The 68,354-nt window shown below is 33.7% G+C and overlaps 1 protein-coding gene and 1 long non-coding RNA gene across 5 annotated transcripts; one reads left to right on the top strand and one right to left on the bottom strand.

The window, feature by feature from the left end:
* The first annotated feature begins 28,078 nt into the window (after positions 1 to 28,078).
* On the top strand, positions 28,079 to 57,634 carry LOC126858575 (uncharacterized). Of its 4 annotated transcripts, none has more exons than XM_050609025.1 (4): positions 28,079 to 28,511; positions 28,757 to 28,967; positions 35,580 to 36,500; positions 55,173 to 57,634. In XM_050609025.1, exons 2-4 carry the CDS (start codon positions 28,781 to 28,783, stop codon positions 55,847 to 55,849), a joined length of 1,785 nt encoding a protein of 594 aa, XP_050464982.1. In that variant the 5' UTR covers positions 28,079 to 28,511; positions 28,757 to 28,780; the 3' UTR covers positions 55,850 to 57,634. The 4 variants fall into 4 exon arrangements, with proteins under 4 accessions (XP_050464982.1, XP_050464980.1, XP_050464979.1 ...); XM_050609023.1 differs by having other exon boundaries at positions 28,718 to 28,967; XM_050609022.1 differs by having other exon boundaries at positions 28,662 to 28,967.
* A 4,373-nt stretch (positions 57,635 to 62,007) lies between these two features.
* LOC126858620 (uncharacterized) lies at positions 62,008 to 65,418 on the bottom strand. Its single transcript, XR_007688703.1, has 2 exons — positions 65,154 to 65,418; positions 62,008 to 63,474 (listed from the first exon to the last, which is right to left on the bottom strand). It is a non-coding gene; the product is annotated as an uncharacterized LOC126858620 (long non-coding RNA).
* Positions 65,419 to 68,354: the final 2,936 nt, after the last annotated feature.

Genomic DNA, 68,354 nt, shown 5'->3' with positions numbered 1-68,354 from the left:
AATGAAAAACACTCGGTGTTCCTTACGTTCCTCCCTTCCGACCTCCCTCTTCTTGCCCACCCCTTACCCCCTCCCCTCCCTCGCCGCTCGCCTCTTTTCTCCTTTCCTCCCGCGCCTCTCGCATCTTCCTTTTCTCGCTCGTGAAAGGTGTATCGCGTGCCATTACGATACCTTTCACATTTTAGAGCATCGCTACCGCAATATGTCGGAAGCGAGCGCCGTGCACAAGCTCGTCAAAGGAAGCTTAAGTGCAGCGGTAATTATTTTTTTTTACACGGGCGTCATGAGATACAAATTTAATTTTATCATCTAACTGTCATACAATTATCTCTGTGAGTGGTTGAATGCGATAACGATATGAATTAACGCTCGCTCATTTTGAATGACAAGAGTGAAAGTCGTTAATGTTTAATATGATTATTTTATGAGCATTCATTTAATTACGATTTTACGAAGAAAATCTTGGTTCCCTGTATCTTGACAATTAATAATTATATGGAAAAAAATATATGTCACTCTTATTGATTCTCACTCACGACTTGTATTATTATTCCGCTTATAACGATTCGTCTAATCATCAGCATCTTTGTATATTTGTTACAAAATATAATTTGTCCTATATCTGTTTTCATGTCGACGATCACATGACGCAAAGTTACATTATATACTAACAATAAGTACACGTGTTTGTATTATAATGATAAATTAATTATAGTAATTTTCTTTGGGTTTGTCACAAGATTACAATCTAAAAAGAGGAACGAAAAATTGCTTGGCAGAGTTAATTAACCGAGACTGTCGGCGCGTACTTTCTTTCCATCCACGAATCTAAAATCTCTTTAGAATCTATGTCAAGTATGTATATCTACATGTTAGCCCTGGATACATAAATTACATTTATTATATTTATATAATTTATTATATTTATATAATTATATTTATATTTATAATCTTTTTCCAGCGATCGTATAGCGGGGAAAAAAAATCGTCGCGTTTCTTGGAAGAGATTTTCCGCGCGAAAAGAAATGCGTAAAAGCCCTGGCCTGGATGGCAAGATCACGGCCGCAGGCTGTCCCTTAAACTTCGAGCATTAGTATTACTAACTGAGTAGAGTTATCGTTTAGGCTAATCGCCGATTAATTTTCGTCAGAGCCCGCCGCCGTGGCGCACCGCGCCGACGAAATTCAAGATCCAATCGAAGGTCTCTCCCTCCCTGGTTCGTAAAGAACCTCGGACCGGCGAGCCAGGTGCGGCCCCGAACCCACGAGGGGAAAAGAAAGAACCAGTTTTTTTAGGGGTCTCCTTTCTTTCAATTCGACGCGACGAAGGGCACCACCGCATTCGCTCGCGCGAGCATTCGCTCGCCGTCTCGATGTATATATCGCTTTTCGCGTGCGAACAGTGGGAAAGTTACACGGTGACACGTCAATTTCGAATTTGCCAACGATTCGATTCGGCGTGTTTCTCTTGCTATTTTCCAGTATTTCACGGAAGGTGATTATAATGATCACGAAATAAATTTAGAATCTAAAACAATTAATTTTTTTTGTAAAATATTATATGTATAAATTATATATATATATATATATATATAATATAAATATAATATATTTTTATATGCTTTTAATTATATATATAAATATATTTATTTTATATATATAATATAAATATAATATATTTTTATATACTTTTAATTATATATATATAATATAAATTTGAACTGCATGCAATAATTTTATTATTATTATATATTTTATATCAAAATTTCTTTGCGTGCAAATACATTATTATAATCGATATACAGAAATATTGTATTGAAAACTACAATATTTTAAAAATGAAAAAAATATATATATATAAATATATAATTATATAAATATATATTAATTATATAATTATATATAAATATATAATTATCTTGTTAACATTTTAAATACACTTAGCAATGCGATACATATAGCTTGTTCATAGCAGGGTACGCTAATGTTAGATTTATTACTCCGTGTATTTTTTTATTTATTCCACTTTAAGAGTTTAATGAGTTCGTTCTTAAATTAAATGTTTAACGGAGAATGAGTCGATTACAGGGTAATTAAGTCGCGCGGCTCGAAGTCTCTGTCGCGATCTTCTCTGAAATTTCTCCGATGGAATCTCGCGCACAGCCGTGACAATATCGCATTTAGCTCTCCTTACTTTAACTCTTTATGTTGATGTATTACATTTTGGAATGTGCCAAAAGTGCGTACGATTTTTTTTCCCGCTTTCTCTTTCTCCAAGGAAGCCCTGGAGGATATCCTACTGAGAGAGGTTGTAAAAGAGCGGATGAACCATAAGATGACAGATAGAAAAAGGTATTAAAATGGCACTAAGAATAAGCTGGAAAGCTACCTATATTTCTGAATTACCAGATTCTATGAAAAGTCCTTTATTGCGCCTCGCGTGTCCATTTCTCTTTGTCTAAGAAAACAAAAGTAACTTTGTCCTTGCGTTTTCTTTTCTTCTTCTTACAAAGATTTCCCCTCCGTCAGGACAAACAGTCATATATTTTTTTTCCGTTCTTCTTTTTTCCGTTATTCTTTTATTTCAGTTTCCTCGAAAATTTTTGTAAAAGAAAATTGCCGTATCTAACGATAGTCACAGTCAATGCCACACATAGACTTTCTCAGTGACCGTTAACTACGAAAGGCTTTGTGGCCGAGCAATATCTTAATGATTCCACATTTATTTCTCATTAGTTTTAGGATTAATTTATTTTTATGATATTTCATATGATTGTTTAAGAATAAAAATTTTGTTTGCAAATTGTAACGGCATTTTCACGATATTTTATATACGATTGTTTAAGAATAAAAATTTTGTTTTAAAATTGTAACGATTGAATTGATAGATTGATATGGCAATTCTTATGGTAAAGATTGTTTAAAGATTGGTGAAAGTTAATAAAAATCACAGCGTAATGTTTTGGATTCAATTATAAGAAAAACATTCATAAAATATAACAAAATAATTTTAACTTCATCTATATTTCAAAATTATTTAATATCGATTAAAATGGAAAGATAAATTTGAGACATTTGTTTTGAAAGCATTCGTATAGAATTTAAAATCTTTATCTACAAAATTTGATATTTAAGAAAAGAACAGAATATAATGTTGAACAGTATAAAAAATTAACGTTCAAAATTAAAATTCTATACAAAATACTTTGTTATCTTTGTAATAAATATAAATAAAATGTGTGTTACTCTCCATTCTCCTCTAAATACAAAAGATAAACATAATTAGTAATAAAAAATCAAAAATCCTTCACTGTTTGCAAATCTTTTTGATATTTGTCTGTGTATTTATGAAGGATATTATGATATAGAATAAATTGACAGATATGTAATTCTCAAATAATTACTTTTTCATGCTCGAATAAACACGAGTTTGAAGTTATTAAGGGTTAATGACCCCGATCGCCGTTTCACGCTAATCGCCACGGTCGGCCAAAACTTCCGGAGAAGCGAGCGTCCTTTCCTTCTTTTGCTTCTCTCGTTTTCTTTTTTTTTTTTTTTCAAGATAAAGCAACGCGTCTACATATGAAACGCGAAAAGGACAAAACACACATGCTCAAAACGCGCAACGTATTTTTGCAGGACGCGCGTCGCTTGCTACTCTCGCAAACTGTTCCCTCTCTCTCTCTCTCTCTCTCCGATCCCGAACCGTCCGTCCCGTACTGTTCTTTATCTCCGCGCTGAGGACAGCCTCTTCTTTTTATCCCTTATCCTTTATTCTTTATCCTTTATATCCCGGTTTGCCTACTAGGCAGGCAGACGCGAGTGCCTCGAATGGCATAATGCAAACTGGTTCCTTACCAACTCTCTCGCGCGCGAGCGGCGCGTCTCTCATTTTTCCCATTGGTGCCGCGAATTGCGCCACGCACGGGGTCCCCTCGTCCTCTTCATCGTAGGCCTTCTCCCGTCCCTCGCAGCCCCCAATCGCCTCACCGGTTCACCAATGCCGCTTCCTTCCTCTCTTCCTTTCTCTCCGCGATGTGCTGCGCGCCCGATAAAAGAGTCTAGACCGACACCTGTGTGCGTCCCGGACACACAATCGTTTCTCTCTTTTTCCCTCGCCTCGGCCTCTCTCCTTTCTCCTCCCTCCGCTGGCCCGGACTCGTCGCTTCCCACCTTACACCCCATTTGTTTTCTCAATCGTCGCCCTTGGCCACCGCGGACTCTGCCGCGTCGCCGTTGCGTCAAGATGATGCGTTTCACCCCGGAACTGCATCCCTTACGTATGTCCTCGTGGCCGGATGGAAGAATCGTTGGAACCTGTCAGAAGCGTATTCTTACAAGAGAGTTGTTGGAGGATGAAGTGGGATGAGCGGGGCAAAACTGACGCCCTAAAATTCTTCGATGAGATGATGGAAGCGTCGCTTGTATAATGATATGCACGTTATGTATATGTAATGTGATCTTATTTATTTATTTAAGCGTCCTATTCGGCACCCTAGGAATTTTTCGAATCTTTTTAAACGGATTCTTTGATAACACGATCCGCAAATATTTGATTATGTGTAAAGTGTTTTAAACATGTCAAATACAAGTTTCTTGGTATAGATATGCAAAGACAATCTCTCTTTCAAGTTAAATAATTATCAATAACTTTTCAACTAAACTTTAAAATTTTATTAATCTGAAATTTGACAGTATTATATATTTTTTAAATAATAGCCTGCAATTTATATATAAATAATATTTATACATTTCTCTAATTTTTTTTGTATATATTTAATTATCTTTAAATCACATTAATTATCTTTAAAAATATATTTTATTTGAAAATACATATAAAAGTCTTATAATTTTATATTAAAAGTATTATAATTTTTGTTAAAATATAATTTTAAGTTTACTTTTTTCTAATTTTTTTCTGTCTTTTACTAAATATAAAATTAACATGAAGAATATACGTATATTAAAGTTAAATAATTTATTATGAGATTTTTTTAATGTTTATCTTCTAAACTTATTTTATCATTTTATTTTAATGATATGTAATGTTTAATACATCATTTTGATATCTCGAAACCACTAAAGGCATAAAGAGAAAACTCGACTGTCAGTTGTACCAACTATTCCAAGGTCATAATACGTACATTACAAATAAGATGTGTTTACTGTACTGTTTCATGACACTCGCGCATATAGGTATTTCTAAAGAATAACGCGAACGCACAGATGTTCCTCTCTGTCCTCCGCTGAGTCCTTCTCTTCTTCTCATAAAAATTCCCACGATCGATCCACTGTAAGAAGCCAACGATTGCCAATCGACTCAATGTAACCCGCAAAATTGCCGTTTCCGGCGACGCGGTGCAGTTGTTTGCAGCTTGGTTTCAACTGAAATAGTAAACGCCACACATTTAGCTACGTTCATGCGTATACCGCAGCGCTGATTATGCAATTCAGCCTCTTTTATAACCTCGAAGCCGCTCAGGTCGCTCGCGCGAATCACATCATTTATCGAAGCAGGATGTGCCGCTGGCAGCATCAAGATCGCGAGCAGCTTAATGACTAATTAATAGAGAACCCTAATTATAGACCTAAGTAACATGGCACTCTCCCCTTCATTATAAGCACTGCATTTATTTAGCCTTTTGTCTCTCGGCTTTTTGTTTCGAATCAGGTTATTTAAAGATTGTTATATATATATATATATATATATATATATATATATATTTATTTATTTATTTATTTTTAGCTACCATTTATTATATATAGGATATTTAAGTTTTTTTATCCATTTTTATCTCTACCTTTTTGAAGGATATATAAACATTGGAATAGATTCAAGATATTTAGATTTTTGGAGTTTAACTTTTACATAATGATATTAAAATATAGTGAATTTTTAAATTATAACAATATTAGAAGAAAGGAAGAATTTTTTTTTCTTTTCTATTTTATTAATTTTATAAGGATAATCCTTAAGTATTGTATTGAAACAATTCTCTCTCCCTCTCTCTCTCCCTTTCTCCCTCCTTTCTCCTCTCTCTCTCTCTCTCTCTCTCTCTCTCTCTCTCTCTCTCTCTCTCTCTCTCTCTCTCTCTCTCTCTTACTGCATAGATATCTATACAAGCGATCACTAGATAGTTAAGTTGTTACATTTGTTGATTAAAACAATGTAACAAAAAACTATTGTTAAGATTAGCTCTGTCTCTTGCAAGTAATTGGGCGATTTTGAATTTTACGGAAAACACCATAAGACATGTAAAAAATTCTTTTGTGTAACATTCCCGATGTCTCTTATACATATAATCGTGAAATCAATCGGCTTCTTCCAATTTTTATATTTATTCATCCTCATTTATTGTTGCAGTGCGTACTTAAATATAATTAAGACATAAATTTTAATAGAGCAACGATAGACACAGTTTGAGCAAAAATATTTGTCGAGGCTTTTTTGATATATTGACAATGTAAATAACCTGAACAGATTCTATAATATGTGATATTTGTATTGATATATCTTATTAATTTCAACAAGACATTGATGAGAAATTTTATCTTCAATTAAAAAAAACATATTAGTAATAGTTTGATACATTGCTAATATAAATATTTTATACAAACATTAGTGTAAGTATTTCTCTTCATTTATATCCAGTATAAATATTTTATAATCATTGTATGCACAATTTATAAATAAATAATTTATTATAATAATTATATCATGTTATAAATAATTTATTATGATTTAATATGCATATACTTATAATAAAATATCACAAAAATTTAAATCACGTGCATTAAAATGTATATGTGACAAATGCAATATACAGGGTGTCCCAAAGCACCTGTGACAACGCTCGTAACCGAGTAGAGCACAGTAAACTGAACAGAAAAGTCCTTTACCATTTTGTCCTCTAACGCTTAATAAAAGAGTTATTATTGAATAAAGTCTGGTCAATCATCGCCGATCTTTAACCGGACGCACGTCGGTGAGCCGCACTGACAGCTGAGCGCTCACGCACACTACCAGGCACGCAGCTCACCGACGTGCGCCCGGCTAAAAATCGGCGATGATTGACCAGACTTTACTCAATAATAATTTCTTTATTAAGCATTATAGGACAAAATGATAAAGGACTTTTCTGTTCAGTTTACTGTGCTCTAACCGCTCACGAGTGTTGCTTTGAGACACCCAATAGAACATGTACATATTTTTACTTTCCACGTATAAAAGTATCAAATTGAATTCGTATTTATATATCCATTTTAATTTTTATATCAATAATATATATTATAAACAAATTTTAAATTTAATTCTTTCTGTAAAATTTAAGCATAAAGTTTTTTAAATAATTTAAACTTTTATCTTTATCATATTTAAAATCCAAAGCTGCAATATTTTGCAACTCCCATACGTTATGACCCAAATGTGTATAATGCAATTATTCAAATAATTTATATCGGATGCATTTTGTGAAACATAATAATAATGTAACACTATAATAAATATGCGATTGCGTTGTATAATATGTATGGTTGTCTTTCGATCATAATTATTGTTGACTGCATGAATATTCGATACGTCACCAAGGTTTTAATTTCTTGACAATATATAGAAATTTATGCAACAAGGATAATATCGTAATATTGAGGCAGGAAAAAGAAAAGAAAATTATAGGGAGGAAACAATAACGCGTGGAACGGAAATATTAAGCGGTACACGTACCACTCTTACCTCGCACGCACGCACATCTTGGTTGCGTGTCATGTTCTCACTGACTTTATTGACTAGATACAATCGTTTTCTTGATGAACGTTTTACAAATTAATTAGTCACATTAATGCATGGATTTAGGAGCATCTACGGTAAGCGTTATTATTGCCTTCCTCTTCCGGATTACACATTTTAAAGTCGTATATTTAAGAACATATATTTATCTAAATATTCATTTATTATAATTGTTGAGATTTAAAATTTATATTTTTATTGATTTTATTGATTTTTATTGATTTTATGTATAATGTATAATATATTATAATATATACTATATATATATATATATATATATATATATATATATATAGATATATACTTTTGCGATCTAATCTTAAATCTATAATTATATTATACTCATCAATATTGCGAAGTTTTCTCGCGCATATCTATTTTTTTTTTGATAGGAGATTCTTAGACATAAAAAAGTATTGAATCTTATATACATGCACGGTATCATTTAAACATAGATATATTAAAATATGTCTTTCTGAAGACACAGGCAGTGCCTCAGTGCGCTTTTTACGCCCGACTCTCTTTTTCGGTCAGGTTTCAAGGTAGGGATGTATCGTGAGTCTATTAACATATAAACTTTAACGAGAGTAGCGTGGGGCCCAATTAACTTCGGCGATGGCATTCCAGCGGACCGTATCCATCCCAAAAATTACAGGTTTACCGAGAACGGTTCGAGGCGCTGTTCCGTGTGCATCCTCCTACCTTGCGACTTTTAAAAACGACCACGGCTCCTCTAATCTCGCAACTTGAGAAACACCGGTTCTCGATTGCGTGTTATCGGCTCAGCGAGGCGTGGAGCTCTAGAAACCGCACCGCGCTTATCAATATCAATAAATCCATGCGTCTCATACCAACAAGCACTCTCTCGCTCTCGCCGAATTTTTCTCTATGTAGAAAGTGAAGTACAACTTTTATGTCATATATTATTTTTTTTTTTTTTATTAGAGAAATTAATGCAAAATGCTATTCTTGCAAAAACATTTAAGTACACACTAATGTTTACCTGAAATGTTATAACAAAAATTTGTTGGTTAAAAATATTTCAGATGCAATACAGAAAAGAGAGTTTCATTATAAAATAAAAATAATAAAAAAAGATTATAAAAACGGCTGTGAAAGAGATCTTTTGTTAAAAAAAGTATTATGAGACAGATATTATAAAAGCAGCTGACTAGGGGATCTTCTGCTAAAAAGATATTATGAAACAGTTTTGTCTATCTATCGCACAAACACAAACTGATAAAATGATGAAGTTTTAATTATTTTTAACTCTCTCTTTCTCTCTTCCTCCCTCTCTCTAGATTAGATACGCAAAAATTCGAAAAAGCTCTTTACAAACGGCGCAATAGATACTACGCAGCCGAAAGATTTATGCTTCTTCGTCCTCTCTTAATATGCGTAGGATAAATAGATAGGCAACTTATTTGACAACTTCAGCTGTCTCGTTGCATCTAAATCAAGTAAAGTCTTCATTTTCCATGAATTATTACTTTTTTTTTTTACTACAGATTATTGCAAACTATCAATCTGTGAATTCCTGATAACACTCGAAATTCGGACGTGACACATCACAAGGTTAATGATTAAAAAGTGCGAATAATTTTATGCGCATCGGCAGATCTGACATATCAGATTGTTGCTATCCGCGCCGAAATGTCCTTGTAACAGTTTCCAGACCAATGCACAAATTTGACTGCTGTAATCTCAAAGTTCAGATAAGAGGATGAATATCGGGCTTAACCATGACCGGCAGAAGATACAAAATTTTGATCTCCCTGATAAGAGAGTTTCTAAAAGTAGAAACAGGACCGTCTGACACATTTACATAATGTGATTTATATTTCCCTCAGTCTTCTAAATTTCCCTCATTAGTAAATTTTGTCGTTTTATGGTTCAGGAAATATAAAATAATTGCAAGCTGTTTAAGAGAGTAGTATAAAATGATTTATGACATTTGTATCTTATTGCAAACAATGCGACGTATGTGTTTCATTTGTTTTAAATCACATAGATTAAGAAATTAGTTTAGTTCACAATTCACGGGATACAAATTTTTAATCAAGTTAACACAAACGTAAAAAAATAAAAATTATAAACAAATCACATAGATTAAGAAATTAGTTAGTTTACAATTCACGGAATACAAATATTTTAATCGGATCAGCATAAACGTGAAAAAATAAAAATTATAAATAAAAAAATAAAAACCAAAAAGAAAGAGTCTAAACATAAAACAAAATTTTCATTATATTTATGAATGAAAGAGGTGGAAGATAAAATCAGATCTATATTTTTTTACAGATGACTGAATTTTAATTTTGATAACTTTTATGCAAAAATGAAAAAGAAAAAAAAACGTACGATATATATTGCGGCAAAATGTTAAGTGGCACCTGCAAGCTTTACCTAAGTATTACATTCGTGCCACCTGTTAATAAATGTAAATTAATTATAATTGCAAGTATCTCGCGAAAACTTTTTTATCTCTCCACTTTTAACTTAAGCAGATATACACCGTCCGCGTTATGTCATTACTCTTTCTCTTCTAAAAAGATCACGCCGAATCAAGGGGTCGCCTTGATTATCGGCCATCGTTACTTTCGTTTAACAATTTCGGGCAATTATCGGGCTCATAATCATTGCGACCTATATCAAGAAGGCGCCATAATTCCCAGACGTTGATCGGTTGAGAGTGCGGGGTTAGAGATTGAAGCTTATCGATACTTATATGCGCATATCGCCAAATTACAAGGCCATTCGATCGGGCGAATCCGCCGAGACGACCATTCGATCGAAATGATCCGAAAAAGTCCATGTGTGATTGTGCTCGCGAGCGATAAAAACTTTAATACGGATCTGAGAAACGGTCGAATCAGAAATAGCGTGATATAGTCGGCTGTTCTTATCTGTCCAGCTATTTTCGAACTTTATCACACGTGCAACTCCTTTTCTTGTCTCTTTCTTCTCCTCTTGCGTCCTCTCCGTTTCTTTCATGTCGCTTTCTTCTTCCTCTAATAATACTGTTTTACAGGCAAAAGAGCACTCGACAAGCGGCTTTGAATCTTATCAAATTCTCCCTGATCACGCCAAAATATCTTGAAAAATCGTGAGAAACATTTGCGAGCGTATTATTAGATATGTGAAGAATATTTTTCTTATAATGAGTTTTGTTTTGCCTACCAGAACTCCTTGATATTTATTATCAACTTGCGCAATAATTTTTGAATTTAATACTTACGTAATCTATCTCAAAATTTTATACTTTGTCTAAATATGTTAGAAAAAACGGAACATATTTTATAAAAAGCCATATGTATGTGCTTTAATATATTTTTAATTATTTAAAGATTAATAGTATATTCTTTTCTAGTTTCAGTTATTAATAAATAACATAAAGCTATTATGTAATTAATAATATTTTTTTACACACACAGAAAAGAAAATGTAATATAAAATATTTTTATATATTAATTCATAACATTATTTATTTTATTAATTCATAAAGTTTTAGTTTAATATTGCCAATATTAACATACATGTTGATTTAAAAATTATTTCACTATAAAACCATAATATAACAATAATCGATCATTATTTATTAATTAATATACATTGTATAATAATAAATATAAATTTATTATTAATATAATAAATATAAATTTATTTTCAAAATTGAAGTCCACTGTTGTTTGTAAATAGATATTTTTTTTTTCGTAAAATCTTCCAACATTCGGTTGTCAGCGTATACCATTCAGGACTATTAACATTGTTTCCGTTCTACGAAAAACACGCTGTGCTATGCTATGCATTGTTGTCTCCTGCTTTGCTACACTAACATCAAAAGTTCGCACTGGGTTGCCGACAAAACGACAAGAAATCTTACCCGGCTCCATAGCAATTTATGGCTTAATTCGGACGAAGGTCAGTGTCGAGCAATAGACATAGTTTATGTACTGTAATAAAATGTACTTCCCGGAGATTCTTATTAATCGCAATTCGCGGAGAAGAAAGGAGGAAATCGATGAGTAACATCATAAGCATCTTCATAATTCAAATATCGAGAAAATGGTCTCAATCCTCGGTTAGAAAAAATTAAGCACAGATGTCTTGGTTTTGTTCGATAAATAGTTATTAATTAGTACTCCGATTGTCGATGTCTATCATTCAATTTGTCGGAAATCTAGATCGCACTTCAACAATTTTGAAGATAAGCGAATTATCGCGGCACGTTAATTCACAAGGACACGAATGAAATGCTATTGAAATGACGAGAGAGCTTTGTATAAAATTACTGTTGTACAAAATGTAGACTACTTCGAATGCGTATGTGTGTGACGGAATTTTATATAAATATATTTATATGTTGCTGTACTATATAGGATGTTTCAGAAATAGGTGAAACTTGAAGAGTATATTCTACTCACTATAAGGATGAAAAAAAAAGTTACATATACACATAGATCCAGAAACCTTTCCTTTGCAAATTATAAACATTTAACAGACTTCGAGAACATTTGAAACTGTAAGAACATTTCACTACAGAAATTGCTAGAAATGATTTTCTCCCGCATTAATGCATGTCTCGCATCAATGTCGCATGGATTGTCGAGGATGATTCAAAAATTCCTGGAGTATTTCGTGTTTTGTCATACGAAGCGATAATACGATTTCAGAATACTTCCACAGTAGCAACGAAAGCATTATAATTAAAATGTAAGGTGCAATGGCAATAAAAGTATTATAAATAAGAATCTTAAGATGTCCCCATAAATAAAAATTCAAGAGGTTCAAATCGAGAGAACGTGCAGACCAAGCGATGAGTCATTTCCAGTCAACAATTCATTGTCGATTTAAGGCATGTTGTCCAAAGTAAATAAAAAATGTTTATAACTTGCAAAGTAAGCCGGACCATATTTATATGATTTCTTTTCATTCTTATAGTAAGCAGAATATGCTCTTAAAGTTTGATTATCTGAAACACTCTGTATAAACTGAGCTTTTCAGACCTTACACTTACGGCCGGCTCGATAAGATAAGTGTTGAAAAAATTCTAGCCAGCTATTTAATTTCCTTATCTTCGACATTTTGGGGACGACTTATTGTCTATTTACTGTTTGCTGATAGAAAGAAAACTATGTAGATAAATACGGAATGAAAGGTAGCGACGAAAGTCTTTCATCTAGAAATATCGTTGCTAGAAATAAGAGATTTATAGGACCGGCTATGCGCGACTGGAATGATGTTACGAGAGCTAGTCTCGAGGCGAGTCTCGTTAGTAGGGTAAATAAAATTTATTTGAATCGCGCATCGTGCAAATTTTACACGCAGATCCCGCTCTCCAGTCACATTTGAAATAACGAAGCTCTGTCATTTTCTCCGCTTGTCTCTCTCTTTTTTTGTCAATCTGTTTCTTTCTTTCTTTAATTTCTCACATAATTCCTAAACTCTCGCGCGATCTCCGTGCAGCTTTCCAATTCACAATTGTAGCTAACGGGAAACCTGTTCCAGTTTACTTAGCATTTACTCGTCACCTTATCGTTTCATTATTTTTCGCATATTTTCGTCGAATAATTTCGTCGAATGAAAATCCTTTTTGAATAAAACCATAGGTTTAAATTGTCGTACGTAAACGTACAATTTTCTCGATATCACGATACTCCTATTATCTCTAGAGGACGCCGGCGCTCTTGGCCTGCCTTCTCATCGCACGTGTCTTTTTAAGCGGCGACTCTGCGTCCATAGGGGTCTCATTGAGCGAGCGGCTTGTTATTCTTCTTTGTTGGCCCCTCCAGTCCACATTTCCGCACCCGCGTGCCATGTTGCAAAATCCCTCGTAGACCCTTCTTCTGAGTATCTCATCCTCTCCCAAGTCTTTGGCAGCTTCGCCGCATCTCTCTACCTGAGATTTTGCTGAGAAAGCAGCCACCTATTTTAGAGTGAGAAAACGCCGGCGATAGACAAGCTAGAAGATTCTTTCGATGAAAATTATTCCGATTGTCAGATTCAGAAGACGATGCATCATGTCATTATGAAAATTGCATGTCATTATGAAAAAAAAATCCTCGCTTCAATATCGTCGCTTTCCTTCCTCATGTGTCAAAATACCTTCTTTCACCGGCGCTTTCTCAAATGACGATCTCGTAAGGTGACACCTCGGGATCTCTTCTGCGTATCTCGACACTTTTACACTGCCTCTTTTTCCGCCATCTTCTTCTCTTTCATTCTCTCTTTCTCTCTATTCCATTGTTATCTTGTATTCTTTTGCTTCTTTTCCTTGCTGTCTTTTCGAGCGAAAACACTTGTCGAATCTCTAGGTGGCTGGTGTATCTCTTCGCTTGACGCGAAGTTTATCATGTTGCCAGCTTTTTCTTCTCTTTGTCGTTTTGCCAACGCAATCATTACGATATCGTGTCGTTGAGGCAAAGTGTCAATTTCTGACCGCAAATGAAAAGTTGATCTTTTTTGCGACATCGTGAGGTTTTCGCATAAAAAGGATAACTTAAAACATTTCAAAATGCTTTTCAAAGAAATAAATATGTCGTTATAAAATTTAAATTATCAATTATCAAACATGTATATGATTTTGAAATAATAAATATACTTAGAGTTATATAAATATTATTTCTCTTATAAACTGCCTAATAATTTAATTAAGTGCTATAGCTTTGTTTATAAATTTGCATAATTTTACGAAATAATTACAGTTTCTATATTTGTTTTTCAAGATTCTCAAAGAAATTATACTGCGCTAATATATTCTCACTACTGCAAATTATATAATTTTCTGAAAATAAATATTTGATGTAATAAAAACTTAGTCTCTATCTGATATTCACATTTATCTGATAAATATTGATTACAATTAAAAAATTTGTTTTCTTGTTAAAAAATATGCCGGTTAAAATTTTTATGTTAACTATTTAATACATTTATGTGTTAATTTAATTTAAATATACTGTTGAATTGAACTCAAAAGTTAAATTATAAAAATAACTGAAGAAAATAAAAAAAAATAACACAACATGCTTTTTTTTTATTTTACATAATAGGTATGTTTCATATTATTATATATAGTGACAGATTTTATCTGTTAAAATTTATAGAAAAAAATGTTGATTTTATTCTACAAAAGCGAGAGAGTCGATAACATTTTTTCAAGTTAATTTTATAATTAAAAATATGTTGATTTTAAACAAAATTTATTTAAGATTACTATGAAGTGCGCACTCATTTTATGTTGAAATATTAAATTTTTCAGCTGTTTTGAAATAATATTAATATCGAACAAGGATTCGATTCTCTCATCATTTTTCAAACGCAGTTATGGTTATCTTTTTTTTACTCAGTTATTAAAACAATTTATGTTATCGAAAGATTATCGCATATACATATCAAATATAAACTTGTAAAGCGTGTTGTATATCAGTACTTAAATTACGCTTGCTAAATTGAATAATCAATGTAATAATTCACAAAAATATACAAACGATTTCTATACAGAATTTATGCGGCAAAATTTAAAGGAAGATGCACGGAAGAAGGTCGAATTCGTTGTGGAATTGTCTTAAATTTCATTGATGTTATCTAGAGGCTGGCAACTTATCACACATAAGATAGATCTTATTACTATCGCTACGTGAATTCGACGTATCTCTCAAGAATGTTGCGATTAAGTGCGTAACCTTGATATAATTACGCTTACGATAACGTGCGCTTAAAATTTCATGATGATGTAATGTTATTACGTGATACTTTAAAAAGTTAGCATTGATAGCGTTTGAAAAGCAAATCGAAACGTTAAATAAACTGCGTTTATTTCTTCTCTCTCCCATGCATATCGGTTATACTTTTATCTTAAAAATTCTATACAATTTTTCTTAATCTCTTCTCTTCGCCAGAAAAGAATATTAAAAATTAAAAAGAAAATTAAAAATGGCCTTCATAAAGACTAATATATTATTCTACGTATTATTTTACTGTCTTATTATATTCGACTTTATATGAATTGAATCGCGTATGGTTAACTCATATTTGACATACTCGACGTTATGCCAAAATGCAAAATAAACCGGTTTCTAACTTCCCTCTGTCTTAACATAAACCCTAAACCAGGTCCCTAACTTAACCAACCTGCTCCGACCGAGCCGGCCTGTCCTTAACCTAACGTAATCTTAACTTCATGCTCCTCGAAAATCCGTTTAGATCTCTTATTGAAATTCCTTTTTTTTCTGAAAGAAGCCTATGGTGCAGAAGTGCTTTGCAAAACTTAAGCTTTGGGTTATTTTACACTTTTGTTTCCTTTCCGAGAATTACTTTTTGCGGATATAAAAAAAATGCATTAGCATAAGTAGGATAAAGAATAAAAAATCATTCATTTTCAGAAGTATATTCAGGCATTTCTTTTTTTACTATTAAAAAAAGAATCCGAAAAAATGATTATTCTAAGCTCTTTTTATGGCTTTTGGCAGACATTCCATTATTCCATTAATTCATGAAAAATGATTGATGTTAATCTATAAAAAATGATCAATAATAAATCTTCGTTTTCCAATCGATAATATAAATAAAATTATCTTGTAATAATTTTTTTCAAGCTGAAAATATATACATATATGCGGCGAAGATATTGGCAACATCTTAAAGTGTTATATGTGAAACAATTTTTTGCTAAATGAATTGTCGCGCATAAATTCTTATCTTGTAAGAAAAATATTTCTCTGCATGTATAGTTAAACATTCTTGCCGAGTCACAAAAATTGACCGTTCCACCTGTCACATTTTCCATTCTGTTGCTTATATTATTAATATTTAGCTCATAGCAAATAATTTTGAAACTAAAAAAAATACTCAAAATACAAAATATATTTTTAAGAAGAAAAATGACGCATAAAATAATTAATTTTCAAAATTTTATTGTAAATAATTTATTAATTATGCCTTGGTGATTAGACCTTATATAAAATACCCGTAAAAAAAATATTAAAAAAAAAAAAAAAAATTTACTTCAATTTCATTAAAGAATATAATCTTGGAATGTGGGTTACCAATCTTATGCTATGTTTCTAAAGGATGTTTTGACTGTACAATAGTAACAAAAAACTGTCAAAATTTAGAAAGAAAAACATATTTTGTACGTTTATACTGTTTGAAAAATCAAATAAATAAATCTAGATTATGAAAAAAAAAAATTAAAGTATCACAAAATAATATGGCTTTTGACGTCTTCGTAAAAGAAAATAGTTATAATTAATATTTTTCTTAATTTATGACAAAAATTTTTGATTTTGAACATTCCTTAAAATCAATTGCAAGAAACAAAGAAAAAAAGAGTAATTTGCAGAAAGAGACAGATAATATTTTTTTACAATTTTTACAAATAACTTTTAAACAAGTAAGTGGATTTAAATCAAGATTTGTATAAATATTTATTATATATAGAGTGTTCTTAATATATGTGGCAAAATTTATTTTGTTGGTAATATTTTCTTTTTTGTCAATTTTGTCAATAAGTGCTATAATACATGATTCTCCATAAGAATCAATAATACCTTTAAATAATTTCCAAATTGTTAAAAGAATTGTGCTCAGGTTTTACACAGATATTCAGAAGAAATAGTAGAACAGTCTACGAAATTTTCAAGCTTTTATCAATATTTTGATACATATGACACATACAGCGGAATAAAACAATGAAAGAGCTCGAAAATACCGAATTTTCCCACGAAGCCGTGCATCTTGGGCAATCACGAGAAGTCGATTAGCAGTCTTATTTAACTTAAGGGTCGTCGCAACTCTGACGTCACCGCTGACAAATCCGTAGGTTGGTGGCAGACGCTGGTTGACCTTGCGCGCGCGGTCATCTGCCATTCGATTGTTCATGCGGTATAAGAGAGAAGAGAAAAGAGGAGCGAAGGCTCGAACGAGATAAAAAGATATACATGTGTAAGGAAGGAAAAGGACGGCGTCGAAGAGAAAGAGAGAAGGATAGATAAGGATTCGGAGAACGTGCATGCTTGGACAAACTGACCTCCTACCACTACACATCTCCCGTGTCCTCTTTCTCCTCTTCCTCATAGCCGTCATAGCTCGTCATAGCCGCCGCCGCCACCTTCATCTTTCACTATCTTCCGTCTGAGCCGACCGCGGATACTTATTGCTGTCAGTAAGCGCATAGTGCGGCGAACGCGGATTAATGAATGAAAGGAATCACAATCGTTGTGCGTAGCGCAGCTACTACGACGAACGAGGTGGCGCGAAAGAGGAGGATTCGAGAGAGTAACCAAGCGAGGAGATGGGTGGATAAGAGGTGACTCGCCAGGGATAACGAGCCAAAGCTGATCAATCCCTTGTGCGATGCATGAAAGAGACTGAGATGAATCTTTCATACAAAATGTTTGCTTTCTCTATTTAGACGGGAACAGTTTTTTTTAATGTCTCGGATTGTTGAGATACATATGTTGAGATACATTGAGATACAAGGTTGCAGCAGGAACGTTGGCGAGAAAAATTGTAAAAAAAAAACTGGGAAAGGCTTATGAGATATTTAAAAATTATATAATCTTTATGACATGTTTTATTAGATATATTGCTTCCCGAAAAAAAATATAGAAAAATATATATTATAATTTTAATTTATCCATATCTGTGAAATGATATTACGAGAGTTAGTTTCGAAAAAGAAAAAAACTAACATTATTTCAGAAAATTTTTACTTTTAGAATTTTTAACTAAGACACAATTTAATTTAGAAAAAAAGAATTACGACATATTATATATTTAGAGATGAGTAGATTAATATATTATTACATTTAGAAATAATTAAATAATAAAAAAGTAAAAATTATTACAATTAATACCGAGCAGAGTCATAAATAAGAAACTTATCACCTGAATTGTATAAAATAAAAATTTTCTCAACATAACTATTTTTATCATTATTTTATCATATATTAGATAAGAAAAAAAAATACCTAACAACATGATTGTTTGTAGCGTGCAAAATTATTGGAATTTTTATTATTGGATGTATATCTGAGGATATATACATTTTTTAAGAAATTTGTGTGAAATTTAAAAAATATAAAAAAATGTAAAATATAAAAAATTAAAAAAATATAAAAAAAAATTCTATTGTGAAAAAAGAAATATTATTTTTGCAATATCCTGTATTTACACAAAGAAAATTTTGATTGACAAAGACTTAAGCGCGCCGTTAGAAAGATGCGAACGCAGATGTACATTTTTCGAGTTTTCGCAGAAAATCGCGCAAAATCTGTCACTGTCACTATGACAATGTCCGTCTCGGACCTTCCGGTTTAGATAGGTATAGAAATCTGCCAACTTGCGACTTGTCCTTTCAGAAGCCATCAGGCGCTGTTTGTAGGGAAATACGGATTTTCGACTTTCTAAGAATCCTCCGCTTTTTCTCTACATAAGAAATGATTCAGAAAGGAAATCCTTCAAAGATTTGTTCGGGCGTTGTTTTTAAAAATGTTAAAATTCTAAAGTAACTATGACCAAAGACATTTGTCATTGGAATTTTTATCTACAATGAATTGAATTGTCTACAATGAATGTTTGTAGGGAAATACGGATTTTCGACTTTCTAAGAATCCGCCGCTTTTTCTCTACATAAGAAATGATTCAGAAAGGAAATCCTTCAAAGATTTGTTCGGGCATTGTTTTTAAAAATGTTAAAATTCTAAAGTAACTATGACCAAAGACATTTGTCATTGGAATTTTTGTCTACAATGAATATTACCATTTTTGTCTACAATGGATAATAAAAAATAAAAGAATATATAAAAAATAAAAGAATATTGATTAATGATTTTAGTGCTGAGTTTAGTACCTGAACTAAGAACCAAAATTTTCAAATAAATAAATTGTTTCAAACTAATAAAATTTTTTTTTTTTTTTTAGAAAGTTGTACTTTTTAAAGAAAAGAAAGCACGTGCAGTATAATAAATTTGTGTCTCTTCAAATTTATATACGAGTGTTTTAATATTAAAAGAACACAAATACATCCAAAACTTAATCATTGTATCAAATAACACAATTATTTATCTTTCAAATTAAATAATATTTGAATTAAGTATTAATTCAATTAATATTAAATCGATTAATTTCATCAACAGTATATATGTATAGATATGATTTTAATCTCAAGAATATACAGAATGTTTATAAAGTTTGTCCCCACTCTCTATATTTCAAAAAATGACTTAAAATTATGAAAAACCGCAAAATTCATGTTCGATCATTTCGAGAGGCTACTATTTTAAAGGAGTTCCTATTCGTCTTTTTAACTCCTTTCCATAAAAAATAAAAAAGTCAGACTTGCTCTTGGTTTATACAAAAAAGAAATTGGCGTTATCTTAAATTTAACAGTTTTTTGCGTATTTTTTTTTTTAAATCAAGATCAAGTCTGAATTTTTTTAAGACTTAAAAAAGACGAACACTTTTTTAGGATTTTCCAAATGATAGTAATCATTTTTTTGAAAATTGGCTTTTTTGAACTTTGACTCTAAATAACTCCAGACTCAACCTCCATATCAACCTCCTGTTTGCGCAAAAAAAAAAAATTATGCCCTTTTAAATATATATACTACAATATAGAGGGCTCCATTTAAAATTTTTGAGTTGTGGTCCCTCGGGAGTATCTTCTTGGGGACACAACGCCCTTAACTCTCTTAAAAGAGTAGCCCCTCGAAATGATCGAGCACATATTGTATATATATATATATATATAATTATACAATTTACATCAAAATAATCCGCGCCCCTTGCCTTCTTCGAATCTTGAATGGCAAATGCTGGTTTACGTCATATTACTCTTTCTCTTTGTTTACACTACTGGACTACTTTAGACTTTAACACCTCAACAACAGCATAACTTTCTCACCTATAACCATCCATGTTTATCATCTCCTTTTTTATACGTCAGCCGTGAAAATAAAGAGCTACATCCTTGTAGTGTATTTTGATCTAGCCGAACCAGTTTCACAGCGTGATTTCTCAATTCGCTTTTTAGAATATCTATATCTTTTTGAAATATATATATATATATATATATATATATATATATATATAAAAGAACATATAACTATAATATAAAATAAGACAATATAAACACCAAACGAATCTTTCGTCTTTCAATATAGATATCCCAAAATTTAGAAGTCATGCTGTGGAACTGATTTGACTGATATGGATCAAATATAGAAAAAAATATATATATATATATATATATATATATATATATATTTGATCGTAGAAAAAGATTGTGCATATATAATATTATTATTATTTAGTCATCCAAAAGCAAACAAATATTTATGTGCCATTTGTGATTTAAATTTATCTATATCATCAATAATAATTTTTATTTATCTGTTAAAAACTGCATTATTATTACAATATTAAATACGTGACTGTCTATAGTACATAAATACTGAAAATGAACAAAAAGAAAGTATGTCATTCAAAGTATGTTAAAATTAAAAATAAACATTACGAAATGCATTCTGCTCTCTTGATCATTTGTCATAAAAGTTGATAATTTATTTCGAATTAAAAACTAAAACGTGATGGATTTCTTTATTTTCACATCAATGAAAGACATAAAGACGATTAAAAGATGAGAAATTATACATGCAAAAATCCAGTGTCTTGTCGGGATTAGTTCTTTGTACAGCCGCGACAATTCTATTACGACCTCAGAAACTGGATCGGTTTTTAGAGTTCTCATATTTCAATCTAGACTTTTAGAGATCGAGTATTACGGTGTTTTCGAATCGAGCCAATCGTGTGTGAATTGTCGAGGGTCATCTATCCACCGTCTTTTTCCGATTGCAGGTTGTATTGCTTTCCAAACAGAGCTTTATTTTCGAGCTATTATCTCGCTTTTTTACAATCCGATCGATGGTCGATATTTAAATGCCTTGCAACCTATAAATGAATCGTGAACGTAATCCGTTAACCATTTAGAGTCTTCCGAGATTCGTCCATTTTCAAAAGATATGTTTAAGTTCTATCAAATTAGTCTAAAGAATATCTAGATAAAAAATATAATTATATTACGTTATACACATGCACAAATTAAATTTTAATGCCAGATGTTTTGGAATAATCCAACTTTGTTTCATATAAAAATTTTGTATTAATTTAGTATTTATTAATTATTAAAAAAAACTTGCAAAATTTTTTATCAGAGAGATCCTTTCTATTGCAACGATCGATTAAGAGTGCTAGCATCTCTCATTAAAATACGAGAGAAAATTATATGAATGATTCGAGCAGAGTATTTATCCCCCTTCAACATCTGTTTTCGGACAAATTTTCGTTTTTATAAAAATCACCGTTTGTCTGATGCTCCTCAGAATGGCTAGGGTGTGAATGGTTCCCAGGCTGGGTTAGATTATAAAAAAAAAAAAGAACGTCAAATCTCTTAGTTGACCTCCAGCTCCTTATCGACCTTCGCCTTGATCCTTTTTTTCCATCTGGTCCGCAATGAGATACTACAGGCTTTTTTTGTGCGTCCACGGTATCGAGTGCCTAATGCATAAATAACCGAATGGTCCGTGAAATACGAGTGCCGCGCGTATTCGAGGACGCGGCGAAAAAAAAAAACCATCCTGCTTCGTCCCGCCAACACGTGTTATCGTCTGCTTTATTACAGCTGGTATCACGCAATCGTTTCAATCATCTTTTTTTTTTTATTTAGACAAATCGATCTCATTTGAATTTGATATCTCGTCGAGACACTCGCGCGGGCAGTAAATATATCATCTTTAAAATAAAATGTCATTTATCTACGCTCGTGTGGCAGCTTGAAGCTCGATTTACAATATTAATCTCGGCAAGAATGTTGAAAAAGATTTTAAAGATTAAAGTATTTTGTAAGAAAAGATTTATACATATAGATATATTATTTGGATAGATAGAATGACTATAAATGTAAAAAAATAGAGAGAGAAAGAAAGAGGGAGCGAGAGAAAGAAAGAGAGAGAGAGAGAGAGAGAGAGAGAGAGAGAGAGAGAGAGAATATGCGGGATAGCGAAATCATATTAAGAATCTCGACGACGTGTAGACTCCGTTAGGTATCTTCTTACAAAAGTAGGTCGCCGATATCATCAAAGAAAAAAATTTGATCCTCTGCGATCCGAAACGAGTGTCACGCGTTTGATCTGTCCGCGAGCGTCTTGGAGTTATCACTCAGCACACAACCGCATCTCTCTCAAATACGCCGACTAAAATAGTCCCTCCATATCGTCGTTGGAAGCGAAAAATCTCTCGAAGTACGACGCGACAGATATCGCGAGTTTTATCGAAAGATTCCTATCAAATTAGCGGTACGATGTCGCGAAAATTTTTTTGTGCGGAGATATCATAATTGCTATAAAATGTGAAATATAGTACGGTTAAGAGCACGAGCCCCCACTTATCAGGAGTGTCGCGACTCGTTGCGGTACCCGATACATCTCAATATATATTTAATAAATTGTCGAATACTATTTCTGATCGCAAGCTATATGAAATGTAAGTTAACTAGAAATGAATACATTCATAAATCTGTACAAAGGGAATTTTTTCGTTCATCAATTTAATGTTATGAATAAATCCATAACGAAACGTGTTTCTTTTAACTCGAGTTAAAATAAAAGCATTGATAATTTTCAGTATTCATTTCAAAGTACCTATAATCAACGCACTAATATCCCCTGTGCATAATGACGCATTGCTGATTAATGTTTTTTGTTTCCGTCGACGAAGATTCACAAGAAACGTTCATGTACGCCTGCCGAGCAGCCCTTGGATGTGATGTAACGCGACGCTATCGATGTCGTTTTTTTTTTCCATACCGCTATGAGTTGCACAACATTATGTGTCAAGGGCTTCGGCGCGGACCACGAGAGACGCTCGGTCATCAACGTCGCAATGTCGGAAAAATGACAAGCGCTAATTTATCGTTTCGGAACGATGGCGCGATGTGTCGCGACACAGCGATGATAATGAGTTGGCGGATCATACATCCACGAAGAACTCCAGCGATCTAGAATCGCGGGTTTTCAGAGATATCAATAATCCCGGCGTAAACAGTAAGTCATCCTGGAGGATGCCTGTACCGATTTCACACCTACATGCAACGCGATTCGTTCCGCTTCTGAAAATTTCCAATCGATTTGCCGTGGACGGAAAATTTAAATAATTTTGTATGATAAAGAGAAACGTAGGCGTTCATATGATTGTTCAAAATTTCCACCATCGTTCATCGTACAAATGCATGCTAATATTCGTGACATTAGTTTTGATGCATCGTTACTTAATCAATTTTTTTTTAATTTTTGCTTATTTAATGTGTTGGAACATCAATAGTTTTCGAACTAAACAATTCATTTTATAAGTTTCAATTATATCAACGTATTGATTCTATATTACATGTATATGAAATTTTAATATAATAATTCGATATATTTTATAAAAAAAGTTGTCTATTATAATCAGTTTTACAAAGATATCATCAAAATATGAAGAATATTTTTATTTTATAAAGTATAGACATAAATATATATATACACACACACACACACAAAAAAAAAAGGCATATTATTGAGCATATACGTGGGATTACAATTCCTTCGGAAATGCATCGCGCAACGAAAGGAAGTCGTTATTGGGTTACGTTCAAAAGGCTGGACACGTAATAGATTCATAATAGCCAAACAGCACGCTTGCTCGCATATTGTAATACGATGGAAGATGAAATCATGGCATAACTATAAAATGACAAGAGTACGTTGTCTCGCAAGATTATGTGTGTGTGAGAGAGAGAGAGAGAGAGAGAGAGAGAGACAGACAGACAGACAGACAGACAGAGAGGGAAAATCATTAATTATTAATCTGCTCTCTAATAATATTCTCTAATAATAATCTCTAATAATATATCGGCTTCCTTTCCTTTTTTTATTTAACATTATACAATGTTATCTATTGTTCTTTAATTAGTTTAAAAAAAAAATTATTTTTTTCTTTTTATAATATTATCACACTATTCTTACGCGAAAAATTTCGATTAAATCATTTTGATGAAAAGGTATATATATCATTTTTAAATTGTCAGCGATTGAATATATATGACTTTCTGTAAACGGAAAGTTTTATCAAACTCTGAGTATACCGAAAAACTGCCATGAGTAATTCTGTTCTTTTAATAACAATGTAGATATGCTTTAAAAGAATTTTAATCTGGAGACAATATATGGAAAGTTAGGGCTTAAGACGCTTTCTCTTCCATTTATATTTCAACTTAACGAATATTTAGAAAAATATACAATGCTGCCTATATCAGAGAAATAATCTTCTTTCGATGCTAATAAAGATATGCTTTAGGGAAATTTTCATTTGTGGACAATATTCATAAAAAGCAGAATCTAAGAAAACATTTTCTCTCTTTTATATTTTAACTCAAGGATACTTAGGAAACTGTACAATATTGTAGTTGCCATAAACCATAAAAGAAAGCACAGTCATAAATCAAGGAACCTTTTTAACGGTAAGAAATTTTCCGTCCTATTGTTCACGCTTCATGTGTCATAAATGTATATTCTGTGGGACTAAAAATTTGACAAAGTCCCAAAAACTATCGTCACATGTGCCGTCACGAAAAGCGCAATGTAGAATTCGCTTCGCGAAGAAGTGACGCGTGAGACGAGATGACACGGCGAGCCCGCGATTCCAGACGCTCTCTCTCTCTCTCTCTCTCTCTTTCTCTCTCCACGACGACGGCATTAAATCCGTACAGGTTCCCGACAGGTTGCCGACCGCAACCACGCTCCGCGTGCGGCCTCCGCCGCGTTTCTCCCATGACCGGCTCAACCGTGCAGACGACGTGCGTACTATGCCTATATGTGAAACCATAATGTATCGCGATTGCACAAAAGAATCCGCTACCTGTCCGTCGTAAACACGGCGGCTAATACGAGGTACCCCTCGGCATCCCGCTGTTAGAAACAATGAGCGCAGCGATAGCTGAACGCGCCAATGTGTATCGGGGACGTGCGATATGTGCAAACTTTTTGACGAACAAGAGCGTTCAATTAACAATTCAACTTGGATCTTAAATCAAGCGTTTCGCTATCCAAATGAGTCGCGAGAGTATAACGACAAGGATATATCACAATTTTAAGCAAATATTTCCGTTTCTTACAGAGCAACTACCTAACTACTATTAGCCTTTTTCGAAATAGCAGCGATCATTTAAGAAAGGACTGAATCATCACGAGTTATTTCTATAGATAAAATTCTTTATGGGAAAGTAAGACATATTTACATACATAGAAAGAAAAAGAAAGGAAGGGGAGAAGTAGAGACAAGACCATATTTGAATAGGACAATGATAGTTAGCGATAAACGATGTCGATTATATGACGCGACTGTGGAATGCAGACGCTTGAATCATTGATGTAGTGTGATAATGGTAATATAATAGACATAAATATTAATTATACTCTACTCTCTATAATAGACTAAATATTAATTAACAAACTCGAATTGTTATAGTTTTATTTTTAAAATTATTCTTAATGCCACAATATAGTAATGATTGCACAAAATGGCTTTAAGGATACCATTAAATCTATGTTATAGGTAATCTCTATATATTAATACATAATCTATATCAACCTTTGTAGGTCACAAATTTTTTTATTCTGCTCCTGGTCACATGTGGTCATGAGTCACAACGCTTTGTCGCAGTTTTAATTGTCTTAAAGTGCGTGAAAAAAATCTACAAAGATTTATATATATATATATTCTTTGACATCTGTAGAAAATGATCACGACAAAAGTTACGAAATTTTTTTTATTGATTAAGGCCTTTAAGGATATTTTATTATTAAAAAATCGATAAGGTCAAAATGATCCTTATGTCACCTTTAAGGGTTAAAAAACTTTCGCTATTTTTCTCAAAATATTTCTCGAGAAAATATTTCTTGAAATTTTTCACCGCATGCTTTGATTCTTAACGATTCTTAATATTTTTCTTGTTTTATTATATTCTTTTTTACTTCGGCTTTCTCTCATGCTATTCATTTTCATATTAAGCAATAGTCATTTACTATTATTTTATCGGAATCAGTACATAATATGCTTTATTTAATGCTAACATCCTAAATCGATCAAAAATTTCTGAGAATACCCTTAATGGATTTATAAGTACAAATATTATGTTATCTATAAGTATGTGAAAGGGGAAATGTGAAAGAAGAAAATACTACAAATAATTAGAAAATTATATATACATACATACATATATATATATATATATATATATATATGTATGTATGATGTGTGTGTGTGTGTGTGTGTGTGTGTGTGTGTGTGTGTGTGTGTGTGTGTGTGTGTGTGTGTGTGTGTGTGTGTGTGTGTGTGTGTGTGTGTGTGTGTGTGTGTGTGTGTGTGTGTGTGTGTGTGTGTCATTTCGGTATATTTTAATTTTAGAATTGCAAGAAACTTATTTTGCAATTAACTTATTAAAAGATCGTTTCTTGATCATTTTAAATGCATTTATGTAAATTAAAATTTAACTATAATTTTTAATTATTATAATTGCTTTTAATTACATAAAAAATAATTAAATGTTTAATAGGAACTTTAAACCTATTATTTTTAGATAAAAAACAATATTTTACCTTCTTTCACAGTTTATGAAGCATTAAAATAAAAATAAAAATAGAGAATTCTATATCCAAAATTTAAAATCTAGTTAATAAATAAAATTTTTAACGCAAATATAAAAATTAAAAAAACTGAAATATTAATATATTAATATATTTAATATAATTTTTTAACTGAAATATTAATATATTTTTTCAAGAAATAATATTGTCGATATATCCATGAAACATTAAAATTAAAATAAAAAATAGATAATTCTATATCCAAAGTTTAAAATTTAGCTAAATAAAATTTTTAACACAAATATAAAAATTAAAGAAACTATTCATATATTAATATACTTAATATATTTTTTAACTAAAATATTACTGAAATATTTAACTGAAATATTTACTGATCAATGCGTTACCAATATTAATACAATAATTAGGATATAATATTTCAATACCTTTGTACATATAGAACATACATCCTTAACCGAAGTACTGCGGCGTCGATTGCGCAGACGGAGTAAGACGAGCGACGGCCCTGGCGGGAGCGAAGACGGTGATGGAAGGGGGACGTCTGCGGGAGATGGATATATACTCACGAATCACGAACATTCAGTCGCCTCTGACCGGCTCCGGAGTGAACGTCGGTTCGTCGCCGATTCGTCGGAAGCGCGCACGCGTGACAGTACAAGAGAATAGCCGTCGGTGCCTAATTGCGTTGAGAATGAAATTCATTCCTTGGCTGAGCTTGGGACAGTACAATAGTGGCAGTAGCAGTAACAGTTGCAACGGTAGTAGTAGTAGTGCTAACAGTAGCAGTGGTGTGTCGTTTCGGCGTGACAGTACTGGGAAAGCGAGCAGGACGTACAACCGGCAAGATCACCGGATACTATAAGATACACACACACACACACATATACGCGCTTTACCGTGTAAAAGAAAAAGAAACGCGACTTAGACGACTCTTGCGAATTTACGCGCGCGCACGCGTGCGCGCAGCTTCACGTCCGCATACACATTCGCATCACACGACGATTAACGAGGAACAGTGAAGTTTATGTAAGTGTAAATATAGTGTAAATATAATATATTTATAATATATTTATGTATAAATATATATGAGTTGATATATATATATATATATATGTGTATATATATATGTATATATATATATATATATATATATATATAATCGAACGTGTCTTCAAGAGTGATCGGAGTGAAGTGAGCAAAGTGTGTTCATACGAATTCGATTGAATCTTTAGTGGATATTGATCGGCTTATTAATAATGGATGTAATGCAGAATTGGAATTACGTCCCGTTGGAGATGCGTATGCGTAGGAAAAGGACGCACTACCAGAATATCAGTACGTGCACCACTATCCGGACTATAGCTTTATTTGCTTATCAGTGGGAAGAAAATCAGTGGCAGAAAGTCGATCCTGTAATAAGGGACGATTCCCCGAAAGAGGACGCGAGGATCGAGTTACGGGAGGACGACCCACATTGCAATGGTTCGTATCGTGTATGATATCGCGGCAATTTCGTTCGCGGCGCGCCTCTCTCTCTCTCTGTTACACACACCCGGCGCGGCGCGTCGCGACGCGCGTGGGCGGTGACGCTCACGTTAGCGTCGCGACGCTCCCTCGGATCCGGAGCGCACGCGGCGCGGCTATTCTCGGGCCGTGGCCGCGGCCGGTCGTCCGCGATCGATGGGATCGCGAACTGTCAGAAGCGGCTTTCCATTCGTGGGACGGGGCGGAGGGGGGAGGGAGGGCGAATCTCTTTCCTCCTTATTTATCCCCCGAGTAATATGTATATACGAGACGATCGTTTTCCCTCGGTAAGGGCGGGGCGGCGTTACATTATACATCCGGCTCTCGGATTTCGTTCGATTACGAGATCAATCGCGACGTGGGAATCCTCAAGACACCACGGGACCTTCGAGTCTATGTTTCTAAGCTTTTATCTTGCCGTTTCTCCATTCAGCTTTGACATTGTCGTCGCGAATCGGAAGTCTTAATCGATAATTGAGATGAGAGAAAGACAAAGCAAATTTAGAAAATATATAAGGTACACTAGCTTTATAAGGTTTTGTAATTATTTTCGCGAACAGTTCATTGAACTTGCCTACCTGTCTCGTGCATTGAGTTTATCAGGAATCGATGGGAATAAGTATGTGTGCGCCGCTCGCGTAGGAATCCGATTTAGCGTTCTTTAAAAGCTCTTTACGAAGCGTGACGGAAATCGCCGGCAAAGACGCTCGCGAGCGGAAACGAACGGACGGAGGTAGGCCCGATCCGAGGGCGATAATGCGTGCTTTATTTACGTACACACACGCGAGGAAGACTCGCGCCGCCTTTTCCAAAGGCAGCGTAAAACGATATCATCGAAACGCATACACATGTAAATTGTCATTTCTCTCTCGCGACAAATCTGTTTTGCTCGTCCGGTCCGATGTTCCGCGGGGTTTCTTCCACGTGAATAATATCCCCAACGGAACGTCAAAACGCGACCGTGCTAATCCGGGGATCTAATTTAGTATGAAAGTAGTTGAGGGAATCCTGTCACTCGTGTTCTCGGTCTGTGATTTTCAAAGGAGAATGCGCGATAAATATACGGGTCCTTTTATCTATTTGTGTACACATTTGGAAGGTGGAAAGGAGGAAGGATATTGTCGCATTTATTTATTTTTATTTTTTTTTATCTGGACATTTTTTTACGACCACAATTTTATCAAAATATAAATAATAAGAAATGAACAAAATTATCTTGAACTTATCTTCAATGCGTGTAAAACTTACATTTTCTTCGCTTTGTATGTTTATTAATTCACTTAATTCTTAAAAAAAAATTGATGTATTTAAAAATTTTACTTTTTTTCCGAATTAATTTTGAAGTAAAAAATAATTCAATTTTATATATATATATAAAATTAATTCGTATACTCGTGTTTATTCATTCATCTAGCTGCATTAATTTTTTTCTCTGAAAATCACAATTTTGTTTCCAAAAATCTTTTATTTCTGCATGTTTCTTTTTTTTATCTCATTTTCCAAGAATTGCTAATTTGTTTTTGCGAGTGTAACTCTGACCCGATTATTCAGCGACATACCGACGATGCGACGTGTTGCCTTTTGACACGCGGTGATAAATGACGATAATAAAAAATAGGCACGACAAAAAATTAGTCGTTCCCTTGGCGCGTGTTGCGGCTTTCATCGACAAAAAAAAAAAAAAATCCCGGCGCGTGATCCCGTGGTCTCTAATCGACGAGCAACCGAGCGTGTCAATTCTCTGCGATTTTCGGCTATTTTCACACCCCACCTCGCCTTTAATTAACATTCGTCGGAAAAGTTGTCCGGCTCGTTACACGCTCGAGTGATAACGCTCGCCGGTCGTATACCTACCTATCTAAATCTTGGACCGGTCTTTCGTTTCTCTTGTGTAGGCAGCGAGGAAGACGTTCGATCTCGCGTTTCGCTCTCGCGCGTTGCGTGTGTGTTGTGTAGATTTTCGAAAGTCCGGACGAGAGGCGGCCCCGCGCGCTCTCCTTATCAGATCAGCACGAATAATTTCTCTCCGCGTCGACTTGCGCGTGCGCGCGCGCGCACACACACACACACACACACACGCGCGCGCGCGCGGTCGCACGGCGACTTCGTACCGTCGCCCGGTGAAATTGCTTTTCCTAAAGGGGAAAGACCGTGATAGAGCCACGTCCAGCTACTTCGGGTCCTTGGACCCGAAGTGTCGCGGCGCGGAATAAATTCCGCTGGCCGGCGAACTCAGGAGATTAAATTTGATGTGTGAACGCGCGCGCGTAGGATATGTTAAATCTTATACTTTAACTTTATTAATATCAAATAATGTATGTGTGTGTACTAAAAATAAATTACGATAAATAATTCGGATTATAGTTTGTCCTCTCAATAATATAAGCTCAATTCATAAAATGTTTATGAAAATGATGAAAAATTATTTTTTGTTATAAAAAAATAGCTTTTTAAATAAAATTAAATAAAAAAATTGAGTGAATTCTTTTATCACAATTTTAAAAATCTTGCATCGCTGTGAGCGCTGACACTGATCTATCTCTATGACGTCATAATACTAACCTATCTCTACACATACATATATGTGTGTGATGTTACTGACCTGTACATTTTTCTCTTGCTCATATATTGCATGCAAGCCGCAATCAACTATATTAAAGTTATCGCAAACAGCAATCAATCAAATAAGATAATGCTTATGTGTAAAAAGTAGTATTTAGTTATCATTTTATATAATTTCTTACAATCTTTAATTTAGATTTTTTAAACAATTAATTGAAATCAACGCGAGATAGGAAGATTAAAATATTTTCTGCGCGTTAAATAATTTAATTCTATTGTCATCTATCGCATGAAACTATAAAATCGAAAATGGTGTCAATGGATCAAACGGTATGAAATCCGAGATTCGATATCGCTCCACTAGTAATGTTTAAATCGAATTGGTTCTTAAACTCAATTGATAGCTCGAAGCTGTATTACGTAAGAAAAAATATCTTTTATCTTTGTTTTACATATCCTTTATTAAAGTTTTACATTGCAAAATCTGTTATTGATGAATTTGACAATTAATCATCATCTGCCATGTATGGCTATAATATGTAACATTAGAATGTGCGTGCACGATTTTTGACTTCTGACTCCACTGATGCAGACACGAATGCCAATAAAAATCCGAGAAATATTTTCGACATCGGAACACTCTCGATTATACTGATAATATTATTCGTGAGCCTATTACGCAGGATACATTTTGCAAAGTTCGATAAGTTTCATTATTTCCTATTTTAATTTTTTTTTTATTCATTTTTATTTAGTAAATATATATATATATATATATATATATATATGTGTGTGTCAAACAATGCAATCAAAAGATTAAATATATTTAATGAAATCTCTTTTTTTTCCATGCAACTTTCCTCTTTACATATTTTAAATATATACCTATATTAGAGAAAGAGAGAGAGAGAGAGAGAGGGAGGGAGGGAGGGAGAAAGAAGAACGAGAGAGAGAGAGAGAGAGAGAGAGAGAGAGAGAGAACATATTTGTGTCTTTTTTTGCTTTTATAAGAAATAGAATTTTCATCAATATCTTACGTGAGCAACATAGTCAACAATTACATAGTTTCGTTTCTCATACACGTTTATTTGGTTGCGCGATCATTTGTTGTTCACGTGATCGCGGAGCTATGAACGGGAGCAGTTTATCTTTTTTTCATACTGACATTGGCGAAATGATCTTTCTTTGGCCCTCAAGGCTGTTCTAAGGTGATCTCCCACACCGGTTACCTTTAAACTTCTTCTTCGCGAAACTGTCAATATTATCCAAAACGTATCAAATTGAAGACTATCATAAGATATATATAATTTTTTAGCTGTATTTATTTTTGCCAATTCTACATTTATTACATATTTTTTGTATAAGTAGTTTTTTTAAATCTCTCTCTCTCTCTCTCTCTCTTTCTCTCTCTCTCTCTCTCTAATGCTTTTTTTATTAAATTCTCATTTAGCCATTTTTCTCTTTACATTGTCCAATTAAAATTTTTTTCAATTCTTTTTTTCTTTTTGTTGCTTTTTCTATTAATTTTCTTCTTAATAATATTTTTATACAGATTATTTTAAATTATATTCGTGTTGTATATCTTTCATTCCAAAATAGATCTCAAGTATTGCTTCTTTTTTTTTCCCAAGATTAAATAAATCTATCTCCTGCTTCCTCTGAGAATTGTCACATTTTTATCATGTCTTATTTGTCATAGATTATTTTTTTTTAATTCTACTTTTTCCCTCTTTTTATCTCCTGCTTTTTAAAAATTTTTTTTCTTAATAATATTTTTATACAGATTATTTTACATTATATTTACTTTGTATATCACTTTCATTCCAAAATAGATTTTACGTATGTGTTTGTACTATCTCTTTTTTTCAAGATTAAATAAATCTATCAATTCTATTCCCTATCTTCTCTGAGAACTGTCACATGTCTTATTTATCATATGTTGTTATGAAATGAATCGATTGCAACAATAAATATAGCGCAATGATCATTATCTTAGCGTACTGAATCTATTTAAAAAATTAATTGAGACAAGATATAACAAAAGTCATATCCATAGAATATTATCAAAATACATGTAATTGAAGCTTTAATAAAACGCATGAATATCGGAGAGAGAAAAATAAACTAGAATCAATAAATATTAGACTAATCTTTTTAAATGTAATTCATGCGCAAATCGCACACACGGCATCTGTTTGTAGTTTCCCCGTCTATTTAAATGAAATTGCAATCTCACATGTGAGATACATTACATACGTTGGAAGCAATGAATCATCGTGTAATATAACTAGCTCTTCCGCATATTTTGAATAACCGCATTTTATTTACGAAATTACTTTCGCGCGTGTCTTCGTTGCTTAAGTCTCAAATTGAAAGTCTGGTATGGGATTGTTATCGGATTATTATCTATATTTAGTATTATAAAAAAATCAACAATGTTGTATAATCATATATTTCTTGTTCTTTATTTTCTTATATAGTTTCAATATTAAATATACATAAAATGTGAATGCGGTAACACCGCATCATTTAATACACATATAAATAAAAGAGAATTTAGAATTTTTTTTTTTTTTTAATAAAAAGAAGCTATCAGCATTATTATAATCTTTCATTTATTAATAATCGGGATAATTTCGTAAATAATGAATTCGACTTGTCATTTGCAATAATAAATATTAATAATTATGTATAAAAAATATTAGATTATATTTATGTTTTATTAATTATTATATATATTGTTTTACATGTTAATTATTATATATATATTGTTTTACATGCGCACATAATGTTTGATTAATTTTAAAAATTTCGAGGATGGGAAGAGGGGAAGGGAAAATTGCAAATCGGAAAATTGAATGTAACCAAGACTGTCTTTTTTATATTATTATACACGTGATTATCACGATTTCCATTCATATTTTTAAATTCGATAATCACATTACTATTTTATTGTTAACAAACGTGTTGGCACTGCTATGCTACAATTCCGCGCGTTATATTATCACGATGAAGCAAAATGTTGCAATTCGCGGCGATAAATATCAGGAAATAAATATATATTTTTCGCGATAGTTAAATAGATAAATAGGCGTCTAAAAAAAAATCTATTTGTGGTAAAACCTCTTTACGTGGAATCTCATAGTTTTTTGTAAAATAGCGGCTATCAGCACATTTTAATGTATAAATAATAAATTAATTGCTTCTCGAATTAATTATATATGAGAGATCGATATTTTAGTTTCAAAATTATTTTATTATGTAAAAGATATCGGAAATATTTTTCTAGTATAACATTTTAATAACATTTATTTTTTATCGTTAAATAATATTCGCGCTCGCAAAATTTTAATTTCATTAATTTTGTTGATTCATTTTTTCTCAGCAATTTAATTTTATCAATCTTATTCTTTTATTAATTTAATTTATGCACTTAAGAAAAAAACATCTATTTGTGACATTTACGTGGAATCTCGTAGTTTTTGTAAAATAGCGAGTATCAGCATATTTTAATATTAATAATGCTTCTCGGAATAAATATACATGAGACATTGATATTTTAATTCCAAAATTATATTCAAATTAGTATAAAAAAAGATATCGGAGATATCATAACAGTTTAATAACAGTTATTTTTTATTGTGAAATAGTGTTTGCGCGAGCAAAATGAAAAATTTATAAACATTTAACGTATATCAAGAATTTTAATTTCATTAATTTTATTGATTTATTTTTTTTTTTTAGTAATTTAATTTTATTAATCTCATTCTTTTATTAATTTAATTTTAACGATACAATATAAATGTAATGTTTTTATATTCTTGTCATAACAAGATTAATAAATTATTTGTTGAAAATGATATGAAACAAGGACGAATCTTAATTTTTGAGTACACATATATTAAATATATTACGTAATTTTATTAATTAATATAATGTAAAAAAAAAACTTATAGAAAAACATATTTATTAAAAAAAATTATAAACATTGATCTTTTTACTTTCTAGAAATTTGGACTGAACTGAAAATGACCGAGGAAGAAGTGGAATGGTGTAAGAGGGAAAAAGATTGGACGGAAAGGAGAAAGTGCGACGAGGCGGATGACAATATCTATAATGAAGAGAATACGATGTGTTGCGAAAACGATGACATGTACGAGAGATATGATTCCATCGTCACCTGCTGGAATGACTCTCCGTTGTTGCGTATTACTGACGAGGGTTTGACTGGTCGCGAAATGTGTTGTTCTGAATATATCCTTCACAAGATATTCTTGCGAAAAGACTCTGTCAATTGTACATTGAACTCGGTCAATCCGTCGGTTATGCCTACGTACACGTCTGACAATCGCAGCACCAGTGAAGACCACATTAGTAAATCGACGTTAGTAAAACAGGACGAGCAATGTTGGTCGATGTGTCAAAGAGTAACACCGAGAAGGAGCGTTCTGAAAGCACATACAGCGCAAGCCTTAGTCAATACTACGATTCTATCTGCGACACATTCGTTGTCATTGAGTCCATTGATGGGAACACCATCGAATATCTCCTGTCAAGATTCTCGAATTAGCAGGATTCTTGAGAGCGACGGCGACTCACCGAGATCGGCATCGCCACAGAGCTCCGAGCCAGACGAGGACGACGCGATTTTCCGAAACGAAAAGAGAAGTTTTGAGAAGTTGTCCGATTACATATCGGAGGGAGCGGCGTCGGCGAGCAGGGACACATCGGGATCGGGGAGTGAGAGCCCCGCTCAGCAGGACAGGCTGTCTCCTGTGCGCAGGAAAGAGAAGGAAGATCTAAAAATCGTAAGAAAAGAGCCAAAGATGTCGAGGGGGAGCGACATCATCAACACCCTCAACGATCACTGCTATCATCAACCCAGAAGTATGGAGCGATTAGTAAAACGACCGACATTTTCCGAAACCGGTAAGTCGACACGCCTCTTTTTTCCTTCTTACTCGGATTCAACTGAACTTTACACGATATCTATAACATCTCTCTGCTGCGCGATTTTGCAGAGGCCTAGTTTATAGTAATATGTTCACGCTATGTGTTCTCGCGATAATTAAATATGAATTTGTAACAAGTTCAAGATTAAAGAAGCACGATATGTGCATTATTTGAAAACGAAAAATATTATTTTAACCCCTTGACATAGAAATAAAATGCGCGTCGACGCGTCCGAAGAATACCATTTAATTTTGCTCAACTGGACACTCATGTATAAGCTTAGAAACAGAACGTTTTATTTTCAAATTTACATAACTTTCAATATGATTGATATATACTGATAATGTACAATAATTAAGTAATACTATAAAATAATAATTTAGTAATTCTGTAATGTGTGAAACGCAGTGTTCGCCGAAGACAGTTTTTGACGTCTCGGAGACGTCAAAGTCTGCAATGGCACATAAAATGAATGACGTCTCTCAGACGTCATTGTATGTCAAGGGGTTAATAATCAAATTCGCTATTATTTTGCGGGAGATAAAACGCGTGAGAAGTGAGAAGCTGTAAAATAAAAAATCCTAGTAGAGTAATACTATAGTCGAAATATCACTCATTTAATACGAATATCAAGGATCGGGTGCGTGAAAAACACGCTTAATCGAGTGCAGTTGGCGAAATTCGGGTACCCGCATGAGTGTGTGCTAATCGCGAAGGACTCCATTATTCGTCATCCTGCAAACACGAACGAGTGCGATGACTGAGAGACTCGTTCCATACGCTGAGGTCGGCAGACCAATGTCCTCGGGCAGTTATTTATTGCGAGAGAGATCCCGTGAGAATTTCGTGCCGCGCGCCGCGGAATTGATTCGTCAGAGGAAAGGGAAAGGAATAAAAAAAAGAAAAAGAAAAGCGACGAGAAGGAAACAGGCCGAGTATTCCGCGTTTAAGCGTCGCGCCGTCGCGTTCGATAAAGCATGTCTTGCCTTCGAATGAGATTTCGCGGTGTGTTACACGGTAACGCATCGTACACGTTTTTTTTTATTAACATTGCGGCGACACGTGTATCACCTTCATCACCTGTGATGCAAATTCATTTTAGCGTCGCCTTCCCGGCACAATTATGGAATGACTCATCATCGCGATCATGTGGATAATGTAATTGTGCAATTTTTTCATTTATCCCTTTTTTTTGCTGAATCCGAAAATCATATTCATTAAAATAGTCTTAGTGTCCGGGAAAAATTTTAGACAGAACATTTTAAATCGAAAAAAAAAAAAAACAATAGTTGATTTTATCACTTTCTCGAGTCATCTCAACAAATTTCTCTCATTATGTTTTTATTAAAATCATGGCTTTTACTTGCATTAAAAAATAAATTAGGCTTTTTCCTTTTTGTATTTTGGATAGAAGGCTAGTTTTTTTTTTTATTTTTTTTATGGCGAGAAAGGAGAAAAATAGATTGCATCTCATGAAATTTTTTATTTACATACTCGATATGAAAATGATTGTTCTATCTTTATCATCAATTATCTTCCCTCACCCCTCATTTTTCTGTGCACTAAACATGAATAATAAATATGAGGATCTAGATATTGATTTTAAGATTCACGAAGATTCCTAAAAATTCGCTATCAAACTATTGAGCCCATATATCTTTTTCTTTAGAATTAGGATATTAATTAAAACATTTTTCTAAGAATTCTTTTACATCACATTTTTTTGATATAATTAAATTTTTGATATAAATAAATAATTATCTAAATTCATAGATATTTATAATGATAATTAAGTGAAATCTATTTGTTAGATATTGCAGTCTAAAATCATTAACTTGCAAAAAAGTCATTTATAATTGGAATTATGCTAATATAATATTTTAAACAAAACTACAAAAACAATATCTCATCTATATTCTACTAGACTTCAATAAGAAAGGACTTGAAATTGTCAAGCATCATGTAAAACAAATGTCAGAATAATTGCTTGTTGCGCACATGTCTTTGCACTTATTTGATACTACTTTTTATGAATATGAAGACGAAGATTAAATGAATGAGTGTGTAAAAATATACCATACGTATATAATGCAAATATGTGAAACGTAAATATTTAAATAAGTGTAAATATGTAAATAAGTATAAATATGTACATAGCCTGAGGTAACTCTACCATTGCAGATCTTTCTGATGAGAAAACATGAAGGCTTAGGCAATATTAAAATATAAAAAAAACATATGAAAGCATATAATTAGCTATACGACTTCAAATTAGATTCGTAATTTTGTTACATAAATATAAGAAACATTCATTTGTAGGCCCTATTATTCCGATCTATAGTATTTCATTTCATAGACGCTCTACAACAATAGCTTTCACTATAAGATATTATTTATTCTTTATTTATTCTTTACAAGTAAAAGCCACGATTTTAATAAAAACATAATGAGAAAAATTTGCTGACTCAAAAAAGTAATAAAATCAAGCGTTGTTTTTTTTATTTAAAATATATCTCAAAACTTTTCCCGGATACTAAGATTATTTTGACTATGCTTTTCCGATTCAGCAAGCGAAACTGACAATGAGTGAAAAAAAAAGGAATGAACCTTAACGATCCCTTCAAGCTCTTCTAACTGCCTGAAATGCATATCCACCTTTCCCAGAACATTGTTTCGTATAAATGCAGTTTATTTACACGGACGCGCGCGTAAAGAGTTTATTTTTGTCCTTTCACGATTCTTAAAATCTGTTTAACTTGTAAATGCTATGCTAACCACACTGTATGAATCTTCTATGAATTTTCATGCTGGAGATGCTCGATGGTATTTCTAGGAGTCGAAGGATATATTTGCAGTGTATTCGCTCTGAGGTGTATTTCAACGAAACACGGCTACCGTCTCGCTAAACAATCATTAAATGCACAAGGCGCATTGAGTTTCCGCTCACGATTCTTCACTGGAATAGATTTTTACACTGTGGTAGAGCATACGAGCTGTCTTCCGATGGTGTAAGACGAAAAATATCGAGCATACTCGTCGTGCATTCTTTCAAAATACCAAGCAGACAATAAAGTTTGATTCGCGCCGCATCGCCATTCCCTGTGTCTTGAGTCAATATTGACAAAGGATGTTGTGAGCGCGCTTGGCAGCGCTCGTAAATGTGACTTAATTGCCAGCCTCTCTCGGCTGGCACTGTTTCTCTCTCAATGACACCAATGATTACTGATTACCATCGGCGGAGAAGCGCATTGATAGATAGCGGTATCGCGGATCGCGCGGCGGCCCGGCCGTTGAAAGGTTCCTCTCCATGTATCTTCACGTCGCAAAATTGTGTCGAGGTGAGGAAAAGTTATCGATTCGTACATCATGAACTAAAATCTCTAAGACGCAAGTTTTTCCCAGAATCACGATATTATTCAGCTTTCCTGAAAACTGAGTCAGCAAACTTACGAAGTTACATTGTGGCAAAAGAATTTCTAGGTTAGGTTGGCAACTAAGTTCCCGCCGTTTTTTTAAATTTTAACATTCCGCATATCATTAAAAGGTTTTTGCCATAATGTTTTAAATCATTCGAAAGAGGATGTTTTGTTCTACCGGAATCTGTTTTTTTTGTTCGAGTTAATTTACGTTAATTTTCAGATCATTAAAATGGAATGTCAAGTTGAGAAAAATGAGCATTTTCGACACCTCCTTCTTTTTGCTTTTAATCAAGGTTCTAAGGCCGCAAAAGCTCGGATTTCCATCTCTTTCGATCTCTTTCAAATGCTATGCTATTCGTTCAATACTGATGCAGAATTGAGAGCTTGGTTGGATGACTTTTTCGAGTCGAAACCAGGTGATTTCTACCAACGAGGTATTGAAAATCTTGTTGAACGTTAGGAAGAAGTTGTAAACAACAAGGGAGAATACATTATTGATTAATTAGTTGTTAATTTTTATTGAAGAATAAACTTTTAAAAAATTTGTATTTATTTATTTAAAAAATAGTTGCCAACCCAATATTTTTTCAATCTTAAAAGTTCATAAGGGCATATCTAATAAATCATCGAGGTGACTGAAAATTTCCGTTAATAACACAACCAAATACTTTAGTTATTAAACTAAAAATTGCCGTGGAATCATCTTGCTTTGCTATTGATTATTTGCTCGCCTGAGAAAAATGTTGAAAGAAAACGTATGACAAAGTCTCTCGAGATGACGGGCGACGTTATCATTGTTATCGTACGTCATATGCGACAATACCTTAGATTATTTTCACGGCTTTTCGCGCTTTCAGAGCATGTCCCGCGAATTTTTCTCGTAACAGGCGTTCGTTCCGTCACGTGTCGCGCGATGCCGTGTGTAACTACAATGATACCTGGCGAGCAGGTATGTACTTGCGCGCGCGACTTGCATAACTCGAATAAGCCACACGTATAATGGTTGATGTTTTCTTTTAACAGTTGTTTTTTCTTTTTTTTTCCACGAAGCAAATATGAGCAATAAAATGCACGTTTTTTTGTTTGCATAAAATCAAGTCTTTTATTTGGTGGAATCCCAGAAGTAGAAGGTTTTCTACTTTTAGTTAATCTTCAATAATCATCATATTTTTTTACTGACAAATAGTCGAATGATTTCGCATCTACATATATATAGTATGCGAGATAAAAATGTAAATAAGTTTAAGAAATCGCTACTAATTTGGAATTTAAAAATGCACATGTTTTGTTTAGTAATAAATAAATATAAAAATATAAATTTCGCAAAATCTTTTTTATTTTTGATCCGTAGAATGTTTAAAAAAAAACTATATATATTTGTTTTATGCATAAAGTTATTACTTATTAATCTAAAATTAAAACATCTTAAAAGTATTTATTTAATTGCCTTTTTAAACGCAAGACACATTAGACAAATATCGCGAACAGAGAATGAAGGATGTGCAGCGTTATTCGTGCGATTACGTCTATAACTAAACCTTCGTAATGTTCGCGGAATCGGGACATACCTTTCGTCAATCATACCGGAGAGTATTCCGCGCGCGTAATTGCCACCAGCATTGGAATCCATCGATGACGTCGACGTCATCGCTCGGCAGGAAAACCGCGCTGTTTGCCACCTGAGAGTATGTTGCACCACATGGCGACATCGTCTATCGGTCGCATATATATGTATGTGTGCGCGTCTATACATTACGAGGAGCATGTATAGCCCGCGGCGCGGCATACGCGCGTGCGGAAGAGTCCGCGAGTGCGCGCGCGCGGAATGCACACGTGCACGTGCTCGCTCGTGACCCAGACACGTACGTGCGTCGCGTCGGCTCGTAAGATGATTACGTACCGCCGCGCCGGCCGGCCGGTTCGCCTCTCGCTCGCAGCGGTACTTGGTCGGTTACGTAGCGTGATCGTCTCTCTTATCTCGTGCCTTACGTAGGCGTAGCAAGATTGTCGCGTTACTTTTCGCGGGAAGACAAGGATATCGAAGTATATGTACATACTGATATTAGAATGCATTTGTACGTGGAGTACATGTTTGGCCTTCGATCGATCATTAATAGATCTATGTATATTACAGCTGAGATTTTCTATATCTTTTTTTTTTCTTTTTTCTCTTCATCTTCGATATGTCGCGAGCATTAAATATGGATAGTATATAAATGAGACAAAAACAGGCATAAAACATGATATATATTAATCATAATGTACTTTATTCCTGTATCACGCAATCATGTGAAAGAACGTATCTTAAAACTACTATTTTTAAACTTCATATGTAAAATAGACATCTGAATGAATAATGATGCCAATGTCGGATGTCGCAATCTTGCAACATTGTCGCGAATGGCTCAAGTAGCAGTCATTAGGGAGATGTCGAGAAGTGTGTGCGAAGCGCCAAATGCGTTTTATAAACAGCAAGACAGTGGGACATATTCGAACTGTGGGTTCCTTCAAAGTGCCGCGCTTCCTCTCGGCTATTTAATGAGCCCACACACACACACACACACACACACACGCGCGCGCGCGCGCATCATGTAGCCCAATAAGTCTGACCAAGACGACGACGACGGTGGCGTGTGACCGGACACGTCGTAGATCCGACCTTGGCGTTGCCCGATTGTAATTGATAATTGGCGGAATTCATCGCGTAAGTCGCCGATGACGATCGGCCAGAGGTCAGTGAAGCGCGCAGGTGATTGATCGGGCGAAAAATTACACTTTCCGACATTCCTTCGCTAGCTTTTCTTCTTTTATTTCTTCTTTTCTTCTTTTTATATGATATCTTTCACTTCTTTTTATTAATCGCATATAAAAAGCTTGCATTCGACGTTATCAGGCCGAAATTCGAGGCCACATTATGTATACCAATTTACGAACAGATAATCGCAGTCGTAAATCATTCGACACGTGCAACTTCGCTATAAGATCATTTTTATCATACCGCATGCGTAATTGTTTTTTCGCATCCTACTGAACCCAGCAAGATGACTTTCGTCGCGAAACTTATTGATTTGTCCCTCCGATCGCTTATCGGAACCCGATTGCCGCGAAATGTAGGTAAGATGCATTGCGTACGCAAATAATTCATTCTCGATTCTTACGTAATTTCTGATTATGATTAAGCGGCCTTGCCTGTTTTTTTTTTTTTTTTGCGTGATTGAAGCACTGCCATTTCTTCATATCTCCGCGGACCTCTGCACTGATGGCCTCCTTGTCTCTCATTCATCCGGGAGAAGGACACATTGATTACTTTTTTTTTTCCTCTTTGTCAGATTATTTTCTTATGGAAAAAATATGAAGCGATTAACGCCAGTACAGATAAATTGAATGGTTTGATTCTTTTTTTACTCGCTTCTTTTTCTATTCATGATCTCTCAATAGATTTTAATCCATGATCCTACTATATGTTTGAGCGTTCACCGTGTTGTATATCACATACGGATTAACGGATTCATGATCTGAATTTTTTGAAGCAAGTACTACATATGGTCTTCGATCTCATCTTTGCACGATGATCTCTCTTTTGTGTGCGTAAGATATATTAAATCGCTATTATATCTACGCAACCTTCACATGATATATCTCAAAATAATAACTATCTTGTATTTTTTTTTAATACATAAAAAATGTAATAAACATTTTTACTTGAAAATTTGCCGTACATTAAATAAGTCACCAAAAAAAGTATAATAAAAGTTCTTAAATGTTCGGAACATAGAAGTATATTTTGATAAAAGAATCACTTAGTCTATGTTCTATTGAGAAAGATCCAAACCATAGATTGTCCTAGCATGCAGATATTAAATTAAATTAACAAATTACATTACATATGATAGTTTAATTCATCTTGTTTCATTATAATTATCCGTCACAAATTAATGCGATGATTAGCTTCATTTGATATTTGCTCGGTGTTTGCGTAATACCTATAGATTAAGATTTATCTCAACACATATAACGTCGCATCGAACGATGCGTTTGTTCGCGCCGAGCGGTTCCTCCCAGCGCCAAGTTACTTTCGCATAGCCGGCGAGAGAGAGAGAGAGATCGACGGAGTCTGCGCTCTCGATCGCGCGGGAACTCGAAGGTCGCGCGGTGCCAAGTGACGTCAACCGATAGCCGGCCGGCCGGCCGGCCGGTCCGCCGGTCTGCCGATCGCCGCTTGCGGTCAGGCGTGGGACCCCGCCGCGGTGGTTTAAATGGTCGCCGGAATGCGGTTAAGCCTTTTTGCCATTCGCGCCGTAGTCGCTCACCGGTACGGCAAAGGGGAATATTCAACGCCGTATCGAACGGGCGCGTAGCCCCCCTGGCATTTATCTTCTAGCCGCCTCTTTTGGATCACTCTGACGAGAGTAAATTTATTTTTGTTCGATGAATATGTATATTTACAACGTAATCGTTGCGTAGGAAAAACGGCGCTCAATCTTTCAGGAGAAATCGCAATTTATTTATAAATATTGCGTCGATCATGAGAAGTGATAATTTGAGAGAGCGCAATGTTTATAAAATTAGTAAATCTCAGTTATTATCTAAAAAAAAAATACTTATTCGAATTTAATTTATCGTATTTTTATTTTTTATTCTCTCTCTCTTTTTTTTTTTTTTTTTTTTTTGAAGAGAATCTATGACTTCCCATTATAAAGTTGGAGATATTCCAAGTAGATGCGAAATGAATTGTGTGTATGTGTATGTGTGTTGTAAAAACTAAAAATTAGCGATCGCAAAACTTTCCCAGAAACGGATCAGTCTCGTCACATTGAAATGATGAGACAGACCCGACGTGTACCAGGATGATTCATCACTGAGAACTGAATCCTAGCATATGTTAAAGGGAAGCGTATTTCATTTTTAATCGGGCAATTGTCCGTAATAGCTTCCCGCATAGAGACGGCGATTCAATATGCATTACATATGATATTTCTCTTCATTCCTTGTATCATGTGACGACTATTTCTCGCAATCATTTAAAACATATTGATCGAATGTGCGGATATAGTGACTTTATATCATTATTATTTAAGACATTTATTAGAGATGTTAAATAATGGAATTTATTATTATATTTATCAAGTGATATGATTAATCAACGTATGATAAGGATATTTTAAAACACAATGATTTTTATTATAACTATATTGTAACTTGTGAATTACAATTATTTATTGTGTTTTAAAATATTTGGGGAAATATCTGTAAAATTTTGCAAATTTATTTTTGCAAGCTTATGTAACGATTAACAAGAAATTCAGATTGTGACTATGATGATTTACAAGGAAGACATTTTTCTCCTCTTACATAAACTGATACAACTTCTAAAAACTGCAAATCGCGCATGTGTGTGAGTCTTCGGCGCCAAGCGCTTAGCGCCGCTGATTACACGAGGCCTTGCCAACGTGACGATATATGTAGCCAATAGCGATAGCGACCGCGCTAGAATAAGCACAGGCCTAATATATAATAGAGGCCAGAAAATTCTCGACCGGAGCGAAGAGGGAAGATCGTGAAATTCCACGAACTTGGACCGACCGCTCGATCTCGTGTCTCGCAAGATTAATCACCAGGTGAGGAGACCGGGATGGCTAAGCGACAAGCAAAAAACGAGTGCACTTTGTTCGCCGTATCAAGATCGCATCTCAGAATCGTGATTAACGTCGGCTGGCGGATCGGTTTTCAACCGGACTTTCCGTCATTTCTAACAAGTTGCTTTTAGGGATAATTAGTATGAGCGATACATTTTTGATCATTTCAAAATTTAAGAAATTACGCCAATTTTTTTTTTTACAATCTAGATGTTATGAAAAATAAAAATGCTAAAAAATTCAGGGGGAGATGGGAGGAAGAAAATGTAGAGATTATTCTGTCTATAATAAATAATTATTAAAGTAATCATTAAATATAAATATTAAATATAAAAGAAATTAAATATAAATATTAAATATAAAAATAATTATTAAATATAATTATTAAATATAAAGATAATTATTAAATTATCTATTGGAGGAATTTAGAATTCGTAGATACTTTTATACGCCAGGTAATTTCTCGCGCACGCAACTTGACTCATGCGTCATCTCGCACGATTTGGCATCGTCTGGTGGACGTATTTCAAGGAAGACGCCGACTCGTCTTACGTCTGAAGCCGCCTTTCGTGGTATTCGCACACGCGCAACCCCGCCCAGGCTTCTTTCCCATCGATAGTATAGGCCGCGCCGCGTCGCGTTCCGTTTCCTCATGCAAATTTCTGCCGCTTAAAGCTTCCAGGAAAGTTCCATGCGTTGGAACGCGTTACTTGCGCACGTCGCATTTGAATCGCGGGAATACGCGCGCCTCCGTGAATTCAGGCGGCACGCATCGATCACGTTCGCGTCGCTCTGAAAGTCAATTTTGATTTCGGAGAAACAGGTGAAACGCGCGTAGCCTTCTCGCTTGTCATTACGATGAAAAAGAAAATCGTTTTACTGACTGAAAACTTGCGGTTTTTAAATCCGCAATAAAGTCCATTATTTTATTTTATTCTTTTGCAATAGTTTTATTTCTTTTACCACAATGCTGATAAATAATAATGATATCATTGATAAACATTAATGATCAATATTTTAATATATATTATTTAATTTGTCAAATATTTGCCATTATTTTATTTCGAATATAGCATTTAGAATGTGCATACATAATTCTGACAGTGGAGCTAACAAAGTTAATGATTAGTTGAAATAAAAAAAAATCAGACGTTAATAGAGGCGGAATAATTACACGGTACTGAATTTATCCTGACTAACGTTGCGTTGCGAAAGCCATCGTACGAAAGTAAGGAAAATGTCAAACGGTCCATTATTAAAATACGTATATAATACGAGCGGGTTGACGTGGGTTGTATTCTAATCATTGAACTGCAGAGTTTCACCGTGATTGTAGCGCGCCTTCTGGTTATTGCAAAACAATTTCGCTTTGCACTATTGCCCGCACGCAGACGGGTTTGGCATCTTGCGAAGATATTAATTAACATTCTCAGCACTCACAATCAGTTAATTATCTAAGCACAAATCGAAATCAATTATCCTCTCGCATTCTCTGTCTCTTTATATTTCCACATTATTATAGTTTTTTATTTCAGACATTTTTTGATAAATAATATTTTATAATTATTTATATATATTAATATTTTATTGATAGAAAGAAAGTTTTTTTATTTTCTTTTCTTACAATTTTCTTAATAATTTTTCTGGAATTTTTTGCAAAATTTTAAATAACAATTTCCTTCTATTTTTGCTTTTTTATATAAACTTATAAAATATGACAAAATGCATTTTTTTCTCATACTTTCTCGTATAGTCTCTTTCTCTTCCTTCTCTCCTTCATTTCCTCCTCCCACTGGCTATATTTACGCCTTTCCTTCAGGAGCAAGTGGGTGCCTATTTTTGTGCTGCGGATTGTACGTAAAAGCGCATCTCCGTAAGATGACGTAATTCATTCATTCATTAACTGTGGCCGCGTGGGAGAGACTGTAGATAAGTAAGTGCCGTAGTAAGAGCGTCGCCTGAAGAGAGTTGCACTTAGGACTTTCTAACAGGAAGTTTTTTTTTTTGAATAATAAAACAGAGAGAGAGAGAGAGAGAGAGAAAGAGTATATTCTTGTAAAAGTTCTTTATTTAAAGGTCAGTTAAACGTTATTAATATACGAAATTGTTATGTATGTACGGTTAATTACTATTTTACAAAAAAAAAAAAAAATTAACATTGTATTGCAAAAGTTTTTTTTTTTAATTTAGTACTGTTGCTAATTCTTTCTATAGTTTTAAATAATTGAAGAAGTTAAACTTTACTTTCGTTATACAATAGAATATTTTTTACAGGCCTATGAGTTAAATTTAAAGCCTCGATACAAGCTAATATCTACTTTGCATTGCTTAAAGTAATGTTCCTATCAAGCGGACGTCATTATAATTTTAAATTCTTTACGTAAGTTATTTAAATGTTATTCCGAAGACATAGATAACAGCATAATTATCATTTTTAGTTGAACCAAAGATTTATCAGTTATTCCCGCATAGGAACGACGCGTTTCAGTTTGCATACTTGTTTCCGGTCGGCGTGCAAGTGAAAAAGAGAGGGGGGGGGGAAGAGAGAGAGAGAGAGGATTGGTCTGGTCGATTAATCAGAAACTTCTTGCAGTGGCAATTAAGAGAGCCGAATGCCCGAAATGTCAAACTAGCAAAATCTGATTTAAGAATGTTGGATCAGTATCGTCAATGGCGATTTGAGTACTTTTTTCTGAGAAAGAAGTTCGACTTTTTTCATTTTCTTTTCTTTTAATTTTAACGATAATTTTGATAAAAAGAAAAGATCCACAATATATTTATTCTTAATTATTTGGTTTATAATTAATTTACCTTTAATTTAATAATGTGATTAGGGAAAAAAAAGTTTATATTTTAACTATAAAAATTATAATAATAATTTGGATAAAATTCTCTTGCACTTTGTTCTTTTGTATTCTTCGAAGATAGAGAAAAAAATATCACTGAGAAAATTTTGAATAATCTTAAATACACACGCAAGTTTTAAGTACTTTACATATTTTAGTATTGAAATTGAATAGATAAATCTTTGATTCAATTTATTATTATCGATCAATTAATTATTTTCTCGACGGCAATGCACGTATTTTACGCTCGGCATCGCCCTCTGTCCCTCATTGAAAGTCTTTCCTCTTCTCTCGATCGCCTCGCCGTTCTCTTGTTCTTATTGCATTTCTCATTCAAGGCGGTATGCCACACAGTCGCTTACCTACCTACTCTCAAAACGATAGGTGGAAAGGCGATGGAGAAAGGATGCCAAGAGAGAGAGGAGAGATAGAGAGGCAGATAAGGGGAAAGACAGAGAAGTAGACACGGCGAGTGAGACGGCAGCGAACAGACTGACATTTTCCGTGAATGATTTGCGAGATGAGAGATGCACTTCTTTGCCTTCTTCTCGTGCCGTCTGTATTCCTTGGAAGTAGCGAGGAATTGTTCGACAAATCACGATTATTGTCTCAACATATTTCTAATTCTTCATACTCTGATTCTTCTCGCTCTTCGATGCATAATATCACTCGTAAAAGGCTTGCTTAATAAGGATGATTCATTCGAGCGCGATTTCTCGCGGGCAGACAAGGAAGAATCATTCGGTGATCGTTGCTAAATGCATCATTGATTTGCGACCAGCTATATTGACGTGTGGGAGTGTTCTGATTGCGTCTGGTCATCGGAGAACGGACGTCGACTATATACGCTAGTATATTCTCCTTCCTTCTTCTTCTCTAGATACTACCGCTCGTATATCTCATAACTGCCATAAGATTTTGTCCCCACCTCTCTATCTCACGATATCTCCGTTTACGACTATATCTGCATGTGAGCAACGAACATATATGTGAGCGGCGAGACCTCCTAGATAATTGCGTGGTCGTGTTCGCCGGTGGGTGGAAACGTGCGTTTGATTTGATTTATAAATATATCTAGATATATTTAAAAAACATTATTACAAAATATTATTTTGTTTATTGGAAAAAATTACTTTAAATGATTATTTGTAAGAATCTGTCTCTGAAATATGTTCATTATTGATCGCGACAATAAAGTTTTGCATTTACATTATCAAAGGATGTACAAATCTTAAAAATTATCTTAAAAATTATCTTAAAAATTATCTTAAAAAATTTTTAAAGGAATGCATAAAGCATGCAAATGACAACCAAAGTCTCAATTCAAAAATTTTTTGCAGGCAACAAAAGATATAATGTTAGTGAAAATTTGATTTCTCTTGACATAATTATATATATATACGGTAAAACAGTATAAGGGAGAAATAAATACTCGTGTAATTTGTATACGATATAAAATATTGTGTATTCATTATTATTTCGGCGTCGGTGTACTCTAAGTTTCAATCCTTTCGCGCGATGATCTTCACTTTCGTAACTAGATTGAACTGCTTGATGCTTACATATCACGAGACTCGAGCATGAAGAGATTTATGGCTTCGCCTTATATACGGGTGACCAGGAAGAGAAACGTACCGTCACATTCGTATACGTGGCTGAAGGAAAAGGATCGTTATTTAAGACTACTTTAAAATATAAAGTAGTTCCCCCATGCATGTGCTTTTTTCTTGAATTCCAGTAACTTAAGCGCAATGAAAATCATTTTTATCCTGCGCGCATGCATGCAAAGTGGATGGATAATTTTAAATAAATTATTTAATTTTAAAATTGTTTTCTTAAGTTCAAAAAAAAAATTATCCCCGCTCTTAATTAATTAGTTGAATTTTATTTTGCTAAGTTTATAACTGATGTAAAGAAATATGATTCTGGAAGATCAGGAATTTGTTAGAGAATTCGATGATACGATGAAAATTCCATGAACCGTGAATAAAAATGAAAGTTCACTCAGATCGTCGAAAGCAGATCATCGCTAGAGCAATATCTCCTCTGAGCCTCGCCTAGATCTTTAAATGTTGTATGTGGTGCGGGAGAAAGTGATAATCACTGTATGATGGCGGCTCTATGGAAATACGTCAAAGCCGCTCGAAGGAAGTTCGCACAGGTTACGGAGATACGAGCATCGCATACATCTCGATGTAATCGGAAGTTGTTATCGACGCGCGGGTCGTCGGGTATCGAGGAACTTATACGGTTATCGCATGAAACACGAAACTCGAACATCATCAGCGTATTCAAGAGTTATATCGACCAGATATCGCGCGATACTCCGGTCCGGTAACCCTTAATTGTACATACGTGTTATTCTGTCTGATTAGATTATTTCTTCTTATCAAGTCAAAATATCTATGTTTGTTCTTTTGTTTGAACTTTTCTATCCTTAACTAATCAATCCGCAAATTTCTCAACAAAGATGTAAATTTGATTGAGTAAACGCTCTATCTAAACTGAGAAAATATACATATTTCTTTCAAATGTAATCTTATTTTATTAATTATTTAAAATCTTTATAAATATATTCATAATTTTTTTTTTTTTAATTTATTCTTAGTAAGTAAATGTTTTTAATATAAAGATAATACATCTCTTTTTAAATATATAAAACTAAAAACTTAAAAAATGTTTCGCCAATAATTCACACAGCTATTTCAAATTCTAAAGATTAATCCTAATTTCTTCATTAAATTTTCTTTTTATTCTTTTAACTTTAAAAAAAATTTTACTGCTTTGTATTATAATTATGGTTATCATATCAAATAATCCATACGCGCATGTAAGACATTTCATTTCTAATAACTTGACGAGATCCTAAAATCACACATCTGTCTATCTATGCTTTGCGCGCCACTTTTATGACAGTCGCCAAAGAGAAAGAGTTGTGAAAAAAAGGAATGGAAGAGGAGGAGTGCCACCTGGAAAAGCGCGGGAGTACTTTCACCCCGGAGATCCACGCCCAAATTCTCCCCTAGGCAGAGAGACGTCGCGCTCAATACGACGACGCGGAGAGGAATCCTTCCTCTCCCTCCCCGTCGCGTTTTCCTCCCCCTCTCCCCCCCACCCCACCCCTCTCACGCTCTCCTTTATCGACGTCGCGTCGCCTATCTCAATGGGGGAGAGAGAAGAGACGATCGATTCGCGTCGACGTACTATGTACTATGGCCTGCTTACGCGAGAGGAGAGCACTGACCCCCAAGGTCGTTCTTACGCGGCTGCACGTGCTGCCGCGAATTGACGTTTGCCTCCCCTCTCCCCCCCCTCCCTCCCGCCGATCTCGCGTGGAGTACTCGCTCCGTCGCGTCAGTGCCCTCCCTCCCTCAACCCAACATCGAGGCCGCGGCGCGCTGCATCGGCGACAAGACGCCGCCGACCACTTTTGCGGCCTCCTTCATTCGACGATGGCGCGATGTGACATTCACGAGATACCAAGATCCAAGATTACTCGCAAAATCTCGCTACGAGATACGCGCGTCGATGGGAGAGGTGTCGGTGAGGAGAGACAGAGATAGAGATCCTTGATAGAGCGCGAAGTGGAGGGAGACTTGAAGCGTAGTCAGGTGGATTCCTCGTCGTTCCTCGTGACACCGTGGCTCTCTTGATGATATGTGACTGTAATTTTTTACGTAACGTCATACTGCTACACACATGTACAAATAAGACGTATGCAATCGACGTAAAATGACATGCGTCGTTTGCAACTTGTGGAAGGAAAATTATCGACTATGATACAGTACTGACGTGCTAATTAACCATCGTTCCCCGAGACCAGCGTACCTTGCTTCAAGAATCGCCGGGAGGAAGCCGGATCAATTTCACGGCGAGCTAACATTCGCTCCTGCTCTCGGTTATTCATCACACGTCCTCGTAAGACTCAATTAGTACTTTAACGTTTATTGCGAGGCGGAGTCGGAACCCATGCGATTATCGGTTAATGAATTAGCCGGATAACGAGTGACGTTAGACCGGCGTCGTTTCTTATGTCAGTGGAGTGAATGAGCGGCGCTCGCGCTGCATAATCGTACGTCTGTGCGATATCGCATGTACACGATACACGCGAACGAGATACATACGTCGTAAATTCCGCTACGCTATAACGATTATTAGCATATAGCATTCTAGCATTCAGTTGTGTGCGGGCAGCATCGGCTACTTCCGCGTTCCCAACTCGCGTGATTCCTGCTCGCCGCGCACACGCGTACGCATACAGATGCACATGCGAGTATGTGTAATTAACATAACATATAATAATTGCGGAAAGATGAGTATCGCGAAATGTCGTGAAAAATCTGAAGCGTTTTTCCTCCGAGATATTTGCGCGCTGACGTCAACGACCGTGGATTATGACTAATACAATTGTTGCAAAAGATGAGATATATTACGTCATAATTTTTTTTACGAAGAGAAGACCTGGAAAAGTTCTTATCGAGATATATTTTTAATTTAATTAATTGTTAAAAATATATTTCTAATTACATTTAATAAAGAATAAAAGATATCCTCTGAGCGCTTTTAAAGTATTTAAGGGAACGTGGATCGCAAATATCATAGAGGCGCCGGAACAGTGGCACGTGCGAAAGACAGACATAGAAAAGGAGAGAGAATAAACCAAAGTCTCTCTTACCAATTTAGTTAGTGCGCCGTTATTTTTAGACGTTTCGCGCCTTTTGCACCGCGCGGGCGACGGCGTTCCTGGCGATGCGCCAACTTCGGCGCAAGATTCATATATGCCCGAGTGCACGAAACACGTGGAAGCGCACTGGCACGAGATTACTTTCGTGCACATGCATAGGTGCCTGATGCACACGCGCGAGCCTCACACACCTCGTCTCCTCGTTTTCTTCCTCGTTCTTCGGGAGTGTCTCCTTCCGCTTGTCCCCATTTGCGGGGCTCAGACTGAAATGTTACGGCATCTATGGAGCAGCTCCAGAAAAGGCATGCACGTTCCTATATGAGAGTTCTAAGTGAACAACTTTTGAGTTCTTCTTCAAATGGTACATTAACGGTTTTAACGTGGATTTCTATGATACTTAGTGCTTACGCGAATGCACTCGTTTCTAGTGTACGCTTCAAAGGCAATCAACTTATTTGATTTTCATGTTAAAATAATTGCTGATGAAGATGCTTTTTAATATGATGCACATAACAAGTATTTTTATAAGAAATTCAAGTTATATTTATAGAAAATTTTGTCGTTTATCTTGACCTCTTTTCATTACTTCATGAAACTTCATGAACAAATACGACGTTCTTGGACATATACAGTAGCCTTGCGATTATAAAGGATGTAAGGTGTCACATAAAACTAATAACAGAGGAGATTTTTTGATGAATTCATTAATCAAACAAAAATAAGAAAATACATGTCAACGAAATCTTTTTCTTCATAAATTTTTAATTCAAATGTTACAACGCTCGTGAAATCAACTGATCCATCCGCTTTTACTGCTGAAGAAATAGAATGAAGGAATGCTTGACGCGGCAATCTTGACTAGGGAGACAGAAGTATAATATCTTGTATAATAGTCTATTTTATTACGTATGAATCACTTTGAAAGACGAATGAGAATTGACTCAATAAAGATAAGATAAACTGCGCGGTGGATGCGCGAAACGATCGTTGAAATGGAATTATATTACGACAATTGAGAAAATGCGAACGGGTTAGGACTGAACGGATATCGTCAGAGAGACTATTCTCTCTACGCATGAGAATGTGACGATGTTGAATCGAATTACGGAAATGAAAGAATTAGCGCGAGTACGTTTGTATGAGAAAAATCTGGACCAACCGGATTTCCACCGATTGTGCCAGGCACCGCGAATGATATAGTTTGTAGAAACGCCCACGGTTTCGTATGTCATCCTAAAACGCCTCCGTAGTCACATGATCTTCAAAGGATTCGCTACTAGCAAAAGCTCCCATGTATTTTTCTTTTTTGATGATCTAATTTATTATATAATTAATATCTGCTCTGATTTTTCATTTAAAAACAATGCTTGCAGTTTTTTTAAGGAGGGGATAATAATGCAATATAATTTTATAATATAATATAATTGATAATAATAATATACACAATATACTATAAGTGACACAATACAATCATGTAACATAATATAAATGATAATAATATAAATAATATTACAATATAGTACAATATAATATAATATAATATAATATAATATCAATGCAATAATAAAATATAAAGGATAATAATAAAATAATATAATTGAATAAATATAATTTAATTTTATGATATAATATAATTTATTATATATATATATATATATATATATATATATATATATATAACAATTTTTTTTATTTCTTATTTTTTAATTCTTAGGATATTTATTTTATCACACAGTTTCTTTGATTATAGTGTTATTATTATATTTATTCATTACAATTACTCGATTGTAGATAGGAATTTTTTATTATTTATTTGCGCGAAGATATATAATATAATGTCAACGATAATGTTATACGTAAAAAAATATTTATATGTTGGCTAATTTTTTGGTAAAAGATTATATTAATCGAAGTTGACGAATAATACTCAAAGCATTCTTGTATGTATTACATTACACGAGTGTGAATTCATACTATTTGCGTGATATATAATCTTTAATAAGATAATCTTTTATATTCATATTAACGATATTTAATAGATGAATCTATTGATTCTGTTACAGACGAGGAGGAAGAGATCGATGTGGTTTCATATGAGAAGAAAGCGACATACTTGAACTTCGCGCAGAAGCAACACGATGAAAATCAGTTGGCCTTGAACTTCGCGGAGAAACAACAGAATGCAAATCAGGTGGCCATGAACTTCGCAGAGAAGCAACACAATGCAAATCACCTGGCTGCGAACATAGACAAGACAACCGTGCGCCGACCCCGCGGTAGGCCACCAGGCCCGAATTCTGCAAAACGAAAGAGAGCCGCACAGATCTGCTCCAATGAGGCATCTGGCCCACCTCTCAAACAAGCTCGGGTGCAAACCTATCAACGGGGGCAGAAGCGACAGAAATGTGCAAGGCAGTGGCGGACTCAGACCTTTGAGGTCGATGATGAGGAGGACAAGAGGAATCTGCATAACAACATGGAGCGACAGCGGCGAATAAGCATGAAGAACTTCTTCGATGTGTTGAAGCAGCATGTGCCAGCGATCGCGAATAAAGAGAGAGTTGCCAAAGTGACTATTTTGAGGCAGGCCAAGGTGTATATCAATACGTTAGAAGCCGAGGACATTGTCATCCTGCCGGAGAGAAAAAAATTGGAAAGGCAACAGCAGATACTCAAAAAGAAGCTCGAGGAGCTGCAGCGGCTACAAAACAGGATGCTTCGTTTGCAGCGGCGATATTGAAGGAGGAAAATCCGTGAGCAGTCTCGTGGCGGGATTTGTATCGATTTTACGCGACACAAACGATATCGATGTGCGAATTGAATGCGATATAAAATCCGGCCGTAACAGTAGTGGAAAAGGACGTAGTGCACGCCAAAGACCTTAAAACTGTGTGAGGCTGTGAAACGGAAACACGATATTAATATTTAGGGGAGTGCAAGTGATGACAGAGTGAATGCGCGTATTCTGAGATAAAATTCGAAGAAATAACGAGAGAGAGAGAGAGAGAGAGAGAGAGAGAGAGAGAGAGAGAGAGAGAGAGAGAGAGAGATGTGGGAAGAGTGTGTTATTGTATAATTTTTTTTATATATCTATTCTTAATATTCGGATTTTATACAACTATTACAACGACGAGACAGCATCGCTGCCGACCAAGTGCGCGTGAAGGTAACGAAACTGTCGATATGAACTTATTACGGGTACGAAAATGATCAGCCGTTGTTGAGATATTAATTAACGTGATAAATTATGCGAAAATCAAAAACTTTTTCGATCGTTCAATGAGAATTCTCGCTTGATACCGCTTTGATCGACTTGATCGAAGACATTCTCTGGTATCTCGTCTTTAATATCGCGTTCCTTTAGCGATTCGCTTCATGTCAATGATCACGCGAAACGTCCAATCTGCTACACCTCAGCGAGTCATTGGACGCATTTTAATTTCCGTCGCGTAGATAAAGCGAATCGGTTGAACGAACGGAGAAAGTTTTATCACGATATTGCTCAACAACCTGATTACCGGTTCCTAACCGGTTCGCCGGTCTTGGGGTGTGTTTGTACCCGTTTTAACCATTTTGTAGAGACATATGTGCATATGCGTATATTTATGTATGCATGTACAAAATAGAAAGAAAGAAAAGTAAAAAAAAAAAAATGAGAAAAACGCGTACTTCGGTCGCTGGCAATCGATTCTTTTCCAAAACCTACATCGATAACCAAGAAAAAGAGTGGCTTGAGTTTCTCGTATCATCGAAGCAGAAAAAGCGAATTGTGCTCACGATGAATCGATGGTTACTGTCATTCGAGATCTCAAGTTTAACTCTTTTATACGCGATATTATAAACATTTAATTATCCCGGACTATGTGAATTTGACAAAATCATTGACGTGAAATTGACAATGACAATTCGTCAGTAAGAATACAAGAAAAGGTATTTTTTTCGATGACGAATATATAAAGACTCAAAATTCCCAGGAAACAAGACAAACTTCTCTCTTCGAGGTTTGGTCTCTCTCAGGTATTCAGCGCATTCGAAGTTCTTTTTTAATTGCGCTCTATATGGACATAATTGGTACCAAGTTTAAGGGCACTAATTAACTGATAATGTTTCCCTTCTTTTCTCCCGTATTTCCTTTCGATTTAATTTCTGCGGAAAAGGTCTCTTAAGCGATGACCGACCTAGTCGCGCGACCTTGATAAAGACAAATTTCCCTGCCTCGAGTCTTCTTTAGCAACCTGTGCGAAAGTAGCTGCTTTCGGCTATGCACTATTAAGTGGAGTAAGTAAATAGGTAGGTAGAAACACAAAACATAAAATGATGAATCAGTCAAGAAAATAGGTAGAAATAGTTCACAGAATGACGACGCATAGACAATGTGTGGTGTTTTCATTATTTGCTTTATATTGTGTCGCTTTACCATACGTACAATTGAATTACATCAATAATCGAGAGAGTAGCTTTTCTTACTTGGGGAACACACATATATACTCTATTCGATTACATGTAAAGCGACGCCATGCGAACACATGCCACATATAACTTGACCTACTCTTGCTCTTATTATAATTAGTATAAGTCTTTTCTGTATTTCCTACATATCTTTTTTACTTCTCGCATAGAGCCATTTGAGTCAGCCGAATCATCCTTTCGATCAGGTTTTCCTTAAAGATTATATGTCTTTTTTCTCACTCCTTTTGCAGCCGGAGTTTTGTTTCCCTCTCTCGCCATGTTTAGAAAATGAGCTCGATTGTACGGCTAACATCGCGTATTCTATTGGGTGCAATAAAATGAAGCATAAATGATGATACTGTCGCAATAAGTCGTACTTGTTTGATATGCTTCATCTTTCGGCCGTCGTCGATCGACAGAGAAGGGACATGGACGTTATAACGCGGGATTGATAAATTTTTTTAATTTTTTTTTTTTTTCTAATAACACGTGTCGATCCCGCCGAAATGAAAATTTAATTTTTTTTTTTAATATCGCTTCAAGATATCGCGTTAGTCAGATATTAGCATTAGTGTCTTCCTTGTTTTTAGCTAATTAATTACTTTGTTTTGTAGAGCAAAATACATGCATAGGAGTATCGTGATATATACCAACGTTAGACATATTTCGCGGTCATAAAATACACTTTCAACATTAATATCGATAAGTTTGTACACATATACATACGTATGTACATAGATTTGCATATATTTGAACATATATATAGACGTGAATAAATATTTATATACATATAGATTACAGGTATATATATATATTATATTGACACGATAGAAAGAGAGGAACTACCGATCCTCTAACGGTAAATAATAATTATTAATAATTATTACTATTATTATGATTATATTTACCCTCATATCAATGTTATCGGCTTTATTTTAACGTAGCATCGCGCTGCCGGCATTTCTTAAATCAAGATAATTACACCGTCATAATAATAATGTTAACTTTTGAGCACGGCTTATATATAAAAGAAAATAAGATGCTAAATAACAATTATAATACATTTTATGTCATACATAATTACGTATATAAAACATATAATACAATTATACGTTAAATATGCATAAATAAGAGCAACAATATATTCGTAAATAATAATTATGTATGACATACAAATAAATAATATGCTAGAGATCAGCTGAAGATGCCAGCGAAAAAGCGCGTAGTATCTTCAGAGGTGATTTTTTATATTATTATACATATATGTATATGTGTATATACATACATATATATATACATACATACATTATATATATTATATATATTATATATATATATGTATATATATGTATATATATGTATAAGGGCGCAAAAAAGAAACAATGTGTTCATTACATTTATAGGTAACAGTATTCGTTTGTATGCACACTTTTTACAGTCGAAAGAAAACTGAACGCGAAGGTGAGAACCTTTCAAGAAACAATACACGCGCGCGCACGTGCGCATCACTGACAGTTAACACATAGAAAGAAATATATATCGCATGAATACGTTGTGTTCGCATTTCGTCGGCAAATAGTCCAAATTCAAATTATAAATAGCGTAACAATGAATCGAACGGCAATGGAATAGAGACACACAGTCGCGTCGATGAGAATAGAGAATAAATTTAGGCGATAGGATCAGGAAGAATCGCGCGAGCTGACATTTTAATTATACAATAGACACACACATGCACGTGCAGCTACACATACACATGACACGCAGACGGATACAGTTAAACTAAAAATAGAAACTATTATTAATTTAATGACACGGGATATTTTTAATCGCGACCCAAGTTTATAATATATATTTATAAGTATACACATATGTATGTGTACATGCACATACATACATTCATATGCAACATAATAATGCAGTTCAGAACACGGGGCGACCACGACAGTTTTCCGATGGCGATCCATGGATCGTAAAGGGCACACTAGAAGCTCGGTCAAAGATCGCGAGAGATTCTTAAAGATAATTAACATTGACATTCTTTTGTATACTTTTTATAGACTTTTTTGTATCTCGCATTAATTTTTCGCGGAATCGGCATATACATAACGCGATTAGCTACGTCTAGGTAATTTGGAAATGCCATTCAAAACTTTTAAAAATTTATCTCTATCGCTATTATATACCGCGCTCAAGTGTTCTCGACATTTATCATATTTCGTATAAGACGTTTTTTAACGTCTCCATATTTTTTTCTACGCTAAATATTGAAATAGATTTATATATGAAATATGTAATTAAAGTCATCGCCAAGAGTCAGATTACGATATTATATATAACCCGAAAAATCGAGCGAGAATACGCTCGTCATATATTAACTTAGGATGATAGCAGTGGCTTGAATATAATTTATTACAATTTTTACGGTTTTTAATAATCCGTATACACTACTTTCTCGTGCATGCGCGAGAATTCAACGTGAGAAGTCGGCGTGATATCTCGATAAAAATACTCCAGAAATATTAATTCGCAAATTATTTCACATCGAATCATATTTTTATACACAATGAAATTTCAATTCGTAACCTGCATGCTTATTGATTTTTACAACTTCAGATCGCTTATCACGCAGAAATATCTAATAATAATAATCAGATCAGCGATTTTTATAAATTGCGAATATAATGAATTAATGAACGTTCGAATATAATGAAAGAAAGTTTGACAGCTTCCTTAATTATCGAACGGTTTTTTAATTCTATCCGACTTCTCGCATTTGATTGAAGAGTGTTCCTTTGCTTCAGACAGACGATAAATTAAGCAATAGATGAATAGGATGAACGAAAGGAAACTCGACAATGTATACCTCGCAGTAAATTTCGTTCCTTGTGGGAACGAAAAAGCCTCCTCTCGCGTGAAACTCTTGCTTTGCCGCATTTTTCGTTTGCACGTGTGTCCGACCTGTGAGTTCTCTGTATCGTGCCAAATTGAGAGGGAAGAAGAGATGAATATAGTATGAAATATAAAAAAAAAGGAAGATAATAGTTGACTGAGGTTCGGCTCTTCAGCCGTGTCGTAGATGTATTTAACGTGCGATAGAGATCGGGGTCTCGACATTCGGCCCTAAGAATGCATTTTCCCTATTCCTTTTTTATTTCCTTTTTGTTTGTTTGTTTTTTTTTTATGATAAAGATAGAATTGTAAATCTCTCGGCAAGGATCTTTTTCATCAAAAATTGCTCAGAGAATAACCTGATTGACGGATCGCGAGGGTGTTTCATTTTTCTCTCCACCTTATAGTCTATCCTTTTTTTTTTTATCTTTTGGTACAGTTGTGTCTTGAAGATATTTCCCGAGTCACTTTTCAACGTGTTCGTGAGACGACAGCGCAGAAATTAAGCCACGCTTTGGAACGAGATTTCGCAAGAAGGAAAAGAAATCATATTTGTTTCCATTTTTATAGACAATATTCATTAAATCACAGCTGAATATTTATGAAATAGTAATTAGTGTGGTTTTGAATTAGCAGAACTATATATTTATATTTAGAGATTAGATAGTTGTAGATTTTTATAAGAGAGCATATACACGAATAAGTACACATTTTTTCATGATTGTCGTCTCGAACTCAAAATTCTCTTTTACATGAATATGGGAACGATTATAAATGCACATAAATTTCGAGCAAATTTTATTTCGCTGGCGTAGCAAATGACTTAGGAAATATAAGCTGATGACCTCGCAGATTGTCGATTTTTTTTAATCGGCCGTAGAGAATCACGCGAAAGGAAGAAAAAAATATATATATATATATATATATATATATATATATTGTAAGAAAATACTTTCGCGATGAATATAGATATTTACAGTACAAACCTTGCTTCTAGTTTATCTTTTGAAGTCTCGAATTTATATCTTCGTCTTCAGATTGTTAAGTTTGTTGTTGCCATGTTGACATTGTACACAAGAAAAATTGGAAACTAATTTTCATAACAGCCATTTGGTTTCCACTACGCCGTGAATTGATGCAACTACGCGAGTTGCTCCCGATCGAATTTTTCCAACACCTCGCATCCGTCACGAAGAGTACGCACGTACCTGTTAGATAGAATTAAAAAATTATTAATCATAGTATGAATAGAAGAGAAGACGTAATAAGAAAAATTAGCGTTTGTAAACGACTTATGTCGATCTAGCTTTAACTTAAGTGGAAGGACGGCTGTTGAAGCATACATTATTATTATACGATATATATATATATATATATATATATATATATATATATATATATATATATATATATATATACTGTGAACAATAGAAGTAAGACACAGGCGAACCTCACTTCTTTCGGCTAGACACGGATTTATTTCAGAAGATTTCATTGTTACAGAAGCTCAGAAATTTATATTCTTTTTTTTTGCTTTCGAATCTTTTTTTTGCGCAGCACCGGAGCAGGACTCGCTATCTATTTTTCTTATAAAGATACACGTGTAATGTATACAGGGTATTTCATCTTTCACGTTTCAAGAATGTCTTAAGATATTTTGTGAAATATCTTAAAAAAGAAAGATTTTATTTTGAAAACGCGATAGGAGGATTCTATTTTTTTTTCTCATTGCTTAATAATTTTTTTCCTGCCTTTTTAAAGGTACTCGATTATGCATCCTTCCGAGATTTAAAGTGAAATACCCTGTATACGTATATCGTCCACTCCGTCTAGCTCCAGGCCTATTTTTCGTTATAAGCGATTCGCATCTAGAATTTTTGTTAAACTTCAATCGTATTTCATAAAATAAAGATTATAATTTTTGAGGGCGCAAACTTGTCCCAAAACACGACCGAAATTCAACTTCGCTCATTGCAATTTACACATACATAATACTATATGTACCTAACGATCGTTCATACGAGAGAGTTTTATATATGTATATGAAAAAAAAAATAAATAAATATAGTTTGTTATAAAAAACGATGGGTAATTGTATCGAATCTTGAAATTTGCGATTAAAAAAAGGGGAGGGAAGGAGGGAAATTTGAAAATATGGGTGGGAGGGTTAAGAGAAGCGAGAGAGTGAAAAGCGAGGGGCTTGACGGAAGTGAGGTAGATTAAAAATTGATCATAGTTGATCAATTGGATAGTTCATGTAACTTATATTCTTTTATTCAGAGTAAGAAAAAAAAATATTTTTTATTTATCCTCTTTATTTTTATACGGCGTCGCTACCGAAAAAGATCATTTCTCGTTATAACCGGGATGAGAAATATATAACGGCAATCGAAGTAAATGTAATTACGCGAGCCAATAAAGGTGTTTCCGACGCAATAGAGGTGAATAAGAATTGTATCAAATTAATATAATAAAGCTTATGCTAAAAGTGCTAGGGAAAATCGGAGCAAACGGACGTTAGTATATAAAAGAAATATATATATATATATATATATATATTCTTTTATATACTTTAATAAACTGGCATACGGGAATCCTTACAGACAGATTTTAAACTGCGATATGCATATATATATATATATATATATATATATATATATATATACTATAAATATATATGTATATAATATACAGATATATAGAATCTCTTATTTTTGCAAGAAAATCAGTTTGAGAAAAAGAGGAAAAAAATGACAAGAAAATATTCGTTAATCGTTTGTACGTGCGACGAGGAAGGACACGATGTCGGATGCGCGTCGATTCATGTCTGTACTTTTATATTTCTTGGTGATGGCATCGCATGCTTCCTCGTCGCGACAATGTACACACGAAGCGAGCACTACAGAGACTTAGCTGCTTTAATAGAAGGAGATTGCTTCGTCCGGGCTTCGTTCTCGATGCTCTTAGAAATTGGTGCTTCGGGTTCTCTCCCAGCGAGATAAGAGTGTGGGCAAAAGTATCCAGCTTCGCGCAAAAGAAATTTTATAATTTTATAGTGATTTTTATAAAGTGATTTCTTTTGTGATTATGTTAGATAATTATATAAATGTAGAGATGAAAATTTGAAGAAAAAGAGTTTAATGTTTCTTTTGTATCTCGGTTTTAAGTTCGACTATTGAATATATACATATATACATATATACATATATATATATATATATATATATATATATATATATATGTGTGTGCGTGTGTGAACGTTTTGTCGGAACTGTCGACCCTATATTATTTGCAGATACTGTTTCACGATCAACTGCGTTATATTAAAATATCGGCGCGAGCACAGAGACGAAGCAACGATGCGCTCCGAGTTCATTGTACCTCGAAAAATATTGAATTATAACACAAATAAAGAAAAAAAAAAAAAACAATGATTTTTCTCATCGGCGATAAAGACGAGCCTCTCGATGACTATTTCCTCCGCTTTTCCTATATTTCGAGCTATTGTTTATCGGATGAAATCGTCGCTGAGTCGCTCTGCTACACAGTTAAAAAAAATAAAATCCATAATTCTGTACAAATATTCTTATTAATATTGTACAGGCCTCCATATACACACATGATGAAAACGGAGTCAAGATATACTTACGAATTATAAGAATATATTATAATAGATATATTATAATAGATAAAATAAAGAAGAAAAAGAGAAATAATATTTATACCAGAAGTTATATAAAATAGCATGAACAACTACTTTAAAAAAGTAATATTTATAACTCTATATTTACTACTTACATAATACACATACACACACACACACACACACACTCGCATGTACATCCGACACATACATATACACGTTATAAGACAGCCTTATAACCTATAAGCTGTTTATAAATAGTCTCTAATATTTTTTTCTATGAGAATTATGTGTAAAGACCTATAAATGCTTGTTTGTATTGACAATATTTTTCTTTTTTTTTTTCCGTTGATTTTGAAAGACATCTTGAGAACAGAATTGTACTTAAAATTATGCAAAAGGTGGCTTGTCCTTTTCACGATGAATTACAACGAACAATTATGAGTACTATTGAGGGAAAATATATTTGTGTAAATAACCCAAACAATTAATATAAAAATGTAATGAAATCGCAAATATGTTTGGACGATCGTCTCGATTAAATTTTAACATTATACACGATAATTAAGTTGTTTATTGAATGCGAACTTACAACGAGCGTGACATTTATACACTGTGCAGATTTTGTTGCTGGCGCTAGCGAAAACATGAGCGCAATAATGTTTATTCTTTTTTTTTCTTTAGGAAAAGGGTCAGACAGTTCCTTGACATTTATATTCTGAATTACTCTATATGAATAAAATATTATATCATTTAATTTTAGTGTTGCAATTTTTTTCTTTTTTTCCTTATCTACTTCCTTTCCAAAATGATTAACTTGTTTGATATTATAGAATAACAAGTTATATACGAATTTTCACTAGTTAATTATGATTACAGTAATATTTTAAGTACAAAATCAGTAAATATTATGGCAAATCAAAATCGAAACGCAAAAAATAGTCGCAAAATTAATAATATATATTATATGCAAATTATCTTTAATACAAGATTTATTTTTGAGTCTTTTTTGACGAAAAGTCTAAATGTATCTGTTAAAAAAAAATCTTAAGATAAATACCTGTCATAATCTGTCCATAGAAAATGCAATATATAATGAAAACATAGTCATTAAATGATGCAGGCGTAAATGATTGTCCGTTGCTCTGAACTTATCTCTCAATGATTATTGTGAGATAGAATTCAACAAAGACTGTAACGTACTTGTTCTTCAAGTGGTGATATATTTTAAGTGAATATATTCCGCCTAATAAAAAACCGGAATCACAGAAAAAAAAAGAGATTAAAGACAATAGAAAATTCTTAAAGCTATCCTAAGAAGCTAATCAAACAATACGACTAAAAAACAAAAGAATAAATCAGAACATATATGTCTATTTATATCATTGTTATGAATTCCAATGTCATTAAATTAAAAATAAAAATATAGCTTGGAGACCTTGGTTTCTATTCGTAACTTGGGTTACGTTTCGTAATTTACTGATAATATTGCTAGCATATCGTCATCTTTGTTGTTCACCGAAAGTAAGACAAGGATAATGACACGTAGGCAGTACTGAATTTCAGAACACATCTTTTATAGGTTAATGGTGAAGAAAAGCTCGAGCGGCAAGTTTAAACTGCTGACAAGTTTTTTATTATCTTTGTATAAACTTGAGAATATAATCCTTCTATATTACTCTACAGGTTGAAACTGTTTGTTTCTTTGATATTTAATATAAAGCATTTTTCTGATATCAATCTTTCTTTTAAAAAAAATACTCCACATCCAAAATTTCCATGTTGTTTCAATTAAATCGCGATTCAATGCCAGTCTGTTTTTCGTAATAACTAAAGATGTAATGTATTTCTGCGTATTATTTTAGTGAGTTGTTTTCTTAGTTTTTTAAGATTTCTTAGTTCTTTAAATATGAAGAGTTTCTCCTTTTATTTTTTATTTTTTACTCTAAATATAATTTTTATTTTTATTGCAAAAATTAATAATTACCTGCTTTCATTTAAAATGAAAGAAAGAATTTAAACACGAATACTTATGGAATTTTTGGATTTAATATAAGATTCTATAATGAACCGTAACGCTTTTAGTGATAAAAATAATGATTCAACGAGGCTTTATCTTGATTGCTGCATTAATTTGATGTTATAAAAATCGAGATGATAACTGATGATTTTAGCCAGGACCGCAAAAGACACCACAACAATGTTTTAATGGGGCAGTTGGTAAGTAATATTTATATATATTATTTTTTTTATGAACAGTCATGCAATGTTGCTCTTGCTTTTTCTTATTTATTATATTATTATTTTTATCTATTATTGCTGTACATATACATATAAAAGTTTTGAAAATAAATGTATGCATCACTTTTTTATTAATAGTTAACTTTTCTTTAAAAAATAAGAAAAGTAGATTTATTTTGCGCTTTTAGAATACTATAAAAATAATTGTTATTCTCAAAATTAAATAACAGTATTTTGTGTGACTTTTGTTTAAATTTGAATTATTCCTGTAAATAAGAATATACATGAGACAAGTTCAAATTAATAATATATACGGAATTTTATTGATAAATAATTAATTAGTGAAAATAGAAAATATACAGAAATACATATTTTAGTATAATTAGTGTAATTAATATTATAATTTAGTATAACTTTGTGGCGTTTAAAAAAATTGAAAAATTATATATTTATATAAATTATATTGCGCAAGTCTGAATATAAAATTGTATTTGGAATTTGAAAAATATTATCAGATTTCGTTGAATATATATATACATATAATTCGAAATTAATTTATAATTAAATTAAGAAGAGTAATTTGAGATTAATTGATAATTAAATGTGATATAATACATCTTTCGAAATAAATTCGCAAATGATTTCACGTGAGAAGGATGTTACATAATATTGTATTAATATACATGTCCGCGTGCCATCGCGCATCTTGGGAAGGAATGCTGCGGAAAAACCTATGGGTGAATGTATCAGTTTGCAAGAGGAATCTAATATTTCTCAAAATCATTCCCTATATATTTACCATTCGTCCGTGTTACGTGCTTCCTGTTTAGAAAATTTTCATGCAGTTGCGTCAATACGCATTTCAGATCGCAGCGATTAATCGGTTAAATGCGAATATTATGTGTTAGAGAATTAAATTCAATGGAAAATCTTTGTCTTAATTAAAGTTACGTTGTATTATAATGTAAAATAATTAAAAAATAAAATTTTCAAAGAGTAATTTTTAATATTTTTAATTATCTAAATTAAATAATCTAAATAATAATCTTTCTATTTAATTTTAATTATCTAAATTAAATAATCTAAATAATAATCTTTCTAATTAAATAATCTAAATAATAATCTTTAATAATCTAAAAATATAACATACGCACAGCATACAATATATATATACATATATATATATATATATATATATATATATATATATATATATAGCGATTGATTTAACGCTATCAAAGCAAATCTTGTTCTGTGCGAGAGATTGAAATGATAAACACAACGATTATTATTCAGCTTGTATGATGCTTTCCTTCTTGCATTATGTTACAATACATTGTGTCACATTCGCGCTGCACCAACTACATTGCGCTGTATTGCATTATATTGCGAAAAATTTGAATTTGCATAGCACACTCGTGTTAGCGTCGCGCTTATGTATAAATATATAACGTTAAATAGCAAAAATCGAATCGCCAACGTTTTTCTCGGTCGTCATTGCATCCGCGTCGCGTTACGTTGCATTACATTACGCTTGCGTTGCATTCGCATCACGTTTTTACGTTACGTCGGCATTACGTTGGCCTCGTGTGTCGCATTAAAGTTGTGTTACATTACGCCGATATCATATTCGCATCACACATTGATTTGCTTTCTTATCAACTTCCAATTTAAAGTGAGATTACATATAGAGTTTGATTATTTGGATTTTCGTTTAAATATATATTAGATTGCCATTCATAAACTAATATTATTTGTAAATCGATAGTTGAATAGCCGCTGGTAATAGAAATAAATGACGCAACAGTCTCGTAAAATCTAAACTTTATATGAAACTTTTGATCTTTTGCCAAGAAATTGAATGCATCAATATATAAGAAATTATAAATGTCACTAAAGATATTTATGTTTATTAAAAAAGGCCATTTAATTCAGCAAATGCAACAGTAATTTGAAAATAGATAGGTAAATGAATAAATAATTTTTTTTCTAAATAATTTAATATAAATAACACTTTAAT

The sequence above is a fragment of the Cataglyphis hispanica genome, chromosome 26, assembly GCF_021464435.1.
Source record: "Cataglyphis hispanica isolate Lineage 1 chromosome 26, ULB_Chis1_1.0, whole genome shotgun sequence".
In the NCBI taxonomy this organism is placed as follows: Eukaryota; Metazoa; Arthropoda; class Insecta; order Hymenoptera; family Formicidae; genus Cataglyphis; species Cataglyphis hispanica.
This window is presented reverse-complemented; position numbering and strand designations above follow the sequence as displayed.

Bases quoted from the DNA above. Each gene is read 5' to 3' on its own strand.
- LOC126858575 (XM_050609023.1), top strand. From the start codon at position 28,742: ATGGATGTAATGCAGAATTGGAATTACGTCCCGTTGGAGATGCGTATG. The intron at 28,968-35,579 runs GTTCGTATCGTG...TTTACTTTCTAG, and splicing joins GGACGACCCACATTGCAATG to AAATTTGGACTGAACTGAAA. The intron at 36,501-55,172 runs GTAAGTCGACAC...ATTCTGTTACAG, and splicing joins ACCGACATTTTCCGAAACCG to ACGAGGAGGAAGAGATCGAT.